General features: G+C 43.5%; 2 protein-coding genes across 2 annotated transcripts in view; both read left to right on the top strand.

The window, feature by feature from the left end:
• Positions 1 to 3845, top strand: part of tmem256 (transmembrane protein 256) — a 5457-nt gene extending 1612 nt beyond the window's left edge. Inside the window, exons 3-4 of the mRNA XM_014206819.2 lie at positions 2984 to 3064; positions 3334 to 3845. Of these exons, the coding sequence (XP_014062294.1) occupies positions 2984 to 3064; positions 3334 to 3477 (225 nt within the window). The 3' untranslated portion in view covers positions 3478 to 3845. The remainder of the gene's footprint in view (positions 1 to 2983; positions 3065 to 3333) is intronic.
• Positions 3846 to 15362: 11517 nt separating this feature from the next.
• On the top strand, positions 15363 to 34175 carry tmem102 (transmembrane protein 102). Its single transcript, XM_014206820.2, has 7 exons — positions 15363 to 15533; positions 16265 to 16479; positions 26659 to 26843; positions 27036 to 27236; positions 27581 to 27751; positions 27980 to 28192; positions 30185 to 34175. The coding sequence occupies exons 2-7, from the start codon at positions 16278 to 16280 to the stop codon at positions 30788 to 30790; spliced, it is 1578 nt and encodes a 525-aa protein (XP_014062295.2). The 5' UTR covers positions 15363 to 15533; positions 16265 to 16277; the 3' UTR covers positions 30791 to 34175.
• The last annotated feature ends 37914 nt before the right edge of the window (positions 34176 to 72089 follow it).

Here is a 72089-nt window from a genome sequence, read left to right as displayed (position 1 = left end):
TTGAAGCTCTCAACCTGCTCCACTACAGCTCCTTCGATGAGAATGGGGGCATGCTCGGTCCTCTTTTTCCTGTAGTCCACAATCATCTCCTTTGTCTTGATCACGTTGAGGGAGAGGTTGTTGTCCTGGCACAACACGGCCAGGCCTATGACATCCTCCTTATATGCTGTCTCGTCGTTGTCGGTGGTCAGGCCTACCAATGTTGTGTCATCTGCAAACTTAATGATGGTGTTGGAGTCGTGAGGTGAATGCACCAATTTGTAAGTCGCTCTGGATAAGAGCGTCTGCTAAATGACGTAAATGTAAATGTGCCTGGCCGTGCAGCCATGAGTAAACAGGGAGTACAGGAGGGGACTGAGCACTCACCCCTGAGGGACCCCTGTCTTGAGGATCAGCGGATGTGTTGTTACCTACCCTTACCACCTGGGGGCGGCCCGCAGGAAGTCCAGGATACAGTTGCAGAGGGAGGTGCTTAGTTCCATGGTCCATAGCTTATTGATGAGCTTTGAGGGCACTATGGTGTTGAACGCTGAGCTGTAGTCAATGAACAACATTCTCACGTAGGTGTTCCTTTTGTCCAGGTGGGAAAGGGCAGTGTGGAGTGCAATAGAGATTGCATCATCTGTGGATCTGTTAGGATGGTTTTGGAGTGGGTCTAGGGTTTCTGGGATAATGGTGTTGATGGTGTTGATGTGAGCCATGACCAGCCTTTCAAAGCACTTCATGGCTACAGACGTGAGTGCTACGGGTCGGTAGTCATTTAGGCAGGTTACCTTAGTGTTCTTGGGCACAGGGACTATGGTGGTCTGCTTAAAACACGTTGGTATTACAGACTCGGACAGGAGAGGTTGAAAATGTCAGTTGGTCAGCGCATGCTCGCAGTACACGTCCTGGTTTTGCCGGGGTAGGCCGTCATTGTAAATAAGAATTTGTTCTTATCTGACTTACCTAGTTAAAAAAAAGGTTAAATATTTATTTTTTTAAATCTGTCTGGCCCTTCAGCCTTGTGAATGTTGACCTGTTTAAAGGTCTTACTCATATCGGCTGCGGAGAGCGTGATAACACACTCTTCTGGAACAGCTGGTGCCCTCATGCATGTTTCAGTGTTATTTGCCTCGAAGCGAGCATAGAAGTAGATTAGCTCGTCTGGTAGGCTCTTGTCACTGGGCAGCTCTCGGCTGTGCTTCCCTTTGTAGTCTGTAATAGTTTGCAAGTCCTGCCACATCCGACGAGCGTCAGAGCCGGTGTAGTACGATTCGATCTTAGTCCTGTATTGATGCTTTGCCTATTTGATGGTTCATAGGAGGGCATAGTGGGATTTCTTATAAGCTTCTGGGTTAGAGTCCTGCTCCTTGAAAGCGGCAGCTCTAGCCTTTTGCTCAGTGCAGATGTTGCCTGTAATCCATGGCTTCTGGTTGGGGTATGTATGTATGGTCACTGTGGGGACGACGTCATCGATGCACTGATTGATGAAGCCAATGACTGATGTGGTGTACTCCTCAATGCCACCAGAGGAATCCCGGAACATATTCCGGTCTGTGCTAGCAAAGCAGTCCAGTAGTTTAGCATCTGCTTCATCTGAACACTTTTTTATTGATTGAGTCACTTGTGCTTCCTGCTTTAATTTTTGCTTGTAAGCATGAATCAGGAGGATAGAATTATGGTCAAGATTTGCCAAATGGAGTGCGAGAGAGAGCTTTGTATGCGTCTCTGTGTGTGGAGTCAAGGTGGTCCAGAGTTTTTTTCCCTCTGGTTGCACATATAACATGCTGATAAAAAATTTGTAAGCTAGATTTAAGTTTCCCTGCATTAAAGTCCCCAGCCACTAGGAGCGCCACCTCTGGGTGAGCGTTTTCCTGTTTTCTTATGGCGGAATACAGCTCATTGAGTGCGGTCTTAGTGCCAGCATCAGTCTGTGGTGGTATGTAGACAGCTACGAAAATACAGATGAAAACTCTCTAGGTAGATTATCATGAGATACTCTACCTCAGCGAGTAAAACCTTGAGACTTCCTTAGATATCGTGCACCAGCTGTTATTTACAAAAATACGTAGTCCGCCGCCCCTTGTCTTACCAGACGCCGCTGTTCTATCCTGCTGGTGCAGAGTATAACCGGCCAGCTGTATATTGATAATGTCGTCGTTCAGCCACGACTCCGTGAAGCAGTTTTGAATGTCCCTTTGATAGTTTAGGTCATCAATTTGATTTTACAAAGATTGCACGTTTGCAGGCAGAATGGAAGGCAGTGGGGGTTTATTTAATCGCCTATGAATTCTCAGGGACCTCCGGCCCCTTTTTCTCCGCTTTCTCTTCACACAAATGACAGGGATCTGGGCCCCAGGAAAGCAACATGTCATTCACGTCGGGCTCGTTAAAGGAAAAAAAGGGTTCTGCCAGTTCGTAGTGAGTAATCAGTTCTGTTCTGATGTCCAGTTCTGATGTCCAGAAAATATTTTTGGTCATAAGATACGGTAGCAGAAACCTTATTTACAAAATAAGTAAAACAATTATTTCCAAACAACGCAAAGATGCGCACAAAAAAACACAATCGGTTAGGGAAATGTAAAACGTCAGCCTTCTTCTCCGGCGCCATCTTCACTAACAACGCTGATCTCTAATGTAATATATTACTCTCTATCCTGATTCGCGTGATGTATTGTTGTCTCTACCTTCTTGCACTTTGTGCTGTTGTCTGTTCCCAATAATGTTTGTACCATATTTTGTGCTGCTGCCATGTTGTGTTGCTACCATGCTGTGTTGTCATGTGTTGCTGCCATGCTATGTTGTTGTCTTAGGTCTCTCTTTATGTAGTGTTGTGGTGTCTCGCTGGTCGTGATGTGTGTTTTGCCCTATATTTTTTGATATTTTTTTACTTTTAATCCCAGCCCCCGTCCCCCGCAGGAGGCCTTTTGGTAGGCTGTCATTGCAAATAAGAATTTGTTCTTAACTGACTTGCCTAGTTAAATAAAACTATCCTCCCCAGCTTTATGAGACGGCCAACAAGTACCACTTCTACCACAGCATAGCTCTGCTGGGTGCCTCTCGCTGTAGGAAACCTGCTGTGGTATGTACTCTATGCTTCCCTCCCATCATTATAATAACATCATTAAATAGAACCCTATATTGTTGCAATAGAAAATACATCACTATGGTTTATTCTAATCCTCCGTCTGCATGCATTCTCTGTTTTGTTTGTATTTGCGATTTGTAGTACATGTCTTTTCAGATACTGCATGACACATTTTGAATGAGGTTTGTGCCATAAACTGTACATATTGGTCTTGACAATAAGCAGAGAAGCACACACTCACTTTCCCTGTCTTCTCTCTGCAGGCGGGCGCCCTCCTGGTATTGGGCACAGGGGCGTTCTGTGGGTCCTTGTACCACCAGGCCCTGACGGAGGACCCTGTGTTGAGGAAATTGGCTCCTTATGGGGGGATGTTCCTGATCGCTGGCTGGCTGGCTATAGCTATCTGAACTGACCTTTAATCTCTGGCCCTTGAACCTTTGACCCCTACTGGTGCAGCATGACCTTGCTATGGGACACAAACTGACTGTTAAGTTCAGAGGCCAGAGAAGTGGAAATGTCATGATAGGTGGATGGAGGGCTGGATGGAGGGAAGAGGCGTTGGTAAAAATGTCACTTATCTAAACCCTCCTCTTTTTCTGTGGGTGTTAAGGGAAGATAAGGTTGTGAGGGAACAGTTTTTATTCTTCCGTCATCACAGGCTACGACGTACCCTGTGACTTAAATTTGTGTGTGCGTGTTTGTGTGTTTGAGTTTGAATCGATCCAAAATACGAATGTATATTTATCCTTTATCACAAATAAACCTGTTGAAAAGAGTTGATGACCACCTTTTCATCCCTCCCTTCTGAAGAAGCTTTCTGAACCTCTCTCTCTCTCTCTCTCTCTCTCTCTCTCTCTCTCTCTCTCTCTCTCTCTCTCTCTCTCTCTCTCTCATTAATGCTTTATTGGCATGAATGGGTGGTTGCCACTATTACGGAAACAATGTATATGAAGTATTACATATATTAAGATGTTCGAGCAACAATAATAATATATATATTAACAAAAACAATTAATTTAAATCTACAAGGGCTCATGTGTTTGACATTGCGGAAGCTATTTTCTCTCTTATAGTATAACAGGCCAGGACATAGTCTGCAGCAAGATCTATAGTCTCTACGTTTTCTCCTGACAAAATGCAGATTTTCTTCTCAACAGGCAGTTCAAAAATGATGTCTTTAAATTTCAGGAGTTAAATACCTTTTTGAGACATTTTGGGCAGTGGGGTAGGAAATGCTGCTCATTCTCTAGTTGATCGGACCCACAGTGCTTACATAGTCTTGGTCTGTAGTCACTGAGTCTGTACATTGTTAATGTCTTTCTTTGTTTGAATTCTTTGATTTTGACAAGGTGTTGTGCTACTTTGATATGTCTATTCATCATTCGGTAACATTGAAGTTACCAAATTGCAGTCCTCTCTTCTGAGGGACCTGAGTTCCTATCAAGTTGGGCCTAGTATCAAGTGGTGTGGCAATAATAAACTATGTGGTCTGTAAGCAGGCAACATGTGAAAATGTATGTGTGGGCCTATAGAAAAACGTTGAAAACTATGCACATTGACCTTGTCAGGTGCAGGACAGAAGAACGTATCAAAGAAAAGGGGAATGTACACAACTCTTGTATGCTCCCATGGTGATTTAATCAGACGCACAATGAACACAACGTTTCGATCCGAGTTTGATCTTCATCAGGTCATACATACACCACTGTGAGACATACATACTTAAGTAACCTCTAGAGGCATACATACATCCGGTCATTTGAATACATACAGTACATTCGGGAAAGTATTCAGACCCCTTGACTTTTTCCACATTTTGTTACGCTATATTCTAAAATTGATTCAATTGTTCAATCTACACACAATACGCCATAATGACAGAGCAAAAACAGGTTTTTAGAATTTTTTGCAAATGTATTTTTAAAAAAAATATGAATTTACATTTTAAATACTAATAATACATGTTTCTTCAATGAAGTAGCTATCAGCAAAGTCAGTGCTTGTAGGGGGGAAAAAGTTGAGCGAGTGTTTGTTTTTTGGGGGTGGAGTGAGAAGCGGGTGCAAGGGGGGGGGGGTGCTGTGGGATTATTTAAGATACTCTTTGAAGAGGTAGAGTTTCAGATGTTTTTGGAAGATGGGCAGGGACTCTGCTGTCTTAGCATCAGGAGGAATCTGGTTCTACCATTAGGGTGCCAGGATAGAGAAGAGCTTTGACTGGGCTGAGCGGGAGCTGCCTTCCCGTAGGGGTGGGAGGGCCAATAGACCAGAGGTGGCAGAACAAAGTACTTGTGTTGGGGTGTAGGGTTTGAGCATAGCCTGAAAGTAGGGAGTAGCAGTTCCTCTTGCTGCTCTGTAGGCAAGTACCATGGTCTTGTAGTGAATGCGATCTTCGACTGGAATCCAGGGGAGTGTGCAGAGGAGCCGGGTGACATGGGAGAACTTGGGGAGGTTGAACACCAGGCGTGCTGCGTTCTGGATAAGTTGCAGGGGTTTGATGGAAAAGCGGGGAGCCCAGCCAACAACGAGTTGTCCAGACGGGAGATGAGAAGTGCCTGGATTAGGAACTGTGCTGCTTCCTATGTGAGGTAGGGTCACACTCAAAAGATGTTGTAGAGCATCAACCTGCAGGAGCGAGTCACTGCTTTGATGTTTGCAGAGAATGACAGGGTGTTGTCCAAGGTCACGACAAGGTTCTTTGCACTTTGGGAAGGGGACACCATGGAGTTGTCAACCGTGATGGCGATGTCTTGGAGCGGGCAGGCCTTCCCCGGAAGAAAGAGCAGCTCCGTTTTGTCGAGGTTGAGCTTGAGGTGGGCCGACATCTAAGCTGAGATGTCTGCCAGGCACGCAGAGAATTCAGTTCATTGTTCGCTGTTAGGGGGTCCTGCGTGCCCTGGGCATTACTGAATCAAATGTAGAATCAAATCTAGTCAAATCTGAATCAAAGTAGTCGAAAGATTTGTTAATTTTACTGAACGAGTTGAAAAGATCAGTCAGTAAAAAAAGCAGAACTGCCCATCACTAATATAAAATTCCCAAAACCGGGTTGTCAGAACACATGCCCATTTATTTTGGTATAATGTTTGAGCAGAGGATCACAGAACTAGCCATGGCAAAATGCATAAAATTGCAGTAAATTTGCTTTAAAACGGCAACATTTTAATTCAGCTCAATGAAAGAATTTGTAGAATTGCCAAAAATGTACTTTATAACAGCAACATTTTCTTTATACTGCCAAGATGCCTTTAGCTACCTTCTAGCTAGCTAATAGGCTATGTTAGAGTTTACACTTCCTCTTCCAATGAAGTAAGGGGAGGTCAAAACAATGTCTACCAAATCTATTCATTTTAAAATGTTGATTACTTCATTCTTCTTGCCATTATCATTCACCTGATAAGACAAGACATGACTTAGATGTTTTGCTAATATATGGTCGCCGGCTTGCCTGGACAGGGGTCCCTGGGCAATAAAAGTTTGAAAACCCCTGACCCAGAGCTCAGGCTTTCACAGCATCTCCAACGGTCGAGCCTCCGAGCGGGAGGAGAGAAAAAGGTCTGTGCTATCATTGGATCCTTCGGACATCCCTACCCCATTGAAGTTGAAAAGTAAAATGATTAAGGGTTAAGGTTTAGGTTTAGGCTAGGAACGTCCCAAGGATCCCAGATAGCACTGACGCCAGAAAAGGCAGAGGTCTTATGCCAGTTGAACCAGAAGCAAATCCAACACCGTCCTAACAGTGGTCGGGGATGCAACAATGTAACTAAATTAGTCTGTGCAAGAATGAGCTAAAAGTAACCTGGGGGTTACCTACACTTCCCACAAAATAGACTTGGTGTTCCGACAAGTCCCAACATCTTTGACCTCAAAAGCATGCAGTACATTAGTACATACACAGCATTTTCAATGTGTCATAGCTTGCTTTGACATCATACAAGTACATACAAGTCTTTCTCTCCTCTCTCTCTTGCTCTCACTCTCTCTCGCTTTAGCTGAGACTATGTTCGTTCCAACCAACAAAACATTCGGGAAAATATTCAGACCCCTTCCCTTTTTCCACATTTTGTTACGTTACAGCCTTCTTCTAAAATGGATTAAATAAAATCATCAATCTACATACAATACCCAATAATGACAAAGTGAAAACAGGTTTTTAGAAAATTTTGCACAATTATTAAAAATAAAAAACTGAAATTCCTTATTTACATAAGCATTCAGACCCTTTGCTATGAGACTCGAAATTGAGCGCAGGTGCATCCTGTTTCCATTGATCATCCTTGAGATGTTTCTACAACTTGATTGGAGTCCACCTGGCGTAAATTCAATTGATTGGACATGATTTGGAAAGGCACACACCTTTCTATATAAGGTCCCACAGTTGACAGTGCATGTCAGAGCAAAAAACAAGCCATGAGGATGAAGGAATTGTCCATAGAGCTCCAAGACAGGATTGTGTTGAGGCACAGATCTGGGGAAGGGTATCAAAACATTTTCTGCAGCATTGAAGGTCCCCAAGAACACAGTGGCCTCCCATCATTCTTAAATGGAAGAAGTTTGGAACCACCAAGACTCTTCTTAGAGCTGGCTGCCCGGCCAAACTGAGCAATCGGGGGAGAAGGGCCTTGGTCAGGGAGGTGACCAAGAACCCGGTGGTCACTCTGAGAGAGCTCCAGAGTTCCTCTGTGGAGATGGGAGAACCTTCCAGAAGGACAACCATCTCTGCAGCACTCCACCAATCAGGCCTTTATGGTAGAGTGGCCAGACAGAATCCACTCCTCAGTAAAAGGCACATAACAGCCCGCTTAGAGTTTGCCAAAAGGCACCTAAAGGACTCTCAGACCATGAGAAACAAGATAATTTGGTGTGATGAAACCAAGATTGAACTCTTTGGCCTGAATGCCAAGCATCCCTACGGTGAATTATGGTGGTGGCAGCATCCTGCTGTGGGGATGTTTTTCAGCAGCAGGGCGTGGGGGACTAGCCAGGATTGAGGGAAAGATTAAAGGAGTAAAGCACAGAGAGATCCTTGATGAAAACCTGCTCCAGAGCGCTCAGGACCTCAGACTGGGGTGAAGGCTCACCTTCCAACAGGACAACAACCCTAAGCACACAGCCAAGAGAATACAGGAGTGGCTTTGGGACAAGTCTCTGAATGTCCATGAATGGCCCAGTCAGAGCCCGATCAAACATCTCTGGAGAGACCTGAAAATAGCTGTGCAGTGACGCTCCCCATTCAACCTGACAGAGCTTGAGAGGATCTGCATAGAAGAATGGAAGAAACTCCCCAAATACAGGTGTGCCAAGCTTGTAGCGTCATGCCCAAGAAGACTCAAGGCTGTAATCACTGGCAAAGGTGCTTCAACAAAGTTCTGAGTAAAGGGTCTGAATACTTATGTAAATGTGATATTAAAATTTGCCAAACAAATCTCAGCTTGATTTTGCTTTGTCATTATGGGGTATTGTGTGTAGATTGAGGAGTAAAAAATACAAGGTCTGAATATTTTTTCCAAATGCACTGTATCTGTATTTAAATTGAAAGTGCTAATGCATTCCGGTGTCCTGACTGTAGGCTAGGCTTTGTGTGTGTTTGTGTGTCTAGGCCGTCTGCACAGGGACCTTCGAAAATTGCTTACAATCTTCAAGTCACCCGACTGACTCGGACGGCATTGAAATCAGCAGAAATCCTATTGACTAAAGCATGTCCCAATTAACTCTGATCACAACTCATAAAACGCTCATTAGAAGGCCTATTAATGGGCAAGTCGGGGTCAGGCGATCAGACTGTGATTTGTAATCTTTGGCATGGAAACTTGGCGACTACATGAGTTGCTGAATTTGGGCTCCTGAGACTGTATAAGGAGAGGAGTGAGGAAATATACGTGGTGTTTTGGTGTGGGAGACAGGCTTGAGGCACATAAAAGGCACATTCCTGCTGCAAATTGAAGTGAAATTGAAGTGAAATATGCTGACAGAAGAGATAAATCTGCAGATTCATGATGTATTCAGTTGTTAGACACCCCACCCAACGTAGTGTTGGGACTCCCCGACACACACACACACAACCACACACGCTGGGACTCTCCTCCCAGACAGTCATTAGTGAAAGCAGCGCAGCATCCCCTCATTTAGAATCCATAGACCTGATCACAACATTCTGCTCCACCAGGCTGTATTAAAAGTATCTCTCTCTCTTTCTCTCTCTGACTGTCCCTCTTTCTCTCTCAGGGGCTATTCTTCACTCTTGTTCTCTCATCTCTTTCTCTATCCCCCATCTTTGTTTTTGCAGGCCAAAAGAATAAATGGATAATGATGATTCACTATGTGAGCTTCCAACCCCTCAGCATTGAGGTTGTCTGCCATTCTTTCTGTGTGTCCTTGCTTCGGGTTGTATTATCCTAAGTTGTGTGAGTCCCAGGCGCACACTGTAAAGCAAGTTATCTCAAGAGAGTTTCGCCTCACAAGTCTCTACATCTCTTATTTTTTATATTTTTTCATTCTGTTTTTTTTTTACTGTAGATATTCCTTTCCTTCCTCCTCTCTCTCACCACCAGACTGGGTGGTTAGATAATTACCGCAGTACGAGGCTGTGTCCCAAATTGCACCACATTCCTTACATGGTGCACTACTTTCCACCAGGACCCAAATGGCTCTGGTCAAAAGTAGTGCACTATTTCGGGAATAGGGCGCCATTTGGGATGGAAGCCAAGCTTGTTTTGGGAGCGCTCTGCAGCCAATTGATTTCTTGGTTGTGGTCAGGATGAGTGTGGAGCTTGGCTGGTGAAAGACAATCACTCACACAAATACAGTCTGTCTGGAGTCTGGATGGTGGTAGGACTGGGAGGAGAGAGGACTAGCTGACTGACTGGGTGGGAGGATGTGCTTCTCACAATATTTTCCTCGGAATAAAAGCATGAAATAAATCTCCACGCCTATGAAACCTGACATGATTACCCAAAGCCTCTCTGTCTCTCTCTCTGGCTCTCTCTAATACATTGAACACACACTAGCTCTCTCTCTCTCTCATACTAGTGAGAGAGCACAGCAGCAACAAATCCTCTCTCTGAAGCATCAATCAGCAGACCAGTAGGCCACACATTGAAGCGGAATTAAATGTAATGTATTTTCAGAGCTCTCACACCGCCTGCTCCCTCCTGACATTCGACCCTTATATGAGGGTCAGCACTATCCCACTTCGGGTAGATCATCAGCCCGTCACTTCAATGGGCAGTGAGCCTCCGCTGTTAACACAGTGCACTAATGTTGTCCAGAGCCCTATGGTAATTCACTTTATAGGGAATAGCATGCCATTTGGGACGCAGATTACTGCCCGTCCTCTATTTCCCTCCGTTTCACTGCAAATGGGGCTTTGATTCCATACAGAGAAGGCACGATGCATGTATTAGTAAGGCCAAGGTAAGGATATGAAAATTCATATGAAAAGTTACCCAGCAACCACCCAATAATTGCTACCTCTGAGGGAATCATTGAGGTTGGAGAGTTATGTTGACAAAAGAAATAGGCCACATTCACACAGAAATGTGTCACATACATAAACTGTGTGATTTAATACCTATACGTGGTGTCTTCTTGCTCTTCTCTCTCTCTTTCTATCTCTATCTGTCTCTATCTCTCTATTTCTATCTCTCTCTCGATCTCTCTGTGTCTTCTCTCTCTCGCTGTATCTCTCTCTGTCTCTCTCTCTCTCTCTCTCTCTCTCTCTCTACCTCCTTCCACCACTTATCTCACTTTGTCTTTGATAAATTTGCTGATGGATAGAAGAATGATTCAACAGATTCCAACTCCTGGCTGGCTCTCTGTACTAGGTCCTCTCTCTCGGGTCTCCCTATCATTACCTCCACTGGGCCAATTATCTGCACTGTCAGCCCATCTCTGATATGGCTTCAAAGGGGGAGGTATTTCAAGGTGACACCAGTGAAGAGGGGCTGATATGGGGGGGGGGCTGGCAATGGTTTGAAGATCTTTTGATCACTTCGCGAATCGCTCCCCTCCTGAAGAAAAAGGGCAAGGGAGGAAAGGATAGAGGTGTCAGAGGCAGAGCAGCTCGTTCTGCAGTGGAACCTGTGTTGTCACTTTGTCTACTAAAAGCAGAGGGCTGGCTCAGGCTCCATCTCGCCCCCTTGTTCTGCAGAGGAGTTTAGAGGATGCAAGCAAAAGCTTCATAATCATGATTGACACAATGTTCTGTTGGGAAAAAAGAATTAAATTGTAGGCTAATAGTAGGCCTAATTCAGGGATGGACAACTGGCAACTTCCTTTTGAAGGACCTAGGGTCTCAACTTACTGTTGCGGGTTAGAATAGTGGAATACATGAGGTGCAATTTCGACATGTGGTTGTGCATCAGCAGTTTTCCTCTTGTTATGTCACTCACTGATAGTCAATCAATTAGCCCATGTCAGCTAAAAACTTATAGACTGCTAAATTCGTTTAGTGGCCAGCTATCTAAGTTTGTTATCATGGTCAAATTACTGGCCGGGGGGCCCCCATTGATTTTGTTAGTCATTTTCACTCAGAAATCATATTAAACACTGCAAACATTTCTCTCCACCTTATGGCAAAATGTGTAAAATTGCAGTAAATGAGCTATTTAACAGCTCATTTTCCTGTCCCTGCCATAGCAAAATGAGTAGAATGTCATGAAATTTGTTCTAAAATTGCTAAATCTTCTCTCCACCCCATGGCAATATGTGTAGAATCGCAGCAAAATTGCTTTAAAACTGCAACATTTTCTCTACACCCCATGGCAAAATATATAGAATTGCAGGAAATTAACTCTAAAACTTTGTTTATTGAACCTTTATTTTGACAGGGAAGTCATACTGAGACTAGGGTATCTTTTACAGATAAGCCCTGCATAAATACACCAAACACATACAATATACAAAATTCAAAAAACATATTAAGAAAAACAGACACGTTTATCAACATGGAGGTCTCTGATCAATACTCTGAACTAACCAAGGGGGACCAGAACATCTCATTTCAGAGAGCTCTGGAAGTTGTTCCTCATAAAAGGCACAAAAAAACGAATAGTTTGGTAATTTGTAAGTCTAAATTGAATTAATGATGATAGATACATAGGATGTTTCTGCATGAGTGCTTTGTAGATAAACACATAAAAATGCTGCTCTCTCCTTATATACAAAGAGGCCCAACCCACTTTTTAATACAAAACACATTGGTGGGTTCTATAACCATCACCAGTATTAAACCTAAAGGCAAAGTATAGATGCTGCTACATTCATATAGATTATATCCCTATATATATTTTTTTTGCCTAAAATGACATACCTAAATCTAAATGCCTGTAGCTCAGGACCTGAAACAAGGATATGCATATTCTTGATACCATTTGAAAGGAAACAGTTTGAAGTTTGTGTAAATGTGAAATAAATGTAGAAGAATATGACACATTAGATCTGGTAAAAGATAATACAAAGAAAAAAAATGCATTTTCACATTTTTTTATACATATATTTTTTTCATCATCTTTGAAATGCAAGAGAAAGGCCATTATATCGCGTAGGAGTCTAGGTGCAATTTAGATTTTGGCCACTAGATGGCAGCAGTGTATGTGCAATGTTCTAGACTGATCCAATGAACCATTGCATTACTTTTCAAAATGTTGTATCAAGTCTGCCCAAATGTCCCGAATTGGTCAATTAATACATTTTCAATCACATAACTATAGAGAACACACAAAAAGTATATGGTAATAAAAAATGTAAGCTTACACACTCCCAGGAATGTCATAAAAGACAGAAAAGACACTAACAGCAGGGGTTCAAACTGTAGAACCCAGTTCCTACATTGAATATAAAAATGGATTTTATCAAACAAAACTATGCTACATTTTATCTCTGGGACCCTCAGGATGACAAATCAGAGTAAGATTACTGAATGTAAGTACATTATTTACCTTCAGAGGTGAATGTATCAAACCAGTTGCCGTGATAAAAGTTTGTTGTTGTTGTGCACTCTCCTCAAAAAATAGCATGATATTTTTTCAGTGTAATAGCTACTGTAAATTGGACAGCACAGTTAGATTAACAAGAATTTAAGCTTTTTGTCCATATAAGGCATGTCTATGTCCAGGGAAATGTTCTTGTTACTTACAACGTCATGCTAATCACATTAGCGCATGTTAGCTCAACCGTCTCGCGGGGGGGACACCGATCCCGTAGAGGTTAAATTAACAAAATTCAGACATGCTTTGTTTATGTAAATGAAACATTAAAGTGTCTAGTTTCAGAAACAGATGCCTCACAAGTCCTCAACTGGCAGCTTCATTAAATAGTACCCGCAAAACACCAGTCTCAACGTCAACAGTGAAGAGGCGACTCCGGGATGCTGGCCTTCTAGGCAGAGTTGCAAAGAAAAAGCAATATCTCTGTCCAGTGACTGTGTTCTTTTGCCCATCTTAATCTTTTATTTTGATTGGCTAGTAAGACATATGGCTTTTTCTTTACAACTCTGCCTAGAAGGCCAGCACCCCGGAGTCGCCTCTTCACTGTTGACTTTGAGACTGGTGTTTTGTGGGTACTATTTCACGAAGCTGCCAGTTGAGGACTTGTAAGGTGTCTGTTTCTCAAACTAGACACTCTAATGTGCTTGTCCTCTTGCTCAGTTGTGCACCAGGGCCTCCCACTCCTCTTTCTATTCTGGTTAGAGCCACTTTGCGCTGTCCTGTGAACGGAGTAGTACACAGCGTTGTACGAGATCTTCAGTTTCTTGGCAATTTCTCGCATTGAAAAGCCTTCATTTCTCAGAACAAGAATAGAATAGAATAATTTTTTGTTTCTGGCCATTTTGAGCCTGTAATCGAACCCACAAATGCTGATGCTCCAGATACTCAACTAGTCGAAAGAAGGCCAGTTTTATTGCTTCTTTAATCAGAACAACAGTTTTCAGCTGTGCTAACATAATTGCAAAAGGGTTTTCTAATGATCAATTAGCCTTTTAAAATGATCAACTTGAATAGGCTAACACAACGTGCCATTAGAACACAGGAGCGATGGTTGCTGATAATGGGCCTCTGTACGCCTATGTAGATATTCCATAAAAAATCTGCCATTTCCAGCTACAATTTACAACATTAACAATGTCTACACTGTATTTCTGATCAATTTGACGTTATTTAAATGGACATAAAATGTGCTTTTCTTTCAAAACAAGGACATTTCTAAGTGACCCCAAACCTTTGAACGGTAGTGTGTGTGTATATAATATAATATAATATATATATATATATTTTACAGCATTACCAATGTTATTTATATAGATTGTAACCTTGGGGCACCCCTTTATGTACCTCAAGGAACTCAGATTTGACCCCATCTACCTCGATGGCCTGAGTTCTGTCATTGAGATAATAATGAAACCATCGGCAAGCATCAGTACGGAACCTTATTGACAACAGCATATTCAACAGAATGACATGGTTCTACAGTATCAAAAGCTTCTGACAAGTCTACAAACATGGCAGCACAATTCTTTCTATCATCTAACAAGCCGTAGTGGTGCTATGTTTAGGTATGAATCAATCCGGATTGATTAACATTAAGAATACCATTTACAGATACTAAATAAGATAGCTGTTTCTTGACCAATGATTCTAGTATTTTTGCAAGATAAGGAAGCCTCGAAATGGGTCGATAATGATCAGGATCTCAAAACTATCCCCACCCATGTCGAGTGGTGGCACAAAAGCTGCTTTCCACACTTCTGGAATATTTCCTGATACTAAAGTTAAATAAAAAAAAGTGTGTTACTGAGCCAGCAATGATGGGGGGGGGGGGGGCTGCTGCATACTTAAGCAAACACGGGTCCAAATTGTCAGCCCCTAATGACTTCTTGGTGTCGATAGCTAATAAGGCAGCAAGAACTTCTATGAGTTCTATGAACTTCTATCAGTTTCAATGAGCTGCCGAAAAGAAAAACTCTGACGACTTAAAACATGTCTCTCTGCATTGCTCGCAATGATTGTGGGACTTGGATGAGGGTATGAAGCTGCGGACCCTCATGATGAGTTCCGATTTTTTGTGGCCCTCACCCCCATCAAAGTTGCCCATCCCTGGCCTAATTGCTGTGATTAGATTAGATTTAAAAATCATAGCAACCTATCCAATCTCTGACCAGGGCTGGACCCCACTGTCCTTATCTCAACTGATGTACTTATAGTAGGCTACAGAGGGTCACAAATGTAATCATAACGTACAAATCTGCTTTGTAGTTTTTAGGAGAGCTTTATTACCGGTACACACACTACTAATCCCAAGAGCCTCAGTGGAGGGCGTGATTTCCGAGGTCTGTGTTGCTAGGGGGAAGGGAAGGTGGTGCTGGGGACCTGTTGGAAATGACGGGAGAAGAAATCAGATTTCAATATAAAGACCAAAACAGTACGCCTGGAATATAGCAAAGAAACTTCACCAGATCTGCGTGCTAAGGGTGTGTGTTTGTTCAAATGTATATTTATGCATTCAAACAATGCATCGTTGCGGTGTGTGAAAGAATCGCTGTCCAGCTTGCTAGCTAACTCAGTTGTGTTGGTGCACTTATCCCCACCTGTCCGGCTAGCAAGCACGCCAGCTGGCTGGCTGGCTAACTAACTAACTAGTTAGGGTTTCATCGAAAATCGATTCTAGTATCTTCTCCAAATAATCAGAGCTAGTTAGCAAGTCTAAATTGTTATGGATATTGCTATGGCTGCTTGTTGTAGCAAGCAAATTTGCTAACAGTTGGCTAACTGGCTAGACTCAAATTAGCCAGCTAACGTTAATTAGCATGCTAGATAGCTAGCTAATTGATCTAGTTTTGAGGACAGCACCCATGCTGTCACTGACTAAGTAGCTTGCATTTCAAAAACACCAGGTGGCTTTCAGATTAATGTGAACTTTGATATTCATTTGAGTATATCTGTATCTGCGTTTACTGTGGATTAACAATTCAAAACATGAACATAGCTAGCTAGGGGATATGCTATTCAATGCGTGTGATTTATAATCCTACAAATCCCTGGTATCACTCCCTATTTGATAGTCAATTCATAAGTCAGTGCCAGGACTGAGAGTACAATAACAAAGTTTACAATTCACTTTGATTGCCAATAACACACAAGGTATGCAATGAGTTCTCCCCTTTATAAAAATGATTGACAAGACCTGTATACCCAACCATAGGGTGTGAATAACCATGGAGACCCTGATAAGTGCGGTGGCCCCTCGATCCCCGGCGCCGGTGAAGAAAGCCTCGGAGGTGGATTTCAGGTCGGGGGTCATGCTGGAGCAGCTGTCGTCTCAGGTGTCTGAGCTGGTCACCCTGGAACAGGGGGACTTCGGGGACCAACTGGCCCTGGAGGTCCACACGGCCAAAGACTTTATCTTCAACATGCTGGGTAAAGCTCATAGTAACAGAGAATGTGTTGTGACACACTGAGGTTAACATTTCTGAAATCATTAGATGGTAAAATATCTATGGTATACATTTATGATTCACATATATTTATATATATTTATTTATATATATTGTGTGTTTGGTGAACACTTGTAAGTTATGTGATTGTAGTGTGTAGCAGTGGAGGCTTCTGAGGGGAGGAAGTCTCATAATGACCGGAATGGTATCAAACGCATGATGTTTGATTCCAGCCATTATTATTAACTGTCCTCCCCTCAGCAGCCTCCACTGGTGTATAGCCTATTCATGAGAAGGACAGATAGAAGAAAGGTGTTGGCTGTGTTTATGTTGTGTGTCATACTCCTGATATACAGTACTTTTCAGCCAGGTGAAGTGAGGTTGTTTGTCCAATAGGTGGCACTCTTCTCTCTCTGCTCTGCCCGCCCCTAAGCTCTTTCCTTTTCTCTCCTCTCTCCCTTGCCTGTCCCAGTGCAACTGGAACCAAGCCTCTTTGGCCTGTATCCCTCCCTGCATGTCCCTCACTTGGCTCTTTCCTTATTCTCTCTCTCTCTCTCGCTCTCTCGTGGCCTGTTTGTGGATCATGTGCAGCTTGAGAGGGAAGCACAATGCAAACAGTCTAACTGGCTATAAGTCCACTCTCCCCGTCATCTCTAAATCCACTCTCCCCGTCCATCTCTAAATCCACTCTCCCTGTTCATCCCCATGTAACAATAGCTGTGAATAGGAGCCACTATTGGCATGGGTGTATTGTCTGCCCACAAATATCATAGCTGACAGCCAACCCTCCTCCTGTATCTCTCTATCTTCTGCAAATCAAGTCAGATGTTGGATAAGCTGTATCTCTCTGCTTCTCCTACTTTGGTTCTGTGCTTGCTAGTCTAGCATCCTCTTTTCTCCTCTTGCTCTCTTTCTCGCTCTCTTTCTCTCTCTCTGGCTCTTTCTGTCTCTCTCTCTTTGTGTCGCTCTCTCTCGTCCTCGCTCTCTCTCTCGCCCCTCATTCTCTCCCCTCTCTCTCTCGCTCACAAACACTTAACCCGCTACCCCAGTTTAGTGACTCTCCCTGCCCTCACTGTGTACCCAACTCTTTTCCTACCACAGCTCCACATTCTTTCTTAACTCGTGTGTCCTCACACCACCACATTCCTCCTTTTTTTTCTTCTCCCACTCGCTGTCTCCATTGACAGTCAGACTGACAGCTAAAAGCTTCTCTTAAACACTTCGCAGTGGGGTTTTTCCTACAATCTAGCTCCCTGTATAGCAGCCAAAGGATAGGATCTATTTCTCCCATCACCCTACCCCCCTCTCTCTTTTGCGCTCTCTTTCTCTCTGTATCTGCTGTTTCATTTCCAACTCTCTGCTAGAGAACAGAGATAATGTGAGTGTAGGATGTATGATTGTGTTAATGCACTGTGTTCATTAGCTACGGTAGTAGCACTGCCACTTTTATTTTTTTAAGGACCTAGAAGAGGATGGAGCCCAGGCAGTTAAAAGGGAATACCTGCCTAGCTACTAGGAATGTTAAAATGGGCCCTTTATATGGAACACTTGGAGTGTGTGTCTATGCATCTGTGTGTGTCTATGCATCTGTGTGTGTCTATGCATCTGTGTATCTCTGTGTGTATAAGTGTTGTCACGATACCAGATTTTTGACTTTGATACCAGGTTTAGGATACCGAAGCAATACTCAATACCAAAACGATACTCGGTATGGAAACGATACCGTGGTAAAAACAGTGAACAATGTCGGTAACTGGTAGAACAGAATATCTTCTATTCTGTATTAAATTTCTTCCAAAAATAAAACGCCATGTTAAATAACAGAAGAATTGCCTCCAATTCCCTTATGCAAAAAGCAAATGTTTTAAAAAGTAATTTGATACATATCAGGGTTGATTTGCTCATCTATGGCCATAATATTGGGTCAAATTACATTCATTAGACCTGCAATTAATGTTTCATTACAGCTAATGAATTGAATGTATTAAATGAATAGTTTAGTTCCAAAACAACATAAAAAAACACTGACGCTCATTTCTGAAACTTTTACGTTGCAATAGTCTAGACGCCATAGAAATACAATTGAATTTATACAGCATACCACGAGTCCCAGGGTGCAATGCTAGTAAGCCTAGACAAATGCTAAGTAGTCAAAATATATTGCTGTCAAGTTATGAGTGCATTTCACATTACTTTTGGGTTGTGCAATCACATTATAATGCCCAAATGAATGTCATGCTGAATATATGTTCATATCATTGTCACTCACTAATTCAAATTTAGTAGAATAACAATAACGTTACAATGCAAATGTCGTATAAAATAGTTTGCTTTATTTCGTTTTGCTTGGAACTGAACCTCCCTTCCATTGCACTGCTTTGTATCATGTTTTGCTTAATTGTTTCAGTGGGCTGGCCCTCATCTGCTCTGTAATCAAAGTATTCCCATAGTTTGCTTCTGCAGCCAGTTTTGTCAACAAGCTGCAGGCAAGAAGGTACGATGTTTTGGTTTCAAGAAGCCACGCTGTCGATATTTTCTCACAAAAGTGTTTTGCGCTGTGTCAGCTGCATGGTCAGCCTGGCTAGCTACTGCCCCCTTGAAGATTCAGACAAATTACTAGACAGACTTGATCCGATGAATCCATATATGAGGTGAGACACATTTGACAGAATTACCGAAAGATAGAAAAATTCTAGTACTGAACCGTTTTTCATGTTCTAGTGTTGAAAAGAATGCAGAGTTTCCGAAATACCGTGCAACGCTAGTGTGCATGTGTGTGTGTCTGTGCATATAATGTGTTTGACTTCCTTTCTAGTTGGGTCTTTTTATAAAGGCTTCTCTAGCCTAGTTTAAGCAGCAGGTGGCTCCCCACTGGCCATTAAGAGCTGACAGAGATGGAGAGGAGAGAGATTGCACCACACAGGGAAGCAGCTGCACAGATCTAAGGAAGGAAAAAAACACTTTCTTTACCCAGTAGCTCCTTAGTTAACTGTTTTAGGCTAGCCTATAGCATGCCTTTGGAAACAAATGCCTCCAGTATTCCCACAGGACTATATGGGTTGGTGGGAATGCAGAAATGTAGAGTAATGACTAGCATACAGTGCATTCGGAAAGTATTCAGACCCCTGCCCTTTTTCCACATTTTGTTACGTTACAGCCTTATTCTAAAATAGATTATGTATTTTGTGTACACAATACCCCATAATGACAAAGCGATAACAGGTTTTTATATTTTTTTGCAAATGTATAATTAAAAAAAAACACTACATTTACATAAGTATTCAGACCCTTTGCTATGAGACTCGAAATTGAGCTCAGGTTCATCCTGTTTCCATTGATCATCCTTGAGATGGTTCTACAATTCAATTGATTGGACATGATTTGGAAAGGCACACACCTGTCTATATAAGGTCCCACAGTTGAAAGTGCATGTCAGAACAAAAACCAAACCATGAGATCGAAGGAATTGTCCGTAGAGCTACGAGACAGGATTGTGTCAAGGCACAGATCTGGGGAAGGGTACCAAAACAATTCTGCAGCATTGAAGGTCCCCAAGAACACAGTGGCCTCCATCATTCTTAAATGGAAGAAGTTTGGAACCACCAAGACTCTTCCTAGAGCTGGCCACCTGGTTAAACTGAGCAATCAGGGGAGAAGGGCCTTGGTCAGGGAGGTGACCAAGAACCCAATGGTCACTCTGACAGAGCTCTAGAAGGACAACCATCTCTGCAGCACTCCACCAATCAGGCCTTTATGGTATTGTGGCCAGACGGACGCCATTCCTCAGTAAAAAGCACATGACAGTCTGCTTGGAGTTTGTTAAAAGGCACCTAAAGACTCATGAGAAACAAGATTCTCTGGTCTGATGAAACCAAGATTGAACTCTTTGGCCTGAATGCAAGCGTCACATCTGGAGGAAACCTGGCACCATCCCTAAGGTGAAGCATGGTGGTGGCAGCATCATGCTGTGGGGATGTTTTTCAGCGGCAGGGACTGGGAGACCAGTCAGGATCGAGGGAAAGATGAACGGAGCAAAGCACAGAGAGATCTTTGGAAAGACCTGAAAATAGCTGTGCAGCGATGCTCCCCATCCAACCTGACAGAGCTTGAGAGGATCTGTAGAGAAGAATGGGAGAAGCTCCCCAAATACAGGTGTGCCAAGCTTGTAGCGTCATACCCAAGAAGACTTGAGGCTGTAATCGCTGCCTAAGGTGCTTCAACAAAGTTCTGAGTAAAAGGTCTGAGTACTTATGTAAATGTGATATTTCAGTTTATTTTTAGTACATTTGCAAAAATCTAAACCTGTTTTTGCTTTGTCATTATGGGGTATTGTGTGTAGATTGATGAGGGGGAAAAAAACAATTTAATCCATTTTAGAATAAGGCTGTAACAAAGTGGAAAGAGTCAAGTGGTCTGAATACTTTCCAAATGCACTGTAACAAGTGATTGTTCTTATTTACAGTAAGAAGTGAGATATCTTGTAAGGTTGTAGGTTCAAGTCTGTCAGATAAAATGCTACAAGTCGTTGCTGAACCAGTAAACAACAACTTGATTCTAGTGCTTTCTGCATTGTATACGCTGTGAGTAATCCTCCATGTTTCATTTTTCACTTCCCCTCAAAGACAGAAAAATTGACTTGGAGAGGAATAACACCCACTCCTATCAAACTAAAAACAGAATTCTGTTATCGCCATGGGTTCTCTCCCCATCTTCAGCCCCCACTTCTTAGGCTAGTCTTTACAAACACACCCTTTTCATGTGCCTTTGAACACCAGACTACTGGTGACCCCCTTCCCCACAGATCTCATTAAAAAAGTATTTGTTTTATACTGCTTTATAGTCATTTTAATTCAAACACAAAGAAGGCTAGAGGAGAGAGGGGAGAAAAAAGGGGGAGCTCCATTTCAGATTCGGCCGACTCACCGAGGCACAATAACTAAAGAATGAGGCACAAGTCAGGCATTGTCTTGAACATGTCCAGGCGTGCAAAGTCAGGAGGTCGCCTAGAGTTGAGAGACGTAAAGACAAAGCAAAAGCAAAACAACCCAAACAAGCTGTTTTGTCTCTTCCTGCCGTGCTTGTTTATTGTTGTCTGCGTGTCGGCTTGCCCCTCCAACAGTGGGATCACACCCCGTATGCAACAACCAATCAGAGAAAAGCGTATTCGGAAGGGGACTCTTCTGGACAGACTGGCCCACATGTTGGGGTTCCGTAGGTGGGAAAATATCTCAGTGGAAACCTTCACCGACACTGTCCAATAAGATCAAAATCCTTCCACTTACTATTATCTTATTCAAAAGTGACAGATATGCAAAACATTTTGGTTTTCAAGGTCATCGCCGATTTTTTTTTTTTTTAAGGACTTATTGAATACTATTTTGTATTTTCTGTACCTCACTTAGCCTTCGCTAAGATCAAGCTAGATGAATTAAAAGTCTATGTGTGTGTATTTTGGCAGTGATGTCAACACGACTGAATGTGAATTGACCGTTGTTTGATTGTGTGGCTGGGCTGTAGCAGCGAAGTTGTTCAGGTAATGATCGGTTGTGCAGTGGTTGTTGACTGCTTTCAACTCTCCCATAGGACTTGTGTCCTCAGTGCGTCACACACACACTTTCTGACTAATGCTGCCTACGGTCCACCTTAGCTCTCTGGCAGCAGCTTTCGCTCTTCCCCTCTCTCATATATACAGTGTACAAAACATTAGGAACACCTGCTCTTCCCATGACAGACTGACCAGGTGAATCCAGGTGAAAGCTATGATTGTGTATGTCTGCCATTCAGAGGGTGGATGGGCAAGACAAAGATTTTTAAGTGTCTTTTGAACAGGGTATGCTAGTAGGTGCCAGGCGCACCAGTTTGTGTGTGTCAAGAACTACAACGCTTGTGGGTTTTTCACGCTCAACTGTTTCCTATGTGTATCAAGAATGGTCCACCAACCAAAGGACATCCAGCCAACGACAGGCCAGTAGTTGAAAATGGTTAATTGATTAAAGAGGACAAAGGAGGCAAATTGTACATAGCAACAGATGGGCTATAGTTCGTCAACTGACAGTCTAGTACGAAAGGTTGCTGGATCGAATCCCCGAGCTGACATGGTCAAAATCGGTCGTTCTGACCCTGAGCATGGCAGTTAACCCACTGTTCCCCAGGCACCGATGATGTCGGTTAAGGCCGCTTAGGTCAGTCAATCCGGACAATTTCAAGAACTATGAAAGTTGCTTCAAGTGCAGTCGCAAAAACCATCAAGCGCTATGATGAAACTGTCTCTCATGAGGACCGCCACAGGAAAGGAAGACCCAGAGTTACCTCTCCTGCAGAAGATAAGTTCGAGTTACCAGCCTCAGAAATCGGCAATTAACTGCACCTCAGATTGCAGCCCAAATAAATGCTTCACAGAGTTCAAGTAACAGACACATCTCAACATCAACTGTTCAGAGGAGACTGCGTGAGTCAGGCCTTCATGGTCGAATTGCTGCAAAGAAACCACCACTAAAGGACACCAATAAGAAGAAGAGACTTGCTTGGGCCAAGAAACACGAGCAATGGACATTAGACCGGTGGAAATTTGTCCTTTGTTCTGATGAGTCCAAATGTGAGATTTTTGGTTCCAATCCGCCGTGTCTTTGTGAGACGCAGAGTAGGTGAACAGATGATCTCTGCATGTGTGGTTCCCACCGTGAAGCATGGAGGAGGTGGTGTGGGGGTGCTTTCCTGGTGACACTCTGTGATTTATTTAGAAATCAAGGCACACTTAATCAGCATGACTACCACAGCATTCTGCAGCGATACGCCATCCCATCTGGTTTGAGCTTAGTCCCACTATCATTTGTTTTTCAACCGAACAATGACCCAACACACCTCCAGGCTAAGGGCTATTTGACCAAGAAGGAGAGTGATGGAGTGCTGCAGCAGTGGATCTTGCCTCCACAATCACCCAACCTCAACCCAATTGAGATGGTTTGGGATGATTTTGACTGCAGAGTGAAGGAAAAGCAGCCAACAAGTACTTAGCATATGTGGGAACTCCCTCAAGACTGTTGGAAAAGCATTCCAGGTGAAGTTGGTTGAGAGAATGCCAAAAGTGTGCAAAGCTGTCATCAAGGCAAAGGGTGGCTACTTTGAAAAATCTAAAATATATTTTGATTTGTCTTTTTTGGTTACTACATGATTCCATATGTGTTATTTCATAATTTGTCTTCACTATTATTCTACAACGTAGAAAATAGTAAAAATAAAGAAAACCGTTGAATGAGTAGGTGTGTCAACTTTTGACTGGTACTGTGTTTATATACACATACTGATTGTATAAAACATTATAAACAACTTCCTATATTTTCATAGTCTCCTCCGACGTTCGATAACACACACCAAGTCTCACGGCGACGAACAGCTCTGCGTGTGTTTGCTGTGCCCCCAGAGTCTGTACGCTCCCCCCTCTAGTGTAGGTGGAGATGGTTTCTTAACAGGCACAGGAACATTACAACTCACTAACTACGGACTGATAATTAACCAGGCGAGTGCTGTTGTATGAACTACTACAGGGAAGAGATCTCTCTCTCTCTCTCTTTTGGGCTCTGTGTCGCTCTCTCTCGCTCTCTCCCTCCATTTACTGAATCACTTTTAATGTACATTACATGAAAAGCAATTTGACATTTACTTCATGTGAAAACCCAAACGGATGTATCATAGTCACAACACATTGTGTTTAGCTGTTGTTTTTTTTTTAAAGCATACATTGATCCGAGAAACACAGTCTATCGCTCCGTTAAACACTGTACTGCAGCATTTGAACACAAACGCATTTTAATGTTTCAGTCACCTTCGTTTTGCGGCCTGGTGTTCGATAGATAGCCCCTGACCCTCTTCAGCTTCAAAAGAAGGTTTCTCGCTTCGACACCCAATTGGATTAGATGGGAACAAAGTCTCCCTCTGTTTAATTTTAAGAATGAGCGAGGCCTATTTTAAGATCTGGAAATGAAAGCTAGGCTAATCTCCGGGCTTGATGTGAACGCATAAACACGGTTGGGGGTTGGGGGGGGTTGGTTGGGGGGGTAGCAGGACACACTGACTCTTTTGTGTGTGTTAATCCGTCTCTCTTGAGTCTCAGAGTACATTCTCTGTATTTTAAAAGGAGCAAGGGCTCGTTTTAGAGGCTAATCGTTTACGTTTTAAAAGGCTCAGGGTTTGAAGCCGAGCGAGAGTGCTCAATGGCAATTGAATGACTGAAACGGTCTCCGTTGGAAGGATCTGTGTTAGGATTTATTGGATGGTTTGGCCCTACGTCTTTGTTATAGAGGAGGCCTCCTGTCTGACATCCCAACCTTTCCCATTGTGAGTCCACGTGTTTACACAGCTGCTCTTACCCTTTCTCTCTCTTACGCTACATCCCTTCTCTCCTCATCTTTTCACTTTTTTGGGGGGCCTGTATTTACATTTTAGTCATTTATCCAGAGCGACTTAGTGTTAGTGTGTTTTAATCTTAATATAGCTAGGTTGGACAACCACATATCACAGGCACAGAAAGGAAAAAAAAGATAAATCATTATTTTTTATATTTTTATCTCTTTGTGTAGTACTGGCGTCACATCACTAGCATTCCTCTTATACGTGTGTGTGTGTGTCACACAGTTCCCAGAGTGGCTCTATGGAAATGAGATCTGCTATGCTTGACCTCCCAGAGACCTGCTGGTGGATGCATAACACTGTGGCTGTTTTGAATGGGAAATTGATTAATTAATTATAGTACTCAAACACAGTGAGTTAAGTCCTGGTTTCAAAACGTTCACGTCCATGCACCTTAGTTTTTCTCTTCAAAGCTTTATTGGAGCCTCACCTAAGCTAAGCTGGTGTCCACGACCTTTGTGTCGAGACTTTGCGTCTAGTCACGACCCGGTGTGGGTTTTGAACCCTCAACCCCCCGCTCTCTCCCACGTTCCACCTCGCGCTCTCTCACGTTCCTCTGCACGCCGTAGTATTTTCTTCTGCTTCCCATTTGACCCAATTGATCAACTCTAGAGATAGACCCAAAACAAATCAGAGGAAGTTTCTGCTTGCCAACTCTGCCCTTTGTCTGTCTGTCTGTCTGTCTGGAAGATCTTTTCTCTCCCTCAGCTCTTCTCGGCTTCTCTCAATGTTTGGGAAGAACTGACAGATTTTGATTTCTATATCTGATTATTTCTCTGCTTTCCTTTACTGTCAGTATAACACACACACTGTAGATAGACACTGTCTTTGAATCTCTCTCTCTCTCACACACACACACATCGACACAGGGCCTGTAATTGGATGAGGGAAATCGCGTTAGGAGCTTTAGGCTCCAGGCGGCAGTCTCAGTGTCTGCAGTCGGCACCCCCCCTCCCACCACAGCCTTCATATCGACCTCAGAGCCTCCCTGAGGGGATGGGTATATGGGTGTACTTCAGGTCAAAGTTGACAGCCTGGAAGGCATCACTGGGTCTTAGCCCTGTGTGTGCGTGCGTACACTGAAGATTCATGTGTTGAGAGTGACCTTTTAAGCCTGTCCGGCTCTAATCTTGCTTGACTGGAACACCATAGTTGAGAACACAAAGGGATTTGATTGGGTTCAGTATTTTTCATAAACTCTTTGGCAAAGAGGAGAGTTTTGGTTTGGGCTGGGTGGGCAAATCGTTTGCCAGATTCTAGATTGATAGGATGTTAGTACTATTCGAAAGCTGTTAGTTTAGACTTTTCTTTCTTTTTTCTCTCACGCACTCTCACAATCTCTTTTTTCTTTCCTCTCCCTCTCTTTCTCATTCCCTCTCAATCTATCCCTTCCTCCTCTCTCACTCTCCCCCTGTTTCCCCTCTGTGTGAGTTATTGCAGTTTCCCCAGTCATTTTGGCTGTATTCAGTAAAGACTCCCCCTAGGAGGATAAATCCAGGGTTGGTTGAGGACGACCAGCTAGCGTGGAGAATAACATAAAACCGTGCACTGCGCTCACTGAGGGAGCTGTGTAGACCTCATATATTTTTATGTCAATATTGCCACTGCTGTATTTCATGAATGTATGCTTTTCCTTCAGAAGAAACGGCACAAGCATTGTATTTGTTTTTAATGTCATATTACTCATCCTCTCTGGTGTGTGTGTGTGTGTGTGTGTGTGTGTGTGTGTGTGTGTGTGTGTGTGTTCTTCGTCTAGGTCTAGTACAGAAGGTGGACCAGCGTCTCCCGGTGGCCAATGAGTACCTGCTCCTGTCTGGGGGGGCCAGGGAGGGGGTCCTGGACCTCAACCCAGAGGAGCTGGGGGACTACGCCAAGGGGGCCGACTTCGACCTGGACTTCACCCTCCTAGTGCCCGCGCTCAAGCTCCACGACCGCAACCAGGTTGGTGCAGTAGGGACAGGGCATGTGAAACGCATTACTTTAAATGTGTCTACGTTATTGATGACAAGTTGTGATGTGTCTTATGGGATGTTTTGACTGTGTACTTTCTGGTGTTTCGATGCCAAACAAATCACTAGTATCGCCTCCGAAAAACAAGCATCGCTTAATACAGCTTCATCTCATGTCAACCAGCCCGTCACCCTAGACATGCGGCAGTCGGCCCCCTGCCACTCCTGGCTGTCCCTGCGTCTGTGTGACCCCAACACTCTGGCCAGGTGGAGCATCTGCTGCCAGGAGGAGAACGGATTACCCCCCGATGATGAGGAGGAGGAGGATGAAGAGGAAAGAGGAATGGGTCACCAAGTCTCTGGTGCTGTTCCCCCCTCCCTCCATGTAATGCGTTTTCTAACTTCTGTTATTATTATTTTTTTGTTATTGCTTTTAGTTTTATGAGTGTTAATAAAATGTGTATGGCTTTGAGCTTAGTCTTTTATTGTGTTTTACTGTAAAGTGTGTTGAAATTATTTTAAAGGGATAGTTCAGTTATTGGCAATAAGGGATTTTATGTACTTCCTTGGAGTCAGATGAACTTGTGGATACCATTTTTATGTCTCTGCGTCCAGTACGAGGTAGTTCTGCGATCTTAGCGCGAAGATTGAAAGTCTTTGCACTAAGCTAATGCCAAAATTACCCTTTAATTGCACTTGAAATAAAGTTGGGTCATGATTTGATTCCAGTCCCCCCACCAGTCTCTGGATGGGTGCTACTTCTCTCCCGCGCTGGTGGCTGACTGGTTCTGGGGGGTGGTGGGCGAGGCGGTGGACGAGCTGAGGCGTTCACCACAGAGAGGCATCCCCATCCCGGAGAGGCTGGAGCGCAACGGGCCCCTTACCACCCTCATTCTCCAGGTAGGGATGAGCTAGTGTACGTCCCAAATGTCACACTATATAGTGCTAATAGTAGTGTCTATATAGGGAATAGGAGGCCGTAGTTGGCGTCTGTATCAATTCCAGAATGGCACTAGCAACCATCTCAACTAGTCGATTCTGGGAAAACTTGTGTTGAACAAATGTATTTACTTAGCCTTTGTTTAACCGGATAAGTATTGTTTCGCAATAACTCGTTCCTACCTCCAGGCGGGGTCCAGCCGAGTGCTCTATGACCTCCTGCCTGTGGTGTCCTTCCGGGGCTGGCCCGCCGTGGCCCAGAGCTGGCTGACGGCCAACCACTTCTGGGACGGGAAGATCACGGAGGAGGAGGCCATCTCTGGGTTCTACCTGCTGCCCTGCCCGGCCCCGCTGGGGGGGAGGCCCGACCGGGAGTGGAGGCTGGCCTTCTCACGCAGCGAGGTGGGTAGTTGGTCAAGTTAGCACTTCTTTTTGAGTAATTAGCGAGTTCGGTAGATTGGGCCTCCTTCCTTACTTGGCCATAATGGTTAGCTCTCTAGATGTGTTCAGTTGCGACACAGTGATATGACATTGTCACAAGCAGCAGGATGAACCGCAGATATTGCAGATGAGCGTTAAGCAAGACGAGGCACTCACACAGAGTATATGGCCATGTGCACGGGTACACTTCATGCTGCTGCAACGTGATAGCTGCAGGACCAAAACAGCAGAGAAGGTTAGCCTTCTACTTCATACTCTTAGTTGTTGTGGAAGTCTGCCCGATACTGCTTGGCAATTCCACGGTACCAAAATGACAGTTTGCTGTTTGTGCCGTCATTCTGTTACCAAACTGCATCTGCACTGTTTTTCAAGTAAATGTTTTTTTTGTCAAAATGTTCAGTGGAAATTGTTAAAAGTTTTCCTTGTGCATAGAGTTGTATGGTTTGACTTTGCAGTCATTAGTTTTTGTTTGACATACATACATTTTAAAGTCTCAACATCATTCTGTTACTGTGGAATTGGTCTGCTGTTTATTTTGTGCATTGCCAATTCTACCTTGCAAATGTTAGCTGAAGCTAAAGCGCATTACATGATCAAAAAGTATGTGGACACCTGCTCATCGAACACCTCATTCCAAAATCATGGGCATTAATATGGAGTTGGTCCCCCCTTTGCTGCTATAACAGCCTCCACTCTTCTGGGAAGGCTTTACACTAGATGTTGGAACATTGCTGCGGGGACTTTCTTTAATTCAGACACGAGCATTAGTGAGGTCGGGCACTGCTGTTGGGCGATTAGGCCTGGCTCGCAGTCGGTGTTCCAATTCATGCTAAAGTTGTTCGATGGGGTTGAGGTCAGGGCTCAGTGCAGGCCAGTCAAGCATTTCTGTATGGACCTCGCTTTGTGCACGGGGGCATTGTCAAGCTGAAACAGGAAAGGGCCCTCCCCAAACTGTAGCACAGAATCGTCTAGAATGTCATATGCTGTAGCGTTAAGATTTCCCTTCACTGGAACTAAGGGTCCTAGCCCGAACCATGAAAAACAGCCCCAGACCATTATTCCTCCTCCACTAAACTCTACAGTTGGCACTTTGCATTCGGGCAGGTAGCGTCTTCCTGGCATCTGCCAAACCCAGATGGTGAAGCGTGATTCATCACGCCAGAGAACGCGTTTCCACTGCTCCAGAGTCCAATGGCGGGTGGCTTTACACCACTCCAGCTGACGCTTGACATTTCGCATGATGTTATGCATGTGTGCGGCTGCTTGGCCATGGAAACCCATTTCATGAAGCTCTCGACGAACAGTTCTTGTGCTGACGTTGCTTCCAGAGGGATTTTGGAACTCGGTAGTGAGTGTTGCAACCGAGGACGGTCCCGTTCTGTGAGCTTGTGTGGCCTACCACTTTGCAGCTTAGCCGTTGTTGCTCTTAGATGTTTCCACTTCACAATAATAGAACTTACAGTTGACTGGGGCAGCTCTAGCAGGGCAGAAATTTGACAAACTGACTCGTTGGAAAGGTGGCATCCTATGACAGTGCCACGTTGAAAGTCACTGAGCTCTTCACTGCCAATGTTTGTTCTATGGAGATTGCATGGCTGTCTGTTCGATATTATACACCTGTCAGCAACGGGTGGGGCTGAAATAGCTGAATCCATTAATTTGAAGGGGTGTCCACATACTTTTGTGTATATGTAGTGGAAGTACAAGTTCAACTTTAAATATATACAGGTTGAACTTTGAATATGAAAGTAGAAAGGTTCCCCTAACTGTCTTGTAAATACAGTTGACAATGAATCAACTGTAACATTTAGCTTCAGTATAACATCCATCAGGACTGTCTCTGGTGCTGGTGTCTTGCTGGTGACATCCAATTTCCCCTTGTTGGTTTAATAAAGTTTATTTTAATTCAATTCAATCTGAACCACTGGCTGCCATATCATTGTCTGTCTCCAGGTTCAGCTGAAGAAGTGCATCCCGTTCCCCATGGCCCAGGCCTTCCAGGCAGCCAAGGCTGTCCTCTCCCGCCTCCTGGCTCGTCCCCGCACTGGCCTCAGCCCCTACCACCTCCGCACCCTCCTCTTCTGGGCCTGTGACCGCCTGCCCCCCTCCTACCTGTCTTCGCCTGACACCGACACTCCCGCCCGTCTCCTCCTGGGCCTCCTGGATGACCTGGCCCACTGTATCTTGGGTAAGAACTGTCCCAACTACTTCCTGCCCCAGTGCAACATGCTGGAGCACCTGTCGGACAGCCAAGCCCTGCTGGTGGCCCGGAAGCTGGCTCACGTCCGCTCAGACCCCACCGAGCACCTCCGGGCGGCCCTGGACCAGGCACAGCAGGCAGGCCAGCTCAAGAGGAAGGCGGCGGGCGCCACCAACGGGCATGGAGGGTCACCTGGCCACAGGTACCCAGCCAGCGGCATCATCTCACCCTCGGACGACAAGCTGGCTGCCAGGCTGCAGCAGCTGGTGACAGAAAACCCAGGGAAGTCGATTTCTGTGTTTCTCAACCCTGATGATGTCACGAGGCCACACTTCCGCATTGATGACAAATTCTATTGACCTGAGGGCCTAGTGTAGTGTTGTGGTAGTCGCACACAAGTAAAATAGCGGGCCAAAAGTTGGCGAGTCAGCCAGGATGGCTCGAGGCGCGAAACACTGCCGATCGCTGCTCCCTATACTGCCCCCTCTTGGCGGCTAATGATAACGACGCTAACTGATGAGCGTTAACGACTCTGCTGTAACTATAAGACACTGTACCAAAAAATCCATACTGCACGCTCCCAAGAAGATGCTAGCCCTAGAAAAACCAACACACTTCTATCGATTTAGAGACCTCGTGACAGAAAAAGGCTTGTTAAGTTGTTATCGCGGAGACCACTGCTCTTTATCAAGCTTGCCCTAACGAGACTTTTTTTTTTTTAGCTGGTGCTACAAAGAAAAGAAAGAATCGCTTTAGAATAAAGAAAGAAGCTGCTGCCTACGAAGGGTACGCCGTTTCATTCTCTTAATGGTTTATGCTCTTCTCGTCTCTGCACACTGCTGAGAATACTGTGTTACCCCCTTTTCTGCCCGATCAGTGGGTGATGGCTGAATAAGAAATGGAGTATCAAGGTACTATGATGTAACTGAATGTAATTCGGTGTGGTGAAATGTCTTTGAACAGAGTGTTTTCTTTCTTCCCTCTTTCTATATTTATTTTTATCCCCTCGTTCTCTCGACCCCTCTGCCCCACTCTCTTTCCTTAACTCCCTATCTCGCTCGTTCGCTATCTCTCAGGTATTTTGAATGTTTGTTTTCTAATGTGACTCCAGACTCCCTCTGGTAGGGTTATGGTCCCCCATATCTATCTGAATGGTCTAACCCAGGGCGGTCCTTCCATTTCAACTCTCGCTATGTGGCGGAAGGCACCAAAGAGCCACGCTGGAGGGGTGTTTCGAGGAGCCTTTGGCTCCACCCCATAAGAAGGGTATCTGTATTCACTGACCCAGAGTCAGTCTGTACTGTTAACGCTCATATTCCCCACCTTTACAATCCTGACCAACATGCAGATCAGAGATCACCTTATCAATTTGCCTTTTATCCCCCTGAAAGCTTGAAGAAGTTTCATCAAATAAGGGTCATATCATAGGGGCTATCAACTTAATTCCTTTTTATTACAGTCTCTTTGAAAGTATCTTAACGGTGAGATGTGGTCATTTTAAACGTTGTATGATATAGACCGACTACCTATAAGGAGACCGGTTGGGGAGGAGAGGTGTGAGTCACAGTTAGCTGCTTGATTGTATTCTAATCTCTACGTTACGACAGTACAGCCATGGCATGGCTAGCTACATCATGTAATCCCCCTGAGGCTTGTGTAAGGGCTGCTTTCTTCTACTTTTTTATTTTATTCCGTCTAGTGTGTGTGTGTGTGTGTGTGTGTGTGTGTGTGTGTGTGTGTGTGTGTGTGTGTGTGTGTGTGTGTTAAGATAGGGAGGTTAAGGTTTTTGTTTGAAACCCCAAAAAAAGGTGTTCTCAGATTTTTAATTGTGAGAGACTTGACTGGTTTTTGTGATGGTCCCTCCTGCTTAGTAGGCCTGTTTTAATAAGGTGTGTGTGTGTGATTATTGGACGACTGATCAAGGTCTTTAAATGTGCTGATGTAATGAGGGGGAGAGATCCACAGAGATGGAACGGGAACAAACGCGCAGCAGGACTAAAACACCCAAATGTCCTAGCTACCCATCTACCCTCATCTCTTTCTGTGTGTGGGGGTCTTGGGGGCCCTATCTTATCCACCCAGATGTGTGCTGTTAGCAGGAGGATGGATGGGGAGACAGGCCAGCCGCTGGCCCTTTGTAGAGATGAGCCCTAAAAGAAGGGGCCCCTGGGAACTGGGACAGCTGCTTGTCTCTCTCTCTCTCTCTCCCCCTCTCAGCTCTCCGTACTGCTCCTATCTCTCTATATAATGCATATGTTTCTCTCTTGCTCCTGCTGGTTGAATAGCATTAATGAAATATGGTCAACAGGTATGTTCATTCACACAATACACTCATCAGAACACTAGAGGTCAAAGAGAACTGTTATTTAGGATTCAGTAGAATTCTATGTTCTCTAGAACGTGATAGAATCACCGTACTACTGTATTGGTACGACTTGTATACATTGGTATTGCTATTTGAACAGCTTCAGTTAGTGGAGCGATTTACGGACTACTAGTGAATTGTGTGGTCACTTCTGTTCTGTATAGCCTTGGTACAGGTGAGTGTGAATATGGACACCTTGACAAACCAAAGCATGTAGTGATGGTTACTGTACAGAAGAATGTAGACCCAGACGATAGTTAAGTGTGGGTATGTAAACTGCCAAGTATCAGATGTTTGTGTGTGTGTGTGGTCCTAGCACTTTCAAGGTGGGGGTCTGCGACACACCACAGCCCGATGTTGTAAGAATGTTTGTGAACGTTGCAAGAAAATGTATCAACGTTGTCAGGAAGTTTTTGAGGCGTCTTTTAGAGATTTTTCTCCTTCCTGAATGCTCCCTTACGTTTTAAAACACACCACAGTCCAACGTTGTGGTAAAGTTGTTTGAACATGATAGTTGTTTGACAGTTCGTTTAAAGTTTTAAATCCAGTGCTGTTTGAAGTTCGAAATATGCACTGTCAAGAGTATCTCTCACGATAAACCTTAATCTGCCTAGTTCGTGGGCATAGAAAGTAGTATGAAGCTTGAATCAATATTTAGCCTCTATCTGTTAAAAATGTAAACACACTTTGATCCGGGTGCAGAATATCAATATAAAAAGTTAATGGCAGCAGTTTTATGCAATTCTGTACCCAATCTCACTTGGACTGTCTGTTGCAGATTGAGCTGTTGTGCCCTTTTTATCTACAGGGATGATCATGTTTATTGTGAAGTTTAAAAGGTCTATGTAGAAATCAGTTCTGCCCAGGGTTTCTATATCTATAGAATACGAAATGCGTGTTCGACGATATGACATTTATCAAACATTCAGACAGCCTTCTCCCATTGCTTTCCTGTTTTGAAATCTGATATCGCGTAAACGTCGGAGGCAATGTGAGGTCACTGTACTGCTAAAACGAATAAACGTTATATTATTTGGTGCTTAAACTACTGATAATTGTTTTTGATTGAAAATAAACAATGATTGTAACACATTCTTCCACTGGAATCACTCAATCAATTAAAATGGAGTCAATCGAAGATATCCCGACCTAATTACCGTATATAAGTGCTGCAGTGTCGTCAACGACTCCACCCCATATCTGGAAATATTTGCAATTTTAAAACATTCTACTCCCTCTTCCTCCATAAAGTGCAAATTAAGTTGATTTTCTCTTATCATGTGACTGTTATGCGGTATTATTTTATTTGGGATGTTTTGAATGATGATCTTGAATGGTACTGCCGTAGCATGAAATAAATCTCGACATCTCAATCCTAACATTCTGACTGTGTAACTTCTTTGTGGAATAAATGTTAGCCTGGTCCCAGATCTAGTTGTGCTGTAAAGCCAACTCCTAAGGTGAGTCATGGGTAACTACCTCAACATGGCTGCCGGAACAAGGGTGTGTCAACATAAACAGGCTTATCAACACAAGTGGCTGTATGGAAAGCGAACTGGGCCGATTTGTCGCTGCTACTTTAATTATCCTAACCTGCTACTTTAATTATCCTAACCTGCTACTTTAATTATCCTAACCTGCTACTTTAATTATCCTAACCTGCTACTTTAATTATCCTAACCTGCTACTTTAATTATCCTAATCTTCTACTTTAATTATCCTAACCTGCTACTTTAATTATCCTAACCTGCTACTTTAATTTTCCTAATCTGCTACTTTAATTATCCTAACCTGCTACTTTAATTATCCTAACCTGCTACGTAAACAAAGCATCAGTAGTACCACACAGGAACTGACCAATGAAAATGTGTTAAGAAACAGAAAACACAACTCCGTCCAAACCATCTAACAAATCAAACAACGCTGATGTTACTTACACCCATCGCTGATGATCCACCCACTTATTTCGCCCCACCCACTTTGACACATTTCGCGTCTGCAGTGACCCGTACTTGCTTAAGGTTGGCATGAACAGATCTGGGACCAGGCTAGAAGAACGTTAACAAGGTCTGTTGGTTCAGGCAACATCAGTGTTTGTTGTTTTGATCCCTACATGGGCTACATATCGTTGGTGTGCTGGGAAAAAAATCTGGCATCAGTTGAAAGTACTCACCCCCCTCCATTTTGAGTGTTTTATGACTCTAGGAGTACTGTAATACAACTAAGTCATTCAACACGCCTTGTGAACTTCCATTACTACATGGCTGCGGATCTGAAGATAAATTAAAGTCAACATTTTTGCGACCCATGTTTTTTTTCCAGGACTCAACAATTTGCTGTAACTTTGGATAAAATAATCTGCCCCATTATGTAAAAGTCCTCTTATCAGTTTGGAATCGAGTTTCCTTCCTTTCTGTCTGGGTAGCAATACAGTGCAGTTCCAACAGAGGGTGCTAGGAGACAGCACTTCTGCCTAAATATAGCACCATTTACTGTCTGTCCAGCTCTGCTCCTCTCAGATAGTCACACTGGGATAAGAACATCAGGAGAGGTTCCAGAGGAGAGGAAAAATGGCATGTGTCTGTGGCCCCTGTACACACTCGCAAACCCACACTAATCTGGACAATTCGCCCTGGTCAAAAGTGACTCAGAAACATACACTCGCAGAGTTGTTTATACACACTGACACACACACACACTCACCCTGACTACCACAGCAGCAATCTGCTGGTCTATTAAGGAGATTACAAGGCCAGGGTCTTTCAGGATTGTGTGACTGGCCTGGCACAGCAATGACCTCACTACCAGTTATATCACCCTAGATCAGCCCTCCAGGCCTGACTGTTGCCAGATTGGCTGATCCATGGCTGGGGATGAGACAGCAGGGGTCTTCCTGGGTCACTGAAGCACAGCGTAGATGAGGGAAGGATGGAGAGGATGCAGGCAATCCTAGGTCCCTAAGGTGTATAGTGTTAGAGGGAGAGAGAGTGCTCTTTTCCGTTGTCCCTCTATCATCTGTCAGTGTGCTGGGCTGCTGCTGTATAAGACACACTAGTGACTGAACGCTCAGGATATTCCCTCCAGTCTGGGTATAATTACCCATACATTATCCTCATTATCACAACACAGCTACCAGTATATCTGCAGAGACTGCACTGCAGGGGTTCCCAAACTTTTTTAGCCTGTGAACAATTTTGACCCCACCATGTAAAAAAAAAAAAGTGATGAAATCACCAGCCAATGTTTAGAGTTGCACCCCCTTTTGCCCTCAACAGCCTCAATTCGTCGGGCAAGGTGTCGAAAGCATTGCACAGGGATGCTGGCCCATGTTGACTCCAATGCTTCCCACAGTTGTGTCAAGTTGGCTGGGTGTCCTTTGGGCGGTGGACCATTCTTGATACACGCAGGAAACTTTTGAGTGTGGAAAAACCCAGCAGCGTTGCAGTTCTTGACACAAACCTGGTGCGCCTGGCACCTACTAACATACCCCGTTCAAAGGCACTTACTTCTTGCCCATTTACCCTCTGAATGGCACACATACACAATCCATGTCTGTTGTCTCGAGGCTTAAAAATCCTTCTTTAACCTGTCTCCTCCCCTTCATCTACACTGATTAAAGTTGACATCAATAAGGGATCGTAGCGTTCACCTGGATTCACCTGGTCAGTCATGGAAAAAGCAGGTGTTCCTAATATTTTGTGCACTCAGTGTACGTGTTCCTGAGAGTATTATCCTTCAGTGATGGGGTCATAATATTTTGTAGTTTAAAGCATTCCAAAGATAGTCACATTTGTAGGAAGAAAACTGAAACCACTCTATTTATTACAACCTCTACTAGAGGTTACTGACGTAACCCCAGTACTATGAACCAAGCGCGATTTACAGTCTCTCTCGCAACCCCATTTTCAGACCCCTAGTTTGGGAAACGCTGCTGTAATGTGTTTTAACTTGTATCTGTTACATCATTTGATGTAGACTTCTATTTTGAGTTGTTTGGTTAATGTCCTTGAATGGTGTCACCAGTCTAGTCTCCCCTGTCCTGTGTACAGGTAAAATGGGCCGTTGTAATCTCAAGGTTAGGATGCTAGTGAATGAGGCCAGGTGACCACCCTATCTAACTCCAGACAGACATGTAAAGTATCTAACTCCAGACAGACATGTAAAGTAGACCTGAACAGTAGGATACTGTCACTCAACAAACATTGGTCACAGTCCTATTGTGTGATGTAACAGTCTCTAGAGGTCAAACCGGATCTGATGGTAAATGGTCTCGAGGTCAAACATGATCTGATGGTAAATGGTCTCGAGGTCAAAAATGATCTGATGGCAAATGGTCTCGAGGTCAAAAATGATCTGATGGTAAATGGTCTCGAGGTCAAACATGATCTGATGGTAAATGGTCTCGAGGTCAAACATGATCTGATGGTAAATGGTCTCGAGGTCAAACATGATCTGATGGTAAATGGTCTCGAGGTCAAACATGATCTGATGGTAAATGGTCTCGAGGTCAAACATGATCTGATGGTAAATGGTCTCGAGGTCAAACATGATCTGATGGTAAATGGTCTCGAGGTCAAACATGATCTGATGGTAAATGGTCTCGAGGTCAAACCGGAACTGATGGTAAATGGTCTCGAGGTCAAACCGGATCTGATGGTAAATGGTCTCGAGGTCAAACATGATCTGATGGTCTCTGTTCTGCCTAGTGAGCATGTGAAGCTCACCATTAATATTTCAAACATATACACTATAGTGAATGGACACAGGCCTACTGTACAAATCAAATCAAATGTATTTATATAGCCCTTCTTATATCAGCTGATATCTCAAAGTGCTGTACAGAAACCCAGCCTAAAACCCCAAACAGCAAGCAATGCAGGTGTAGAAGCACGGTGGCTAGGAAAAACTCCCTTGAAAAGACAAAACCTAGGGAGAAACCTAGAGAGGAACCAGGCTATGAGGGGTGGCCAGTCCTCTTCTGGCTGTGCCGGGTGGAGATTATAACAGAACCTGGCCAAGATGTTCAAATGTTCATAAATGACCAGCATGGTCAAATAATATTAATCACAGTAGTTGTCGAGGGTGCAACAGGTCAGCACCTCAGGAGTAAATGTCAGTTGGCTTTTCATAGCCGATCATTGAGAGTATCTCTACCGCTCCTGCTGTCTCAAGAGAGTTGAAAACAGCAGGTCTGGGACAGGTAGCACGTCCGGTGAATAGGTCAGGGTTCCATAGCCGCAGGCAGAACAGTTGAAATTGGAGCAGCAGCACGGCCAGGTGGACTGGGGACAGCAAGGAGTCATCATGCCAGATAGTCCTGAGGCATGGTCCTAGGGCTCAGGTCCCCCGAGTGAAAGAAAGAGAGAATTAGAGAGAGCATACTTAAATTCACACAGGACACTGGAGAAATACTCCAGATATAACAGACTGACCCTAGCCCCCCGACACAAACTACTGCAGCATAAATACTGGAGGCTGAGACAGGCGGGGTCAGGAGACACTGTAGCCCCATCCGATGATACCCCCGGACAGGGCCAAACAGGCAAGATATAACCCCACCCACTTTGCCAAAGCACAGCCCCCACACCACTAGAGGGATATCTTCAACCACCAACTTACCATCTTGAGACAAGGCCGAATATAGCCCACAAAGATCTCCGCCACGGCACAACCCAAGGGGGGGCGCCAACCCAGACAGGAAGACCACGTCAGTGACTCAACCCACTCAAGTGACGCACCCCTCCTAGGGACGGCATGGAAGAGCACCAGTAAGCCAGTGACTCGGCCCCTGTAATAGGGTTAGAGGCAGAGAATCCCAGTGGTAAGAGGGGAACCGGCTAGGCAGAGACAGCAAGGGCGGTTCGTTGCTCCGGTGCCTTTCCGTTCACCTTCACACTCCTGGGCCAGACTACACTCAATCATAGGACCTACTGAAGACATGAGTCTTCAATAAAGACTTAAAGGTTGAGACCGAGTCTGCATCTCTCACATGGGTAGGCACACCATTCCATAAAAATGGAGCTCTATAGGAGAAAGCCCTGCCTCCAGCTGTTTGCTTAGAAATTCTAGGGACAAATAGGAGGCCTGCGTCTTGTGACCATAGCGTATGTGTAGGTATGTACGGCAGGACTAAATCGGAAAGATAGGTAGGAGCAAGCCCATGTAATGCTTTGTAGGTTAGCAGTAAAACCTTGAAATCAGCCCTTGCCTTAACAGGAAGCCAGTGTAGGGAGGCTAGCACTGGAGTAATATGATCAAATGTTTTGGTTCTAGTCAGGATTCTAGCAGCCGTATTTAGCACTAACTGAAGTTTATTTAGTGCTTTATCCACTACCTAAAGCCAGGAGAGGGGATATGGAATGAACACAGACATAGATATCCCTAATCAGTCATGATGTAGACTACTACCACCCACTGTTTGTGTGTACTGCACTTTAGTAGCTCTTATTTAGGAAGGAAATGTTAAAGAAACAATTTCACTTCAGAATATTTGAAGGCATGACCATATTCCTGCTCAACTCTCCGATTCCCTTCCGAAAGTCTGTAATTACTGGGAGATTTAATTCATATGGTACTAGCGGGATGGGGCGAGGAGAGCAGGGATGGAGAGAATCTTTGATCTGTCATTGTATTCAGAGATGCTGTAAGAGAAAGGGAGGAATAGAGAGGAGGAATAGAGAGGAAGAAGAGAAGTTCTTTGTGATCAAACAGGCTTCTACTTACTACTGTATTATCAATCTCTCGCTCCGTCTCTCTGTATCTCTCTCTCTCTCTGTGTGGAAACAGGAGGAAGAAGGCAGAAGACAACTTCTCAACCTGCGTCAGCATGCCCGCCCCCCTCCAGAGAATAACACAATTTAGGGATAATTCATCACTGAGGAACGGAGTAATGAGGGAAGGGGTATGGAAGGGGATGTTCATTGGTTAGGGAAGTGGACAGAGAAATTGCTTGCAGGTGGTTCCAATGTCAGGTGGGACAGTGCAACAGTGGCTGAGATACTCTAAACTGAGCAGCAGCATAGTGAAAATGTAAATGTCAAACCATATAATAAGGTAGAGGTGATACTTAATATTGAAAGAAGCTGTGAAAAAACCCATACCAAACAGTGGAAAAGGTGCTGGTGTTAAGCAGGCACAGAGTCGTATTCATTAGACACCAAACAGAAGAAAACAGACAAACAGGGAGGGACTACCTGTAATAGTCCACTAAGAAATGTTAGTTTTCACTTCCTGTTGCAAAACGTTTTGCTACGGTGTGCACTAAGGAATAGGACCCTGAGATCACCTCCAGTATTATGAGGTTAGACCAGAGGAAACCGAGGGGGGAATAAATAAGACTAAAGGTGGGAAGACACCCAAGCCTAGCCTGGTGCCAGATCTGTTTGTGCTGTATTTCCAACTCCTTCCCAGTCGTTGCCATGGCAAGACAGCCCAAACAGATCTGGGACCAGGCTAACCCAGCTCTGATGTGAGGTGTGCCTATGGAATGTCGCAGTAGTAGCAGCAATCTGCTCTGTCTCGCCCCAGAAACTCTTAATACATAGGATCCTATAATGGAGATTAATGTATACTGGCAAAGGAACAGGTTCTCACTGAACGATGGAGGGAGAGAGAAAGGAGGGAGAGCGAGCAAAAAGGAGGGAGGGGGGTATTTGAAGGAGAAAGGGGGACAAAGAGAAGCATGGATAAAATTATGGAAAGGAGATGGAGAAATGAAAGGAGTGTTCACCCTCAGGTGAAGAAACAGATGTAAATAAACAACAATAACAATAAATAAATAACAAAAACAGAGCGATTATGGAACTGCTGGTGTCCCCGTATGCCTCTAGAACTACCCTGCAGTACTGAGTGGCGACAATCTCAACACACACAAAATACACACACAAACACACTCAAACACCACCAGTAATACATTTAATTCAATCAAATTGAATTAAAAATGCAAAATGAAACAATCAGTTGTGCTTTTAAATGAAAAGTATGGAAAATTAAGATGAGTAATGAAATAAACCGAAAATGATAAATCTGTGCCAGGTCAAACATAGCTCAGAGCCCTATGTAACTATGCAAGGATTAGCCCCTTTTTGAAAAATCTCCGTCTAAAATGACATACCCAAATCTAACTGCCTGTAGCTCAGGCACTGAAGCAAGGATATGCATTTTCTTGGCACCATTTGAAAGGAAACACTTTGAAGTTTATGGAAATGTGAATGGAATGTAGTAGAATATAACATAATAGATCTGGTAAAAGATGATAATACAAAGAAAAAAACAACCGTTCTTTTGTATTTTTTTGTATCATCTTTGAAATGCAAGAGAAAGCCCATTAATGTATTATTCCAGCCCAGGTGCAATTTAGATTTTGCCCACTAGATGGCATCCGTGTATGTGCAACGTTTTAGACTGATCCAATGAACCATTGTATTTATTATCCACTGTAATATTTCACTGTAATAGCTACTGTAAATGGGACAGTGCAGTTAGATTAACAAGAATTTCAGTTTTCTGCCAATATCAGATATGTTTATGTACTGGGAAATGTTCTTGTTACTTACAACCTCATGCTAATCGCATTAGCCTAAGTTTTAACATGGGGTGGGGGGGTGGCTGTCCTTTTTTTGCATGTTATTTTGGCATTAATCAGTTTGCAAACAATGTAAATATGTATATATGTAAATATATATATATATATATATATATATCATTGAGTTAATAAAGCCGCATTCAAACATGGTCTCTTTTTTGTTTTCTGGAGTAAGGCAGTTCCAAAATGCAGGTGTTTCAGCCTAGCTCAGTGCTTTTTGTGGTGGTGGTGGGGCAAGCCAGCAGAAAATACGGAGCTTTGCGCCGTGATTGGCTCAGTGTTCTGTCAGTCATGGGGACAATACGTCACCGCCAAGTGTAAGGGTAGAGCTTGAAAATTCTAGCCCCTTGCGTGCTGCCATAGAGTTACATTAGAAGTGCCCATCCAAGAAGGCTCAAGGTCACTGGACACAGATAAAATGACATCAAATCACGTTATATGTACAGTAGCTTTGATTGGACTGATCATGTCAACATCATTTCAAAATCTCATCATGAATCAAGTCGCCAATCTACTGGCAAATCCATTTTAATCCTTGTCATATGAAGAGAAATGATGGATAAAATGTATCGGTGCTCATCGGCCATTGGACATAAACATTACACTGCAATTTGGAAATCGCACATTCAACAATGAGTGGTTTGGAAGGAATCAGCGACAGTAGCTAAATGCTTGCAGGTGAAGGAAGGAATCAGCGACAGTAGCTAAATGCAAGCATTGCAAAGAAATCACTAGCCTGCTATTCATTGGAGTGGCTGTGTGGTCCGAAATCTAGGATTAAGGAGCTCTTTTCCAAGTTTCAAATTATAAACATTCAACATTGGCCATGCTGTCAATGAAGCATGATTTGTGCAGTGCTCAAAATAACTGTTAACTCGGAACTACAAAAACTTGACTTCAGTGAGTTCAAGACAACTGGGAAGTCGGGAATAAACAAGCTCCGACTGGGAAAATACGTTTTGAACGATCATCCAACTCGGAATTGTAAATCCAGCCTCTTTCTAGAGCTACGACCTGAAGATCAATGATGTCATCATGATCCGACCTTGTTTTTTTTCCAAGTTCCCAGTTGTCTTGAAAGTACTATAAATCCAGAGAATGCCAGACTTTGATGACAAAATTTGCCTACGAAGGACCGCCACACAACCTTCCTGTTCAAGTGAGCACAGAACAACAAGGTATCACCCATAGGGGTGGCAATAGGGGTGGCAATATTTGAGGTGTGTCCTTAAAAAAGTCACAATTTCATGCAGCGCTAATGGGAAGTTTTAAGACCCACAAAAAGCAGGTCTTAAAGGTAACAGTTGATGATAATGGCATGATTTTGACAGCGGAAGCCAAGCTCAGCCGAGCCCAGCCATGACGCACAGTGCCCATGGAAGGAGAGATGTGCCTTTTGTGCCGGTGAATCTCGTATTTACAAACATTAAAAAAACATTTGGTTTCCCCCTATTTCGTTTCATTTGATAAAAAAACAAGAAATTATGAAAATAATGTCTTAAGACATTGGGCTTTATTATCAGCTGGCGCTAAGTGGGTGCAAGTGTCAAACACACGTTAGTTTGCAATTTCATCATGTAAAAACTCACGTACTGCCATTTTCCAGCCCTCCACTTAAACCAGCGTTGCATAGGTGCATCTTTTTATCCTGGCCATTGGCCAAAAGTAGCCTATAAATTAAGGGTTTTTAAAGGGTCTACTGATAATTGTTAGGTTTTTTGCCCTCTTGCTTTTTAAAAATTCACAATTCACATACCTGCATTTCGCTTATGCAAGTATATCCATCCCCGGGGAAGGGGGAGGAGAGCGGTAGAGGGAAAGAGAAGGAAATAGAGAGAGCAAGGAGGAAGGGGGTTGGATTTGGAGGGTAAATGGGGACAAGGATGAAGGATGAACTGATTAGGGAAAGGAGATAGAGAAATTAAAGGAACGTTGACCCTAAGGTGAAGAAACACAGACGTAAATAAACAATAACAGCTGGTGTCCCCATATGACTCGTCCTACCCTGCAGCACTGAATGATGACAATCAACACACACACCACCAGTAATACATTTAAATCAATCAAATTGAAATAAAAACGCACAATGAAACAATCAGTTGTGTTTTAAATGATAAATGAAAACTAGTCTCTCTTGTCCACAGCCATTGCGTAGGTAGATTTGAATCCTTTTCAGACAGGAAAATGACCTTTCAGCTGATATACTTGTAACAGGGATGGTGAGCATCAGTTTCAGGAGCTTGCATACCTCGGGTAAATTGGTGGTCAGGTCATTTTTCACGAGTGATTGCAGCAGCTCACCTGGTGGTTTGTGGAAGGAGGCATCAGCATATATTAGATGCAGCTCATTTTTCAACCTCTGGTTGTCAAAGAAAGGGTACTTCTGGAACGGCTGTGTGAGTACTCTCAGGAAACCCCTCTTCCTTTGAGTACTCAGGAAATGACCCATGATCAAGAACAAGGAAGAAGTCGAGGCTCTTCATGTCCGCAAACCTCTGGGTCATGTGTAGTATAATTCCATTGAGAATTTCGAAGTACAGTCATCGGTATCTGTCCAGGGAGCTTGGGTCATTGTCAGAGTTGTCCCAGTGGTTGACTCCCTGCTCATATTGATGCAAGCCACGACAGCATCTTTTGCGTCTTTCATCTTCCATTCCAACCATCTGGACAGTTTTGTCATATATCCCTTGACACTTTGCATCACTTCTGACGGCTTTCAATGTATTCAGTGTACTATTAACCCGTACACAAGAATTTCTTACGTAAAGTTATTTGCTTTGCAGGCCCTGAAACAGTTAGTTCTGTGAGCAAAAATGGCCTTGAAAACACCAAGTAAAAAAATTAACATGAACTCTTTCAGTTTCTGTTTCAGAGCACTGCCCTGGGCAATTTAATCTTTATCTCAGCTGAGCTAAAAAAAAAAAAAAAAACAGGAATCTCTTCCACATAACACCCTTATCATTGACATAGCGTGCTATGATTGTCAACTGACATTTGCGGGATAGGTCTGTGGTGTCATCCACCTGGACTGCTATGAAAGGTGCTGAACTGATCTCACTATACATTTCACTTTGTAACACGTCTGCGATGCTCTGAATGACGTCATTCTGTATGGTGTTTAACATACCTGTAAATGCAGTGCTTGTCGCACGGTGTTCAACCATGGCAGTACCGAACTCTGCAAATGCATTGACAAGTTCCACAGAATGACCTTTGTTAAGTCTTGTTGCTGACTCGTCACGCCTCCTGAAGGCTTGCTCCTGCTCTCCCAGGTACATTACTGCGATGACCAGTTGCTTCAGAATGTCTCTGCTTTTATTCACCTGTTCGTTGTGCCTCTGGACACTGATCACTGCCCCCTGTTCGAGAGCCTCGTTGATCCGGACTCGACCAAAGAGCTTTACTTTCAGGCTCGCCATAATGTGTTTTTGAGATTTTCCATGTCGGTCAAGTGACCTGTCTAGGTTTGCAGGATCAGAAAAATGAGTGGTGGTCCAAGGGTTGTTGAGCAAACGTGCTCTTGTCAAATAGAGGGGATGACCAGCAAGACAGCTTCTTTAGCCTAGCACACCCAGCTAGCCAGTCGGTCCTATTGTAATTCTCAGTGTTGAAAGATCAGGTCCCACCCTGTGCTCTTCTCCCCTGCACATGCACAATATCCAATTGTGGGGTTTGTCTCCCATTCTCCTTGATTTTCAGCTGCTGCTCAAATGTAAATTTAGATCCTCATCTCCATCCATAGCTAGCTACTGCAGGACACAGACCAGAAGCTAACAGTGACGTTTTGCTTTGGTGTGATTTGATTGGACTCAAGCCGAATCCAAACTGGCCTCCCTTGACATTTTTTTCCTTCTGAAACAAGACCATTCAGAGTTGAGCTTGCTCATCTCAGCTCAATGCTGATTGGCAATTATTTGATACTTTTTTTATCAAGGGAAGCAAAACGCTAGCTGGCTTCCCTTGCTATTGAATTCAATGCTACAGGCGGCAACATGTTATACTCTTCTTGACCAGACAGCATCCGATACATGGGCTATACATAGGCTACTGAGAGAGAGTGGCGCTGTGTCCCTCGCTCTGATGATTTCTCCATTGAGATATAGATTCAGCCTGGCCACTTGCGAATTTAATAAAAATGAAAAAACACAGGTACGAAAAATAAAGTGTATATATACAGTTCGAGTCAAAAGTTGGACACACCTACTCTACATTGTAGAATAATAGTGAAGACATCAAAACTATGAAAGAACACATATGGAATCATGTAGTAACAAAAACAAGTGTTTATATTTGAGATTCTTCAAAGTGGCTGCTTTTCCTTCATTCTACAGTCCAACTCATTCCAAACCATCTCAACTGGGTTGAGGTCGGGTGATTGCGGAGGCCAAGTCATCTGATGCAGCACTCCATCACTCTCCTTCTTGGTCAAATAGCCCTTACACAGCCTGGAGGTGTGTTGAGTCATTGTCCTGTTGAAAAACCAATGATAGTCCCACTAAGAGCAAAACAGATGGATTTGCATATCGCTGCAGAATGCTGTGGCAGCCAAGCTCGTTAAGTGTGCCTTGAATTCTAAGTAAATCACAGACAGTGTCACCAGCAAAGCACCCTCACACCATCACATCTCCTTCTCCATGCTTCATGGTGGGAACCACACATGCAGAGATCATCCGTCCACCTACAATGCTTCTTACAAGACACGGCGGTTGGAACCAAAAATCTCACATTTGGACTCATCAGAACAAAGGACAAATTTCCACCAGTCTAATGTCCATTGCTCGTGTTTCTTGGCCCAAGCAAGTCTCTTCTTATTATTGGTGTTTTTTAGTAGTGGTTTCTTTGCAGCAATTCGACCATGAAGGCCTGACTCACGCAGTCTCCTCTGAACAGTTGATGTTGAGATGTGTCTGTTACTTGAACTCTGAGAAGCATTTATTTGGACTGAAATTTCTGAGGCTGGTAACTCGAATGAACTTATCCTCTGCAGCAGAGGTAACTCTGGGTCTTCCTTTCCTATGGCGGTCCTCATGAGAGCCAATTTCATCATAGCACTTTATGTTTTTCGTGACTGCACTTGAAGAAACTTTCAAAGTTCTTGACATTTTCCTGATTGACTCCTTCATGTCTGAAAGTAATGATGGAATGTCATTTATTTTTGCTTATTTGAAATGTTCTTGCCATAATATGGATTTGGTCTTTTACCAAATAGGGCTATCTTCTGTATACCACCCCTACCTTGTCACAACACAACTGATTGGCTCAAAGACGGCACTCAATGAGCTGTATATGGCCATATGCAAACAGGAAAATGCTCATCCAGAGGCGGAGCTTCTGGTGGCCGAGGACTTTAATGCAGGGAAACTCAAATCCGTTCTACCTAATCTCGATCAGCATGTTAAATGTGCAACCAGAGGGAAGAAAACTCTAGACCACCTTTACTCCACACAGAGATGCATACAAAGCTCTCCCTTGCCCTCCATTCGGCAAATCTGACCATAATTCTATCCTCCTGATTCATGCTTACAAGCAAAAACTAAAGCAGGAAGCACCAGTGACTCGGTCAATAAGAAAGTGGTCAGATGAAGCAAATGCTAAGCTACAGGACTGTTTTGCTAGCACAGACTGGAATATGTTCCGGGGATTCTTCCGATGGCATTGAGGAGTACACCACATCAGTCACTGGCTTCATCAATAAGTGCATCGATGATGTTGTCCCCACAGTGACTGTACGTACATACCCCAACCAGAAGCCATGGATTACAGGCAACATCCGCACTGAGCTAAAGGGTAGAGCTGCCGCTTTCAAGGAGCAGGACTCTAACCCGGAAGCTTATAAGAAATCCAATATACCCTCTGACGAACCATCAAACAGGCAAAGTGTAAATACAGGACTAAGATTGAATCGTACCTCAACGGCTCCGACGCTCGTCGGGTGTGGCAGGGCTTGCAAACTATTACAGACTACAAAGGGAAGCTGCGAGCTGCCCAGTGACACAAACCTACCAGATGAGCTAAATTACTTCTTTGCTCGCTTCGAGGCAAGTAACACTGAAACATGCATGAGAGCACCAGCGACTGTGGTCAAGCTCTCCGTAGCCGATATGAGTAAGACCTTTAACCTCCCTGGGCGCAAGCGTCCCACCTAGTCAACAGCCAGTGGAATCGCGTGGCGCAAAATACAAATACCTCAAAAATGCTATAACTTCAATTTCTCAAACATATTACTATTTTACACCATTTTAAAAAACAAGACTCTCGTTAATCTAACCACATTGTCCGATTTCAAAAAGGCTTTACAGCGAAAGCAAAACATTAGATTATGTCAGGAGAGTACCCTGCCAAAAATAATCACACAGCCATTTTCAAAGCAAGCATATATGTCACAAAAACCAAAACCACAGCTAAATGCAGCACTAACCTTTGATGATCTTCATCAGATGGCACTCCTAGGACATTATGTTATACAATACATGCATGTTTTGTTCAATCAAGTTCATATTTATATCAAAAACCAGCTTTTGACATTAGCATGTGATGTTCATAACTAGCATACCCACCGCAATCTTCCGGTGAATTTACTAAATTACTCATGATTAACGTTCACAAAATACATAACATTTATTTTAAGAATTATAGATACAGAACTCCTTTATGCAATCGCGGTGTCAGATTTTAAAATAGCTTTTCGGCGAAAGCACATTTTGCAATATTCTGAGTACATAGCCCGGCCATCACGGCTAGCTAATTTGACACCCACCAAGTTTGGCCCTCACCAAACTCAGATTTACTATTAGAAAAATTGGATTACCTTTGCTGTTCTTCGTCAGAATGCACTCCCAGGACTTCTACTTCAACAACAAATGTTGTTTTGGTTCCAAATAATTCATAGTTATATCCAAATACCGCCGTTTTGTTCATGCGTTCAGGTAACTATCCGAAGGGTGACGCGCGAGCGCATTTCGTGACAAAATATTTCTAAATATTCCATTACCGTACTTCGAAGCATGTCAAACGCTGTTTAAAATCAATTTTTATGCAATTTTTCTTCATTCAAAGGCTGAAAGAATTTTTTTTTGAATTCTCATGAACGCGCATCTTCAGTGTCACTGTTCCCAGCCTGACCACTCACAAATGACCCTGCTGTTCTTCGCCCAGAGACAGGAGACACGTCATTCCACTTTCTGGTGCCTTCTGAGAGCCAATGGAAGCCTTAGAAAATGTCACGTTACAGCAGAGATGCTGTATTTTCGATAGAGATGCTACAGAAGGACAACAAATTGTCAGACAGGGCACTTCCTGTATGGAATCTTCGCAGGTTTTGGCCTGCCATATGAGTTCTGTTATACTCACAGACACCATTCAAACAGTTTTAGAAACGTTAGAGTGTTTTCTATCCAAATCTACTAATTTCTGAGCAAGAGTAGTAACCAGTTTAAATCCGGTACGTTTTTTATCCGGCCGTGCAAATACTGCCCCCTAGCCCCAACAGGTTTTAAACAGGCCAACATTCACAAGGCCGCAGGGCCAGACGGATTATCAGGACGTGTACTCAGAGGATGCACTTACCAACTGGCAAGTGTCTTCACTGACATTTTCAACCAGTCCCTGACTGAGTCTGTAATACCAACATGTTTCAAGCAGACCACCATATTCCCTGTGCCCAAGAACACTAAGGTAACCTGCCTAAATAACTACCGACCTGTAGCACTCACGTCTGTAGCCATGAAGTGCTTTGAAAGGCTGGTCATGGCTCACATCAACACCGTTATCCCAGAAACCCTAGACCACTCTTGCATGCTGCCCCAACAGATCCACAGATGATGCAATCTCTATTGCACTCAACACTGCCCTTTCCCACCTGGATAAAAGGAACACCTACGTGAGAATGCTGTTCATTGACTACAGCTCAGCGTTCAATGCCATAGTGCCCTCAAAGCTCATCACTAAGCTAAGGACCCTGGGACTAAACGCCTACATCTGCAACTGGATCCTTGACTTTCTGATGGGTCGCCCCCAGGTGGTAAGAGTAGGTAACAACACATCTGCCATGCTGATCCTCAACACGGGGGACCCTAAAGGGGTGTGTGCTCAGTCCCCTCCTGTACTCCCTGTTCACTCATGACTGCACGGCCAGGTATGAGTCCAACACCATCATCAAGTTTGCGATGACACAACAAGACTCCAGCCACCCTAGTTATAGACTGTTTTCTCTGCTACCGCACGTCAAGCGTTACCGGAGCACCAAGTCTAGGTCCAAAAGGCTTCTTAACAGCTTCTACCCCCAAGCAATAAGACTCCTGAACAGCTAATCAAAAGGCTACCCAGACCCCTCTTTTTCGCTATTGCTACTCTCTTACATTTACATTTACGTCATTTAGCAGACGCTCTTATCCAGAGCGACTTACAAATTGGTGCATTCACCTTATGATATCCAGTGGAACAACCACTTTACAATAGTACATCTATATCTTTTTTTGGGGGGGGGGGGGGGGGTTAGAAGGATTACTGTATTCTATCCCAGGTATTCCTTAAAGAGGTGGGGTTTCAGGTGTCTACGGAATGTGGTGATTGACTCCGTTTACTCTGTTTATAATCTATGCCTAGTCATTTTAACTCTACCTACATGTACATATTACCTCGACTAACCGGTGCCCCCGCACATTGACTCTGTACCGGTGCCCCCTGTATATAGCCTCGCTACTGTTATTTTACTGCTGCTGTTTAATTATTTGTTGCTTTTATTTTCTATTTTGTATTTTTTACTTAACACTTATTTTTTTATTATACATTTTTTAAGAATTGTTGGTTAAGGGCTTGTAAGTAAGCATTTCACTTGTATTCAGCGCATGTCACAAATACAATTTGATTTGATTTGAAATGCATTAAGAAGGAATGAAATTCCCCAAATTAACTTTTAACAATATACACCTGTTAAGTGAAATGCATTGAGAGAATGCCAAGAGTGTGCAAAGCTGTCATCAAATCAAATCAAATTTATTTATATAGCCCTTCGTACATCAGCTGATATCTCAAAGTGCTGTACAGAAACCCAGCCTAAAACCCCAAACAGCAAGCAATGCATGTGAAAGAAGCACGGTGGCTAGGAAAAACTCTCTAGGAAAAACTCCCTAGAAAGGCCAAAAACCTAGGAAGAAACCTAGAGAGGAACCAGGCTATGAGGGGTGGCCAGTCCTCTTCTGGCTGTGCAGGGTGGATATTATAACAGAACATGGTCAAGATGTTAAAATGTTCATAAATGACCAGCATGGTCAAATAATAATAATCATAGTAGTTGTCGAGGGTGCAACAAGCACGTCCGGTGAACAGGTCAGGGTTCCATAGCCGCAGGCAGAACAGTTGAAACTGGAGCAGCAGCACGGCCAGGTGGACTGGGGACAGCAAGGAGTCATCATACCAGGTAGTCCTGAGGCATGGTCCTAGGGCTCAGGTCCTCCGAGAGAAAGACAGAAAGAGAGAAAGAGAGAATTAGAGAGAGCATATTTAAATTCACACAGGACACCGGATAAGACAAGAGAAATACTCCAGATGTAACAGACTGACCCTAGCCCCCCGACACATAAACTACTGCAGCATAAATACTGGAGGCTGAGACAGGAGGGATCAGAAGACACGGCATCATGGCAAAGGGTGACTACTTTGAAGAATCTCAAATATAAAATATTTGGTTAACACTTATGGTTACTGCATGATTCCATATGTGTTATTTCATCGTTTTGATGTCTTCACTATTATTCTACAATGCAAAAAATAGTAAAAATAAAGATAAACCCTGGATTAAGTAGGTGTGTCCAAACTTTTGACTGGTACTGTACATATTTTATGTTTTTTAAATGTGGAAACTTGGCTTCCGTGAATACACGCCACTGTAGAGATCAAATGTTTAATCGATTAGAAAATTAGCAGAATGTCAGCCAAAATCTATCTTGCTCCATCTTCTCCCACTGGGCTTTCTCTCGCCACCATATTTGGTAGTGAGTGGAAACGCCAACCGGATGCTTCACATTTATTAATTCGGTGAAATATATTTCTCATTGTTCTATCTGTCATCCTACCCTGCAGCACTGAGTGGTGACAATCTCAAAACACACACACACACACACACACACACACACACACACACACACACACACACACACACACACACACACACACACACACACACACACACACACACACACACACACACACACCACCAGTAAAACATTTAATTTAATCAAATTTTATTAAAAAAGCACAATGAAACAATCAGTTGTGATTTTATTTATTTATATATATATATATGTTTTTTTATTTTTGTAATTTTTACCCCCTTTCTTCTCCCCAATTTCGTGTTTATGATCTTGTCTCATCGCTGCAACTCCCCAACAGGCTCGGGAGAGGCTAAGGTTGAGTCATGCGTCCTCCAAAACATGACCCGCCAAGCCGCGCTTCTTAACGCACCCTCGCTTAACCTGGAAGCCAGCCACACCAATGTGTTGAGGAAACACCGTTCAACTGATGACCGAGTCAGCCTGCAGGCACCCGGTCTGCCACAAGGAGTCGCTAGAGCACGATGAGCCAAGTAAAGCCCACCTGGGCGAATCCTCCCCTAACCTGGACAACGCTGGGCCCAGGCTATAGTGACACCACAACACTGCAATGTAGGGCCTTAGACCGCTGCGTCACTCGAGAAGCTCAGGTGTGCTTTTAAATGAAAAGTAAGATAAGGAAATAAACTGAAAATGATTAAATTAGAGTATAATTGTTTTTAAATAAATCTGTTGTTGACTCCTCACACTAACTTTAGTCAGAGGTGATCCTTATTTTCCTACCCTCTATTCTCTCTCCTGCCATTGGTGCATCCCTTGTTCTCGTAGAAAATCTTTTCATCCGGTTGCTCTCTCCATCTCAGTTTGATGTCGTCTGGCATCCCCTTGGCTCTCCGCTTCTCCTTCATCTGAACAACACAACAGTCTTTAGTCACTAAGTATGGATCTGAAATGGAACCCTATCCCCATAGTGCTCTACTTTTGACCAGAGCCGTATGGGCCCAGGTCAAACAAAGTCGTTCAGAGCCTTTATGCAACATGTGTTTACAATAAAGCATAAGTGAGATGACATGAAACATTGTCGCTTAAATAAATGAAATGAAATGATGAAACTATGAAAATAATGTCTTAAGACTTAATGTACTCCACAGTGTATTCGGAAAATATTCAGACCACTTCACTTTTTCCACATTTACACACAATACCCCACAATGACAAAGCGAAAACAAGTTTTTAGAAATGTTTTCAAATGTATTAAAAATAAAAAACTGAAATACCTTATTTACATAAGTATTCAGACCTTTTGCTATGAGACTCGAAATTTACCTTAGGTGCATCCTGTTTCCATTGAACATCCTAGAGATGGTTCTTGATTGGAGTCCACCTGGGGTAAATTACAAGTACTGGACATGATTTGGAAAGGTATACACCTGTCTATATGAGGTCCCACAGTTGACAGTGCATGTCAGGGAAAAAATCAAGCCATGAGGACGAAGGACTTGTCCTTAAAGCTCAGAGACAGGATTGTGTCGAGGGACAGATATGGGGAAAGGTATAAAAATATTTCTGTAGTATTGAAGGTCCCCAAGAACACAGTGGCCTCCATCATTCTTAAATGGAATACATTTGGAACCACCAAGACTCTTCCTAGAGCTGGCCACCTGGTCAAACTGAGCAATCAGGGGAGAAGGGCCTTGGTCAGGGAGGTGAATAAGAACCCGATGGTCATTCTGACAGAGCTCCAGAGTTCCTCTGTGGAGATGGGAGAACCTTCCAGAATGACAACCATCTCTGCAGCACTCCACCAATCAGGCCTTTATGGTAGAGTGGCCAGATGGAAGCCACACCTCAGTTAAATGCACATGACAGCCTGCTTGTGGTTTGCCAAAAGGCACCTAAAGGACTCTCAGACCATGAGAAACAAGATTCTCATTGTCAAGATTGTCAAGATTGTCTGATGAAACCCAGATTGAACTCTTTGGCCTGAAAAGCTGGCACCATCCCTACGGTGAAGCATGGTGGTGGCAGCATCATGCTATGGGGATGTTTTTCAGCGGCAGGGACTGGGAGACTAGTCAGGATCGAGGGAAAGATGAACGGAGCAAAGTACAGAGAGATCCTTGATGAAAACCTGCTCCAGAGCGCCCAGGCCCTCAGACTGGGTCGAAGGTTCAGCTTCCAACAGGACAAAAACCCTAAACACACAGGGAAGACCACGCAGGAGTGGCTTCGGGACAAATCTCTGAATGTCCTTGATTGGCCCAGCCAGAGCCCGGACTTGAACCCGATCGAACATCTCTGGAGAGACCTAAAAATAGCTGTGCAGCAACGCTCCCCATCCAACCTGACAGAGCTTGAGAGGATCTGCAGAGAAGAATGGGAGAAACTCTCCAAATAAAGGTGTGCAAAGCTTGTAGCGTCACACCCAAGAAGACTCAAGGCTGTAATCGCTGCCTAAGGTGCTTCAACAAAGTGCTGAGTAAACAGTCTGAATACTTATGTACATGTGATATTTAAGTTTTTTGGGGAAAAACAATTGCAACATTTTCAATGTGGGGTATTGTGTGTAGATTGATGAGGGAAAAAACGATTTAATTCATTTTAGATTAAGGCTGTAACGTAACAAAAATGTTCAATACTGAATACTTTCCGAATGTACTGTATGTACTTGAGCTTGCCTGGCTTAATTGACCAATAGAACACTCCCAAAATGGAAAACCCCATCCATCTTGCAATTCAGGCAGGCTAGAGCTTAAGCTATTTGAAATATTTCAAATCCTATTTGAACCCAGGTCTGGCAGGAATACACATCAATACAGTATGACTGGGCCATCTATGGGGAAATAAAATGCAGTATAATTTATGGGTTATTGTTACGCCTCAGATATTAGCCTCTTAGAGGGCAGTGATTACCCTACGACCTGTTATTGATCCCTCTGTTATGGTGTTTATTTACCAGTTATTACCATGGCCGTTACAGCAGATGCTCACATCGATTCCACTGTTAGAGGAGCAGCTATTCTACAAGAGGGGACCCAATGGGCTTTGAACTTGAACTCTCCACACGCACACATACACGCATGCAGATACACATAGAATTTTTTTTATGCTGAACAGATTTTCCACCCCTCATCTTTTTGTATCTCTCTCTCTCTCTCTCTCTCTCTCTCTCTCTTTCTTTCATCCCTCTCTTCCTCCTGATGAGTAGGTCCAGTCTGGGTAATGCTGAATAATTCGGAAGCAGACCTGTATTTATTATAGCACTTAGTTTAATAGGATCAGCTTTATAAAGGGAGTGAAGACTGTGTGTGTGCGTGCGTGCGTGTTTGTGTGTGTGGAGCTTCAGTCGCCAGACGGCCACAGTTGGGAGATGACGGGATATCATTTATCCCCTCCTCCATCCCTCCTCCCATCCCTCGTTCACCCACCAAAAGCACTCTTCCAGTCTACTAGAATAATTGATTCTAAGAATGCCAACTCATTGAAAGTAATACAAATGCAAACCACGACCTGCCTACGTAAGCACACACACACACGTGCGCACAAATGCATGGACACGTACACACGCAGGAACATAGCGCTTACGCACACACTGCTGAGGGAAATTAAAATGAGGTGCGTGTCGATGGAAAAGGGAATTCCTAACGGGGCGCCCAATCCGCCTGTACAGTCTGAGTGCGTGTCACCACCACAGACTATGTATTGACATTGAGGGACAGGGTGAGGGGGAGGGAGGGTGAGGGGGAGGGAGGGAGGGGGTGGCAGTATTGGCTCCTGTGCTGATGAGGCTAACTGACAGAAACATCATTTTACTAGCCACTCCTCCAACCCTCCCCACTCTCACACCTCCAATCCACAGACCCTCCCACACCCCTTCAACTGATTAGTCCATGTTCTGGGCCTCAGCTACCTGCCCTCATAAATCACAATGTAGGGACATTTATTCTGCTTGTCTGACTATTGTTTGCTTCTTTTTTTCTTTCATTTTCCGCCTAGATATCTGAACACTGGAGAGGAGAGATTCCCACTGGCCACACATTCTACTGGGAGGGTGGTAAAACTGTCAGTAATATACAGGGAATAAATGCAGGCATTAACACGCACCCATACACACACACACACAAACACACGCATGCGCACACAAACACGCAACAAAACACACACGTCCACTCGACTCACACGATACACACCTCCAACACTATAATCTATTATCCTGGCTGCTTTTTCGACCCATAACAATAAGTGACTGAAAAGCTCATGTAAATAAAACTTTGGGAAAAAGTGTAATCCAATTGTGCACACCTGTTATCTTCTGTGGGGGGGCAGTGGATTGGAGAGGAAGAGAGGAACGGGACATTTAGAGGCATGTGGGCACACTATGTTTCTGATATTGCTGTTGTGCCGGGGAACTGGTGTGGATTCACTAGTACAACAGTAACCCAGAAATAGGTGTGTTTGTGTGTGTTGGTCATCAAGCCTCTTGCATGTGTTTCTGCCGGAAGAGAAAAACAAGCTTATCGTGGGAATACATTAAATAAATACAGAGAGAAGACTGGACATGCAAGGACTCAAGGGTGGCTTAAGTGCAGAATCATGTTCTCACAAGGGTTCTGTATGTTCGGAGTACACACACACACACACACACACACACACACACACGCTTGTGCGTGCGTACTCCGAACATATAGAACCCTTGTGAGAACATGGTTCTGCACTTAGCCACCCTTGAGTCCTTGCGTGCACACACACACACACACACACACACACACACACACACACACACACACACACACACACACACACACACACACACACACACACACACACACACACACACACACACACACACACACACACACACACGCTAGTATGAACTCTCCACAGGAGTATAACCCTGCACCACGCTAACACAGTCAAACAACACACATACCCGTAACCAGGAACTATGCATATTGTTCACATACTGCAGGGAATCATATTCATGGCTACATGCTGTGTAGGTGAATGTGTCTGACACCAGATGTACATCCACATGTCAGTCTCTATTGGAAAAGGAGATGTGTGGCTCAGAGCACCATGGATAGATAGAGGGATGGATAGCGAGGGCTGGAGTGAAGACTGGAGAAGGACACAGGGAAGGAGCGAGGGAGGGAGAGAGAGAGTGGTGCCGCCGGGCAGAGCCGCTGGCTGGTGTGTCTTGGGAGGGGTGGAGCGAGGGAGGGATGGCGGAATGGAGGGAGGGGTGCCGGGCAGAGCGGCCGGCTGGTGTTCCATCTCAAACCTCCCTCTCTCCCTGTGTCCTTCTCCAGTCTTCATTCCAGCCCTCGCTATCCATCCCTCTATCTATCCATGGTGCTCTGTTCCACACATCTCCTTTTCCAATAGAGACTGATAAACACTGACATACGGTATGGATGTACTGACACAAGGAGATGGAGACACCTGCAGGAAGGGGGGGAGGGGGACCAGGGAGAATCAAGAGGTAGAATGAAAGAAAGTAGGCCTATTCCACTCTACTGTAAACAGACTATAGCTATGTTACAGGAGTTCAATTGGTTTCACTCTCAAACATAATATGAGGTCACCTATTACAACACAGACTGTGTTACAGCGACACGCTGTAATGGGTGCATGTATTTGTGTGACCGAGTCAGAGAGAGAACGCATGACAAAGCCTATGAAAGCAGTCCTGTATTACAGCAGATCTCTGTTGTAATGGTAGACCTCTGTTATGTCTCCTCCATCCTTCCATCTCTATACTCCATGTGACAGTGGAGGCGTAGCTGGAAGACTGTCCGAGCCAGCAGGGGGGCAGGAGGTGAATGGTGCCTGTCACTCTCCATTCTCTCAGACATACATCTCCCCCTCTCTCCCATGTCCCCCCTCCACACACACACACACACAAACACACACACACAGTCCTCAGATACACTTGTTCCACTATACCCCCGGGAGCTGGCCTTTTGCTTTCAGATCACAGACTGATGGGGACCACTGTAGCGTATTGAAGCTAGTCATTAAATATGACTTGATACACTAGTGCACTCGTTACACTATATTGTTGTAGATCCAGTTACTGTAAACGAGAATGTGTTATCAGTTAACTTACCTGGTAAATTAATCAAGGTCAAAAGAATAAGGGTAGGAAGGAATCAATCATGTTCAGACAGTTTGAATTGGGACAGATTGTTGGCCCAAATCTCCTATAGTCTGGCCAAATAAAAGGTCAAATCTCCAATAACCTCCATTCACTAGAGCGTTGGAGTTCCATGTCTGAAGACGGGATTTGGCCTTGGTGTGTAACACACTTGTATGACAGAGGTCAATTAACTAGTCAATCAGTCCATCAATGAATCCCAAAGTCATTTGTCACAGTCTATAGTCCTTCAGCACCTGTGTCACAAGGGACTTCTGCATGAAACACATTTTGTGAAAAAACAACCGCTTTATTATTGATTAGTGACACAAATTGTTTTGGGTAAATTCATATGAGTTCAATCACTTTTTGACAGCATCCATTTTTATTTAAACAACACTTTCCATACATGTTTGCCCATGGAAGAAGTGGTCAGAAAGTGACTTTTTGGATCTGAATGACAAAACATTCCAGAGATAAAAGTGCTCAAAGTTGACCCATTTTGCATACCCCACCATACCATGAGACATCCATGTCTTCATCACTGGTGAAGATTAACGGTTTAGTTTGATATAATTTAAAATCTTACAAACAGGGTTGTTAAACTATGTCATAATTTCTTGAACAAAACAAAAAGTCACATTTTTTCATATTTGCATATGTTGTAGCTTAGACCCAACTTTACACCATCTGAGGTTTTTGTGTTGTGACCGCCATCAGTTGAGACACAACATTCCCTGGAATACAGGGTGGGTATCATTTCAATCATAGAAATAGAATTCATAGATTGGACCTATCACTTCAGACCACTGTCATTTGGCTGGTACACCACTGAAATGTAAATTGAATTGACATTTCAATTTATAATTACTACCACAAAGATGGCTGCTGGTCTACCCACCGTCTTAAATGGTCATGTCTATTCTATTATCTATATTTCTATGATTGCAATAGGTTTCCTATGGAGGATTAACAGTATAATTTAAAACAACAGATATTCCCATTCAAGTCAACATTCTCTGATGTGTGGACCTCCAAACATCTTTGTGGTACCATTTGAAAGTTGAAATTTCTATTTTATTCCCATAGTACATTTATCAGGCAAAACATGACTCCCGCCCTGTATTCAAGAGAACGTTGTGTCTCAACCTATGGCAGGCACAACACAAAAAGCTCATACAAAATAGTATCTAACCTACAACGTATGTGAATGTGAAAGAAATCAGAGTGTTTTTTGACAATTGACTTTAAAGCTAAAAAATGTCTTAATTTGTATGGAAACAGTTTGACAACCCTGTTTGTAGTAAGCTTTAAGATTATATACATCTCAGCCGTTTATCTTTCATAGTGGTGTAGACATGGATGCCTCGTGGTATGGTGGGGTGTGCAAAATGAGTAAACTTTTAACTCTTGAATGTTTTGGCATTCAGTTCCAAAAAATATCTGAGCACTTCTACAATGGGCAAATATATATGAAAGGTTTCATTCAAATCAAAAAGGGGTCTGTAAAAAGTTATTGAATTCAAATGGATTTAGCCTATAGCCGAACATCAATAACAGCATCTGTTCAGAGAGACAAAGATGAAAGATGAAACAATGGAACAGATCGGGGACAAGTGTACTGTAGTATTGAGTAGCTTTGGTGTAATGACAACTGTTGTAGTAGTTTGGCCCCCTGGGTCCCCTAGGGGCCAATGCATTATGTGACCCCTGGTCTCTCTAATCCCTGTTGGCCTGGTAATATAATCTTGGTGAATCATCTACGCCAACCGTCAGGAATTGGCACCACTATACTCCTCCTAGTGGCTCTGTAGCTGATTGTGGGCGATGTTCTGTGTCCACACGCAAATACACAGACATAATTGAGTCATTTATCAGTTCGTTTTTTCTGTTCAGATCCTCAGGTGGGCTGGTAGTACTGATGGAGATTTAGGAGCTCTACCCAGGTGTGTGTGTGTGTGTGTGTGTGTGTGTGTGTGTGTGTGTGTGTGTGTGTGTGTGTGTGTGTGTGTGTGTGTGTGTGTGTGTGTGTGTGTGTGTGTGTGTGTGTGTGTGTGTGTGTGTGTGTGTGTGTGTGACCTGCTCACTGGTGTAATGGATGCTCACACTGCGGTGGCAGATGTCACACTCGCAACTTATGAAGTTATCTTCTATCATACAGCCAGGGTGACCTTGGGGACGGCTGTTGGATGTGTGGGTATATACGTATGTGTGTGTGTTGACGGGTATTGGAAACGTTAATTATGTGTGTGTGTCCATCATAAAGCCACACACTCAAGGGAAGTGTCAGGACTAGATTAGTATGATTGGGTAAGAATTACATCACAGGGAGAACGGGGGTCATTTTTGGTCATCTGGAGATAACTCATGAGTACTCTTCACAAGAGAAAGAGGAGGGACTCCATGGATGAGTGTGTGTGTGTGTATTTGAAAGTGCGTGTGCGAACATATACGTGTTTATTTTACTTTTAGCCCTTTTTCTCCCTAATTTCGTGATATACAATTGCTAGTTACAGTCTTGTCCCATCGCTGCAACTCCCCGACGGACTCGGGAGAGGCGAAAGTCGAGAGTCATGCATCCTCCGAAACATGACCCTGCCAAGCCGCACTGCTTCTTGACACACTGCTCACTTAACCTGCAAGCCAGCCGCCCCAATGTGTTGGAGGAAACACTATCCAGCTGGCGACCGTAGTCAGCTTGCAGGCGCCTGGCCCACAACAAGGAGTCACTAGAGCGCGATGGGACAACGAAATCCCAGCCAGTCAAACCCTCCCCTAACCTGGACGATGCTGGACCCGTGTGAACATACTTTTTCTTGCCACTGTATTATTAACCCTATGGAAATACCTGGATTTCTGCATAAATTGGTCATAACATTTGATCTGATCTTCATCTAGGTCACAACAATAGACAAACACAGTCTGCTTAAACTAATAATACACAAACAATTATACGTTCTCATGTCTTTATTGAACACACCGTATAAACATTCACAGTGCAGGGTGGGAAAAGTATGTGAACCCTTGGATTAAATATCTGGTTGACCCTCCTTTGGCAGCAATAACCTCAACCAAATGTTTTCTGTAGGTGCGGATCAGACCTGCCAGGAGGAATTTTGGACCATTCCTCTTTACAAAACTGTTTCAGTTCAGCAATATTCTTTTGATGTCTGGTGTGATCTGCTCTCTTGAGGTCATGCCACAGCATCTCAATTAGGTTGAGGTCAGGATTCTGACTGGGCCACTCCAGAAGGCATATTTTCTTCTGTTGAATGCTTTTCTTTCAAAAACAAGGACATTTCTAAGTGACTCTAAGTAACTTAGAAATGTCCTTGTTTTTGAAAGAAAAGCTAATTTTTTGTCCATTTAAATAACATCAAAAACACAGTGTAGACATTGTTAAAGTTGTAAACGTCTACTGTAGCTGGAAATGACAGATTCTTTAATGGAATATCTACATAGGCGTACAGAAGTCCATTATCAGCAACCATTGTGTTAACTAATCCAAGTTGATCATTTTAAAAGGCTAATTGATCATTAGAAAACCCTTTTGCAATTATGTTAGCACAGCTGAAAACTGTTCTGCTGATTAAAGAAGCAATAAAACTGGCCTTCTTTAGACTAGTTGAGTATCTGGAGCATTAGCATTTGTGTGTTCAATTACAGGCTAAAAATGGCCAGAAACAAAGAACTTTCTTCTGAAACTCGTCAGTCTATTCTTGTTCTGAGAAATGAAGGCTATTCCATGCGAGAAATTGCCAAGAAACTGAAGATCTCGTACAACGCTGTGCACTACTCCCTTCACAGAACAGCGCAAAGTGGCTCTAACCAGAATAGAAAGAGGAGTGGGAGGCCCCGGTGCACAACTGAGCAGGAGGACAAGTACATTAGTGTCTAGTTTGAGAAACAGACACCTCACAAGTTCTCAACTGGCAGCTTCATTAAATAGTACCCCCAAAACACTAGTCTCAACGTCAACAGTGAAGAGGCGACTCTGGGATGCTGGCCTTCTAGGTAGAGTTCCTCTGTCCAGTGTCTGTGCTCTTTCGCCCATCTTAATCTTTTCTTTTTATTGCCCAGTCTGATATATGGCTTTTCCTTTGCAACTCTGCCTAGAAGGCCAGCATCCCGGAGTCGCCTCTTCACTGTTGACGTTGAGACTGGGTACTATTTAATGAAGCTGCCAAAGTGTAGTGTGATCAGTTGGTGTCCAGAGACTGATGTTCTCCATCTTTCAAAGACGTTCTCTTTTTTAACCGAAAGAGGGAAAAAAAGAGGTGATGATTCAGTTTAGGAACGTTTATTGCGCAACAATCACTGGGGAATTGTAGTCTAGCAAGAGACGAGGAAAACATGATCTAAGTGATTTTTCAGGGTTAGTGCTTTCTCTCTCTCTCTCTCTCTACAAACACACATGTCCCCTAATGACCAGATGCTGTTAATTTCACGTCTGTTGACTTATTTACATTCCTGCAATCATGGGATTATATGAATATTTATAAAGCTGGTCTATCACTGAAGGGTATTTGATTCTAGTGTGTGTGTGTGTGAGTGTGTGTGTGTGTGTGTGTGTGTGTGTGTGTGTGTGAGAGAGAGAGATCCAGGAGCTAGCTGAAAGGTGAGAACAACAGCGTTTTCTCAGTCGGGTTTCCTCTCCTTCCACAGCCCCTCTGAAGACATCTAGTATGGTGAAACACTAGCAAAAGTCCAATTAACATTTCATCTGAGCAAAAGCTCAAGACACTCAAGTTCTATCTCTCCCTTCTCTTTCTTATTATAATATCTCTGTTATAAGCTGACCTGTTGCGCCATCGACAACTACTGTGATTATTATTATTTGACCATGCTGGTCATTTATGAACATTTGAACATCTTGGCCATGTTCTGTTGTAATCTCCACCCGGCACAGCCAGAAGAGGACTGGCCACCCCTCATAGCCTGGTTCCTCTCTAGGTTTCTTCCTATGTTTTGGCCTTTCTAGGGAGTTTTTCCTAGCCACTGTGCTTCTACACCTGCATTGCTTGCTGTTTGGGGTTTTAGGCTGGGTTTCTGTACAGCACTTTGAGATCTCAGCTGATGTAAGAAGGGCTATATAAATACATTTGATTGAAATTTGACTGATACGCTGATAGATATTCCTGTTTCTATCTGAATTGTTCTCTGTTCATAACAAGAGGAGACACATTCTCAGCATCTACGAGTTGCTCAGCATTGTGCGGTGGCGTTAAGTGATGCGTCATCCATCAATGCCAGCTCAGTCACCTTTCATTTGGATCAGAAGGACTTTTACAGGTAGGAGCAGTTAAAGGAGAAAGGACTTGTGCCTTACTGCTTTTCCAGTCCACCCACTGATAATCAGTAATATGACTAGAGAAGTTAAAAGGTTGACCTTCTTCTGAGGTGACATAGACCCTATTTTTTATCCATCTGTAATTACACTAGTCTTGTTTGGATGCAAGGGGCCCAAAGGGGAAGTGTGTGTATGCCTTTTTAGGAGAGTGTGTACGTGTAGGAGTGTGTCAGGTCAATATCATTGTCCTGGGGAGAGGGACAGAGTGCTGGTGGTACCAATGAGAGGTAACAGCCACATGGAAAACACCTCGCAAGGTCCTCTTTGTCTCTCGCTCTCCTCTTGACAGGACCACACTATTTATTCCCACCAGGTGAAAGAGCACACACACACACACAGGCACACACAAACAGGAGCAATGGTGATGACAACCCAGAGCTGAATGATTTAAGACTTGGGTCAGACTCTCCTCTCTATCTGTTCTCTAAAACGCCCATGCCTGCCCCGTTTAACCATGCCTGACTCCAAAGGACAACACATCCGTCGCCGTTACGACAGCGTTAATGTGACAGCGTTCAGTTAGTGTTGACTAAGGACCTCCCGTGACCCTCTCGCTAATCATCCATATTTAACAGCCTGCTGGATTGACAAGGTCAGATTCATCCGCCATCTTATCCCTTTATTCACTCCCTTGTTCCCTGCTCTTTTTTTCATATCATGCCTTTAATTTATTTCCTTCCTCATTCCCTTCTCTTCTTTCACACCGAGAGCCATTATTTTGGCAAGGGACTCTTCTGTGACAATGACTCTCAGTTGTGTCATCATGGGAACACTTCACCAATCACGTGTTAGTTATGAAGCTAATTAACCAATCAGCTGTCTGTCATGCGTGAGAGAAAAAAGAGACAAGGAAGGAGAGGAGAAATGGAGGAAGAAAGGTTTCACATCAGGAAATGTCATAATTGACAGGAAATAAAGAAGGGAAGTAGATAATTGGTTAGAGGAATGCACCAATGATTTGTAATTATGTATTTCTAAGCAGCTTTGGTGAAGTGGCTCCTCGTGTTCAGGTAGTGTGGGGGTCAGTGGATGCAGGGAAAGCCTGAGGCGAAGAAGGAAGGAGAGGGAAAATGAAATGGAAGAAAAGTTAGGGTAAATTAAATAGGCGAGGGGCATGGGAGACTGGGAGAGAAAGAGCCTCTTCTCTCTCCTCTCTCAGGATTGACACCATCCATCCATTTCTCACTGATGCCTCTACTAGAGAAAACCCCCAAAGCATCAAAGCTTTACCCTCCAGCTATCTCTATTTCTCCTTCTCTCCTTCTCTCTATTTTCCCCTCTGGATCGAGCCTCCAACTCTCTCTATTTCTCCCTCTTTCCTCCCTCCCTCTCCCGCTCTCTTTTTCCCACGTCTGGATCATACAGGGCTAATCACAATCTGTTTCAGTGTGATACCACAACGGCTCTATTGTCAATGTAATTCCATCCAGTCTATTGGGCAGCCGATCACAGTGCAGTCCCAGCCTGTGCCAACCCAACACATACACACACACACACAAAGATTTGCGCACAACCCAGTGCCGCTGCAGCCCTGATGCCACCTAATTGCTTTAGGAGGTTTCCATGACCCCATCCATCCATCCACAGCTCTGTCCAGTACCCATACACCCTCAATCTCTTCTATTATTTCATGCTTTTTAGATTTCTTGTAAGTGCTGGTTAAATGTCAACTCAGTCAAACTACTGTATCGTTAGTTAATCACCATGAAGGGACAACAAAGCATTTGTTCTTGGTCTTTACAATTATGACTATGTCTATATAACCTTTACACCAGTGTTGCCCAACTGGCGGCCCACGTGTGATTTTATTTGGCCCCCCAAATTTTCTGAGCAAAAACAATTATATTTGCATATATTTTTTTTAAATGTTGGACAAAAAAATACTGTAAAAACTCCAGCAAATCAGCTCCGAGTGATTTTAGTTTGGAAATCTATTCCAACGTATTACCACGCATAATAGGGAGGTACAGTTGAAGTCGGAAGTTTACATACACCTTAGCCAACTACATTTCAACTCAGTTTTTCACAATTCCTGACATTTAATCCTAGTGAAAATTCCCTGTCTTTAGGTCAGTTAGGATCAACACTTTATTTTAAGAATGTGAAATGTCAGATTAATAGTAGAGAAAATGATTTATTTCAGCTTATATTTCTTTCATCACATTCCCAGTGGGTTAGAAGTTTACATATACTCAATTAGTATTTGGTAGCATTGCCTTTAAATTGTTTAACTTGGGTCAAAAGTTTCAGGGAGCCTTCCACAAGCTTCCCACAATAAGTTGGGTGAATTTTGGCCCATTCCTCCTGACAGAGCTGGTGTAACTGAGTCAGGTTTGTAGGCCTCCTTGCTCGCACACGATTTTACAATTCTGCCCACAAATTTTCTATAGGATTGAGGTCAGTGCTTTGTGATGGCCACTCCAATACCTTGACTTTGTTGTCCTTAAGCCATTTTGCCACAACTTTGGAAGTATGCTTGGGGTCATTGTCCATTTGGAAGACCCATTTGCAACCAAGCTTTAACTTCCTGACTGATGTCTTGAGATGTTGCTTTAATATATCCACATCATTTTCCTCCCTCATGATGTCATCTATTTTGTGAAGTGCACCAGTCCCTCCTGCAGCAAAGCGCCCCCACAACATGATGCTGCCACCCCCATGCTTCACGGTTGGGATGGTAATCTTCGGCTTGCAAGCATCCCCCTTTATCCTCCAAAAATAACGATGGTCAGTATGGCCAAACAGTTCTATTTTTCTATATCAGACCAGAGGACATTTCTCCAAAAATAACTATCTTTGTCCCCATGTGCAGTTGCAAACCATAGTCTTCATCTCTAGGAGATGAGCGGTATGACGGCTGCTTGGTCCCATGGTGTTTATACTTGCGTACTATTGTTTGTACAGATAAACGTGGTACCTTGAGGCATTTGAAAATTGCTCCCAAGGATGAATCAGACGTGTGGAGGTCTACAATTTCTTTTCTGAAGTCTTGGCTGATTTATTTTGATTTTCCCATGATGTCAAGCAAAGAGGCATTGAGTTTGAAGGTAGGCCTTGAAATACATCCACAGGTACACCTCCAATAGGCTAATTGACATCATTTGAGTCCATCAGAAGCTTCTAAAGCCATGACCAAATTTTCTGGAATTTTCATTCCAAGCTGTTTAAAGGCACAGTCAATTTACTGGAATTGTGATACAGTGAATTATAAGTGAAATAATCTGTCTGTAAAAAATTGTTGGAAAAATTACTTTTGTCATGCACGAAGTAGATGTCCTATCTGACTTGCCAGAACTATAGTTTGTTAACAAGAAATTTGTGGAGTGGCTGAAAAACGAGTTTTTATGACACAACCTAAGTGTATGTAAACTTCCAACTTCAACTGTATATGTGTCCGTATACAAACGTTAGCAAGGTTTGAAATGATTATGTTTTAGTCAAATTGCAGTCTAAAAATGATTTGTAAATATGTTCCGGCCCCCTGACCATCCGCTCAAGAAAAAAAAATCATCCCACGGCTGCATCTAGTCGTTACCCCTGTTTTACTCTTTTACCTGAGTGTACCTGCAACACCACAATCTGAATACTCAATCAGTGACCTAACTCACCCTTTGCCTACAGTTTGCCCGTATGTAATTTAAAGATCCGTGTTTAATATCTATCCCAAGCTGTCTGCATGTTTATACAAACATTCCTACTGTGATATCATCAGTGTACTTAGCATCCCCCATTTAATCCTCCCAAAAAAAGCCCTGTCGCACTGAACCCCATAGACATGTCATAATACCTTTACATAACGCCTGTTCAGAATGCTTTAATTAAAAATAAAGAAATAAAGCTCATTTCAAAATGCTTTCCTACTTAGCAGATCAGCACTCGCATCGGCGGCTTTTGAAAAAACAAATGACAAGATAGCACGGGATGACAGGCTTAGAAAGAGAGGGCGGGAGAGAGAGCAAGAGAGGAGAGGAAAAGGGGGAGGAGAGGAGAGAGAAAGACAGAGAGATGGAGAGAAGAGGAAAAGAGGTCTACAGTATTCATAATGCTTTATCTCAGGGTAGTCGCGTTTCCTGTCACTCTAGCAGCAGAAGACAGACACTCCCATCCAAACTTCATCAAACTATGCACTCTATATACCTCCCATTTAACCACTCTGATGGAGAAACAACTCACAAACCAACACGCCAAACGAAGCAGTACATACACTCTTGAGAACTATACGCCACACACACACACACACACACACACACACACACACACACACACACACACACACACACACACACACACACACACACACACACACACACACACACACACACACACACACACACACACACACACACACACACACACACACACACATTGATACTTCCTCTGAGATGAGTGTGTGTGTGTTATGTTACTGAGAGTGGAAAGAGGATTGTCTTTAAAAGACAATGGCACAGTTTATACTTTATCTCTCTCTCTCTCGTTTCTCTCTCTTTTTCTCTCTCTTTGTTTCTCTATTTCTCTCTCCTCCTCTCTCATTGTTTCTCTTTCTCTCCTTCTCGCTCTCTCTGGCTCTCGCGCTGGCTCTCGCTCTGGCTCTTTAAGTATTTAAAGCTACCAGCCAGGCTTTTTCTCTCTACTGTCCTCAGTCTGTTTTGAGTGGGGCTAAGGCTGTGTCCCTTGTCGACCTGTCCGCTTCCTCGCTTCCTCTCACTTTCTCTCCTCTCATCAGCACATTTATAAATTCTACTTCATATTCACATTTAATTGTCTCTTTTCCGCTGTCTTGTTCTTTTTCGCTCTTCTCTTCATCATCTTGTCATTTTAACCCGCTCTTCCTTTCCTCTCCTCTCCTACCCTTCCCTCGCCTCTCCTCTCCATTGCCCGCCTCCCTTAGACACACAAAGAAAGGGCTGCTCCATGACCCGTGCATTGTTTCAGTGTTGCAAGAGAACCTCTCTTACACAAGTACTGTTCTCTAGTTATCTGAAGAGGGAAGAGAAGTGGAGATGGGTTGCAGGGAGGCTAGGCTGCCTATTGTCTTTGGTTGGCTTGGTCGGCTGGCATTTGGAGAATTCTTGTAATGCCTCACTAAATCCCAACAGCACTCAAGCCCTTCAGAGACAGACAGAGTTAGTGACACACACTACACAATTGACTGTCTGTCTGTGCACAGAAACTTGTGGGAAGGGACGTAGCGGCTGTGACATTTCTTTCCATCAGCTCTGGTTGTTGACTGGTTTGTTTGACAGAGGGTGAGTTTTGGAGAGTGGTTGAACTGACTCCCCATATAGATCTCTAGAGAGGTTTAGACCACACACAGATCTATCCATGGCTGTGGTTGAACTGTTTGCGGTGTCTCCGATGTCTCTGCACACCACACTCAACAAGACCGGTGGGGAGTTTTTTTTCTCCAGACAATTTTTCTCTTCCCCCGTCTCCCTCCCATCTAGTTCTCCTCCTCCTCCTCCCGTTCCCATTCCTCCTCCTCCTTCCCCGTTCCTCTCCTCCTCTAGGTTATATTCTATCAGCAGTTGGACAGGTTTCATCCCAGTCCTCTTGGTTCCAGACTACAGTCGCAGACACAGCTCTGGGTGCTGTTGGGACAGAATATGGTTTAGTTGTATTGAATCATTCCTGTACTGTTCTGTAGGTTGGGTCTTGTTGCAGGCCTTGTAGTGTGAGAGAAAAACATGTTGCAAGTGTATGCAACCTATATGGTGTGTTTGTGTGTGCTTGTGTGTGAACATCAGCGTTGTAAGAGTAGAGTAAGGTGTGTGTGTTTGTAGAGTAGGATATCAGGTGGGTGTGTGTGCGTGTGCGTGCGTGTTTAACTATACTTGTGGGGACCAGAAACCCCAACAAGAATAGTAAATTAACAAACATTTGACCAGCTGGGGATATTTTGTTAGTCCCCACAAGGTCAAGTGCTATTTCTAGTGGGTTTAGGGTTAATGTTAGAATTAGTTTTAGGGTTCGGTAGCTAAGGTTAGGTTTAATGTTAGGTTTTAGGGTTAAGTAAGGTATAAGGCAGGGATCATCAATTGCAGTGCTTTCAGAAAGTATTTACACCCCTTGACGTTTTCTACATTTTGTTTTGTTACAGCCTGAATTTAAAATGGATTATATGTTGATTTTTTTGTCACTGGCCTACACACAATACCCCCTAAAGTCAAAGTGGAATTATGTTGAATTTTTTAAAAACAAATTCATACTAAAGAACAGCTGAAAAATATTGAGCCAATAAGAATTCAACCCCTTTGTTATGGCAAGCCTAAAGTTCAGGAGTAAAAATGTGCTTTACAAGTCACATAATAAGTTGCATGAACTCACTCTTTGTGCAATAATAGTGTTTAACATGATTTTTGAATGACTACATCTCTGTACCCCACACATACAATTCATTATCTGTAAGGTCCCTTAGTCGAGCAGTGAATTTTAAACACAGATTCAACCACAAAGACCAGGGAGATTTTCCAGTGCTAGCAAAGAAGGGCACCTATTGGTAGATGGAAAGAAAACAGACATTGAATATCCCTTTGAGCATGGTGAAGTTATTCATTACACTTTGGATGGTGTAGCAATACACCCAGTCACTACAATGTTGCCGCAGAGGAAGGAAACCGCTCAGGAATTTCACCAAGAGGCCAAAATAGTTACAGGGTTTAATGGCTGTGATAGGAGATAACTGAGGATGGATCAACAACATTGTAGTTACTCTACAATACTAACCTAATTGATAGAGTGAAAAGAAGGAAGCCTGTACAAAATACAAATATTCCAAAATGTGCATCCTGTTTGCAACAAGGCACTGAAGTAATATTGCGAAAAATGTGGCAAAGCAATTAACTTATTGTCCTGAAAACAAAGTGTTATGTTTGGGGCAAATCCAATACAACACATTACTGAGTACCACCCTTCATATTTTTAAGCATAGTAGTGGCTGCATCATGTTATGGGTGTGCTTGTAATTGTTAAGGACTGAGGAGTTTTTCAGGATAAAAAAGAAATGGAATGGAAAACACAAGGCCAAATCTACACTGAAATTGCTTACCAAGAAGACAGTGAACGTTACTGAGTGGCCGAGGTACAGTTTGACTTAAATCTACTTGAAAATATATGGCAATACCTGAAAATGTCTAGCAATGATCAACATGTCTTAGAGACTTACCAAGAAAGACTCACAGCTGTAATGGCTGCCAAAGGTGTTTCTACAAAGTATTGACTCAGGGGTGTGAATACGTATGTAAATTAAATATTTCTGTATTACATTTTCAATACATTGGCAAAAATGTCTAAAACATGTTCTCACTTTTTCTTAATGGGGTATTGTGTGTAGATGGGTGAGAAAAATACATCTGTTTAATCCATTTTGACTTCAGGCTGTAACACAACAAAATGTGGAAAAGGTCAAGGGGTATGAAACCATGGCACCCACAAACGTGCTATACACTCACTCACTTTTTTCCCTGTGTGACTTTGAGAGCTGGATACATTTGCCAAGTATCTTTGTCAGAGAGTAGCGCAGTGGACTTCAATTTTTTTCTTCAGCGGATGGTCAGGGGGCCGGAACATAAATGCAAATCATTTGTAGACTGCAAATTGACCGCAAGAAGCCCAAACAAATATAATATTTGACAAAAACATAATTATTTGAAACCTTGGTTAAATTTGTATATGATCACATACACAGTATCTCTCTATTATGCGTGGGAATGCTATTATGCGTGGGAATGCTATTATGCGTTGGAATGCTATTATGTGTGGGAATGCTATTATGCGAGGGAATGCTATTATGCGTGGGAATACTATTATGCATGGGAATACTTTGGAACAAGCCGCCAGATGGGGAACCCTGTTATAAGATGTGTCTGTATAGAGTAAGGTATAACGTGTGTGTGTTTCATCAGTACCTCGGTTGGCAGGATATGAGATAACTGCAGGCTAATGGCCAAATGCATCACAGTCTAACAAAGACGTTATCAACCCTCTTCTCAGAGCAGGAACTCTGTAACCTGAGGTTTATGCATCTGTGTCTGTGGAGAGAGAGATGATACGTTTATTAAACTTCCCTGCAGGACGCGTTTCAATATCAATCCTTGTTTTGGGGGGGTTATTCATCTCAGAGTGACACCAGGCTAACAACCACTGACTGACACAGGCACTCGTGTATTATTGCGTTACTTGGACGTTGGCGAAAGGTTGTAATTTACCCAGGCCTTATCGACGGGTGTGTCTGTGGATTTATAGTAGTAGGATCTTTTCAATTGTAGCAGTCATGGTATCGCGCAGCACGCACACAAACACACACCCCATAGGCCTGTATTGCTATCACATCTCTGCATTTGTGTTTTTATAGCCCCGTGGCTGTGTACATTTGAGTTTTATTGGGTATATTCATCTGTGACTCCCATGCCTCGGCATAGTGTTGTAGACTACACAAAATGGAAACACGTAGCCTCCACACAGTGTAGTGTATATTTATATATCTATATAAGGGACTATGCATACTACGCATGTGTGCCAGTGTGTTTAGGTGATCAACTAAAGCTGGCTATTGTTATTCTATCTGTATGCGAACGTGTCTGTGTTTCTCTATATGCATGTCTGCGTCTCAAATGGCACCCTATTCCCTGCATAGTGCACTAGTTTTGATTGGCCCTGGTCAAAAGTACTGCACTATATAGGGAATATGGTGCCGTGTTACCACAGTTTATGTTGGCATGGTAGGCACTGAATCGTAAGGATTACAGAGGAAGCTGGCATTATGCAGGCTATTTGCAAACTTTCATTTTCACTCTCTCCTTCCTTTCCTTTCCCCTCTAGTCATTCTCTGTGATCCCTTTCCCGTTTCCCTCCCTCTACACCCCTCTCTCCATCTATAATTGAAAGTTGTGGAGGTAGCCTTCGGCCTCTGTTTCGGCCTCTGTGTTTCTCTCTCTCTCACTCTCTCACACAGGGCTGAGAGGAGGCGATGCACTCGTTCCTTCAGATCTGTAAAGATTAAGGGCTCTATTCAATCCGCATCGTGGAAATTCAGCTGCTTTACAGCGTGATTGACATTTAAAGGCAATGTTCCGCTTTAGCGGGGACTACATTCACGGTAAACGTTGCATGTGTCGGCTCAATCGGAAATGACCTTTACATTTCTATTGCGGAATCTGTAACTGTACAGATTTACAG

This window comes from Salmo salar, chromosome ssa07 (assembly GCF_905237065.1).
Source record: "Salmo salar chromosome ssa07, Ssal_v3.1, whole genome shotgun sequence".
Classification (NCBI taxonomy): domain Eukaryota; kingdom Metazoa; phylum Chordata; class Actinopteri; order Salmoniformes; family Salmonidae; genus Salmo; species Salmo salar.
The sequence above is the reverse complement of the archived record's forward strand: the minus strand, read 5'-3'. Positions and strand labels throughout refer to the sequence as shown.

Bases quoted from the DNA above. Each gene is read 5' to 3' on its own strand.
- tmem102 (XM_014206820.2), top strand. From the start codon at position 16,278: ATGGAGACCCTGATAAGTGCGGTGGCCCCTCGATCCCCGGCGCCGGTG. The intron at 27,237-27,580 runs GTAATGCGTTTT...ATTTGATTCCAG, and splicing joins CTGTTCCCCCCTCCCTCCAT to TCCCCCCACCAGTCTCTGGA. The intron at 27,752-27,979 runs GTAGGGATGAGC...TCCTACCTCCAG, and splicing joins TTACCACCCTCATTCTCCAG to GCGGGGTCCAGCCGAGTGCT.